General features: G+C 47.4%; 1 protein-coding gene across 5 annotated transcripts; it reads right to left on the bottom strand.

The window, feature by feature from the left end:
• Positions 1-3013: 3013 nt before the first annotated feature.
• On the bottom strand, positions 3014-46927 carry Mvl (solute carrier family member malvolio). 5 transcript variants are annotated; one of them, XM_077699832.1, is made up of 18 exons: positions 46907-46927; positions 19496-19529; positions 19261-19326; positions 18338-18471; positions 16658-16780; positions 16302-16528; positions 15863-16001; positions 14301-14456; positions 13105-13263; positions 11928-11969; positions 11788-11826; positions 11259-11378; positions 9754-9977; positions 9100-9259; positions 7097-7147; positions 6914-6994; positions 4526-4608; positions 3014-3432 (listed from the first exon to the last, which is right to left on the bottom strand). In XM_077699832.1, coding segments are annotated over exons 2-18 (1818 nt in total). In that variant the 5' UTR covers positions 19509-19529; positions 46907-46927; the 3' UTR covers positions 3014-3431. The 5 variants fall into 5 exon arrangements, with proteins under 5 accessions (XP_077555958.1, XP_077555957.1, XP_077555956.1 ...); XM_077699831.1 differs by lacking the exon at positions 46907-46927 and adding an exon at positions 37997-38019; XM_077699830.1 differs by lacking the exon at positions 46907-46927 and adding an exon at positions 24756-24997.
• Positions 46928-61199: the final 14272 nt, after the last annotated feature.

Raw genomic sequence — 61199 nt, 5'->3', positions numbered from 1 at the left:
CACTGACTATAATTCTGTTTTAATGAAACCTTAAAAAAATTAACAAGGCACCCCTATCTGTACTTGAACCACAAGCTGCTGTATTCTGACGTTCAATCTGCTTTATGAGCTTTTCGTTCTATCTGGATGGAACTCAAAGCTTGCTTTTCAATTCCGTCTGGATGGCACTTTAACGCTTGGTATAGTTACGTTTGGCCAGAACGCAAAGTTCTCATTTGGTTCCCATCTGGACGGAAGGTTACCCGCCACATAACGTTCCATCTAGATGGAACTTTACCATTTGTTATTGTTCCATATGGACAGAATTTGACACAGCCTTTATCGAAATCCGTTTTACCGAATATCGTTTCATCGGACACCTACGCCTGTTTTTATTGAAAGCGTGGTTTTGTTGCTTTCATTGTCATTTTCAGTGTTGTATTTTGTTCAACTGGCCGTTACACTAACCTAATCTGCAGATAGTTCCATTATATTATCTCTGCCGTGCATTACATGCAAGAGACGAGTCTTTCCTGCCTTTTCAGTGCTTTCTAGCACCTTCGTTTTATTTTTTTTTATTTTGAGCGTGTTCATTGATGGCTCTCAAGCATGTATGCTCCTATTTTTTGCATTAAAAAATTGCCATTATGTGCACAACTCTAACTCTGTGTGCAATATTCCATAGGTGTGTATCGGTGTATGTAGCTTGGCTGTATACACGCGCACACATATGTATATATAATTACGTGGTGGCAGGACAGAGATGAGGCGAACCATGGTAGATGGGGAGCAATCTATTTACAAGATGTATCTGTATATATATATACTATAAGGCACGCACCAGGAGTCTTGGAGCAGGTCTTTATTGGGCAAGCCTTGTCCTGCCTGACAGGCAGTGAGCCCCAGAGAACAACCAAGATGGGGGACGACGATGATAATCAACTGATGACGATGATGAAGCATGATTGCGCGTGGAAGACCAAGCGTGCGAAGTACGAGTCCAGGGGAGCATACCCTTCTGCTATAGTAGTTGACACGTAGCGTTTGTATACAACCACCGGGGGACTGTTCGGATGCACATTCCTCTGGCGTCATGGCCCTAACCAGCGCTTACAATATATATGTGTACTGTAACAAGCAAGATGAGTTAACATGACAGAACAATAAATAGTGAATGCCGAAGCGCCATCCGCCCAATTGAATATACTCCGAGGATTATCGTGAAGACGACGAAAGACCAAGTCGGACGTTCATGCCGCGAGCTGGTTTGGTCTCGACCCGCTCTCGGCCCTGTGGCCTTACACTTTCGCCTGCCAATTAACCCCCCCCCCGACCAGCTACCGTTGCGACGGCTATTCCCCTTTGCAAAACACACACACACACACACACACACACGCACGCACGCACGCACATATATATATTATATATTGTTTATGTTGTAACTGATATAAAGAGCTAGCTACTCAGTGGTGTTGTTCCCAGCAGCTTTATTGGGCATCCAGTTCTGCAGGACAGGGTGACTCATCTTTTTATCCTTAATCATTGCACCTAACTGTGCTATCCATTGGACTCATTGGTGTTAATTGTGGGATTGATTGATTGATTGTAGGGTTTAACGCGCCGACGCAACGCAGGCGATGAGGCGCGCCGTGGAGGGCTCCGGGTTAATTTTGACCACCTGGGGATCTTTAACGTGCGCCGAAATCTCGTACACACGGGCATTTTTGCTTTTCGCAATTGAAGGATTGTCTCCTTGGGATTCATCAGTATGCCTCTTCCACCAGAGGCTGTTGTTACCCCCTGGGAACACAGCTAAGCGTGCAAGGCTTTGACAACAAGCACTTAATTCTGGGTTATGCACAGTTTTGCAGCAGACAAGAGCGTCACAGCTCACGCTATTCTATACCACGCTACACTTGAGCAAAACTTGCCACACTCGTGTGCTTATTTCACATTCTGAGCAGAAATTATTGGGCAGTGGAAAAGTTGGGCACCACTCTGACTCGGAATGCTGACCTTATTTTAAAGGTACAGGATAGGTCTGCCGCCATCCCCAAAGGATGGGCTGCCGACAGAGCCATTCTGAACCTTAAATCTGTCTCGGACACATCACATAAAGTTCCCGGTTACCCTGCGCTAAAAAAAGTCCACAGGTTCTGAGAGAAAACACTGATATTCCAGATGGAATTAGACCATGGAGCGTTCCAAACTACAAGTGCACTCCGCCAACTTCAGTGGACGTTCAGTGTTTTGTTTTTGCGCACATTATCAACAGAAAGTAGGTAGAACTGCTGTAAAACACGGTCACAGCTGGTTTGTCATGGCTATTAAGCCACTCTTGTAGTGCTGAATCACCCAATTTCATGTAAATTTGCTTAGGTGAAACTCTTCAGAAGTATGGCGCATTTTCATGAAGAAAATAACATTAGTTTTCCATAGCACAACATTTGTCCGCTGTTTCCATTGCTAGTGAATAGTTTTCCCTAAAATACGCTGCTGAAGTATAAACTAATTGGGCCTATGTAGTATACCTATAGTTCTTGATATTTACATATGCCTAACCGACACTCCTCAGTGCCTATTACAGATGCCTATAACCGTGATTTCTCATTCCTGAAGTTCCAGTCTCTTGATGTAACACATCAAGTGCATTTCTTTTCAAGCTGCAAAAAGGATAACTTAGGCATTAACACAGTATTGACAATAGTATATCAGCAAGTTATGCAGCAGCACCTCTTGAAATTATGACTGAAAATAATGAGAGACTACCCCAAGATGTTTAGATGCAAAAAAATTTTTGAAATCATTTGTTGGAACAAAAATACAAAATAAAAAAAGGAATTTTTGTTGAAGCATTAACATTGTATTAACAAGTTATGACGCAGCGCATGGTGAAGTTATGATTGTGAAAATATCTGAAAATGTTCTGGTGTGAGTAATTTCTAAATTCAACTGTCTGAAGAACAATAAAAAATGTGTATATAAAATTTTTTTTTTCTCTTGAAGCTGCATGGAGAAATACACAAAACACAACTTATACAAACGGTCAACTTTGTAAATTTATTTAAAATATTTATATCACAAAAGTCCAGCATTTCAATAAATTGTCTAAATTACTAACAATTGCAATAAGAACTAGAGCCTCGTACAATTCAAGTACGCAACTACGTGCAAAAATGGCACTGCGTTATGTTGCATGAGAATACGTCGACTCATAAAAATACACAGACTCATTTCTTCTCTTGCATCGAGTGTCCCCGGTGTCGGCTTGAAGCATTGCCAAAATATTTGGTAGCACTGATGGCACCATAAGAATTGTGCGACTAAATAAGCTTAGCGACTGACAAAAAAACAATCGAGGTGTAGATATCGCAGCACATGGACAAAACATGCTAAAACTGCCCATTTCAACACCATTCAAGCCTGCTCGAACATTTGGTGGGTGTGGTCACTCTGAAAAGAAGACAAAACCAAACAAAATAATCAAACGAGAGATAAAGTACCAATGAAAATAAACGCATGCAAACAAATTTAGCCGGAAAACACGTTTCCAGGATTCCTACCAAGACGCCAGGTCTGAAGAATGATGATTGACCTTGCATCTCAGAATCCACAAGTTTTTATTATGATGCATGCTTGCTGAATATGTCACTGTTCTTTATGGAAGCCATTAAGGCAGTTCCGAAAGCATGCAGCAAAACTACAGCCATCTTTAACAACTAACTATGAGAATTACAATCACATTACCCCAGCAAAGCACTTATGTTCAGACACTTTGGTTGAACAGTGGTTATGAAAGCAAATGCATGCGACAAAAACAGAACTGGTATCCCCAGATTATGTTACTGTTCTGCATTTAGTTTAGCACGGTTAATTTTTACTGCTTCACATACACGGTACTGAAAAAACTTTGCGTTCTGCAGATGTTAAGCAATAAATTTCACTCTGAGTTTTAGTACATAGCTCTGCTTTGTCCTGAAGTGTCACAGAACAAAAATGTATTGGCATAAGAGCGTGTACGAGTGTCACCACTCAAAATGTGCAATTGATACCAATCAAGTGGCACAAAATAGCACCTTCAATAATAAATGATGCTGATTCAGGTACATGCCCTAATTTAATTACACAGCACTTCAGTTGTCCCGACGAAGGCGTAGTGATTTACATAAAAAAAATAACAAATGTTTCTGCTGCTTATGGCACGCACTGTGTGCGATGCGGCAGATGATTTCGCACACTCTATGACTTAGTGAGTCAAACAGTTCAAAACTAAACCACTCATCTTCTGAAGTGACGAACTCTTCACACAAAATAGTAATAACTGTGAGATATGCATAAAGAAAAAGATTGTGAACACTTTTCTCCGAAAGAAACCAAGCTACAACTATGTTCCTAATGACACGGAGAGCACAACGTAGGACAGCACTGGAACAAACACGGGGTGACGGACACTGCGGTGCAATAAAGAGCACACAAGGACAAGGCGCACAACTCCCACGAGGTAAGGACATACACATGCCAAAAGAGGAAACAGCTCGATACTAACCAGAAGTGGGTACTAACTGGTAAACGATCTCCTGTTGAACAGAGCAGAGAAGACACAGAGGCAACACTATTAGGCCGAGCAGCCGCGTGGGAACGACAAAGCCCCGTCATCCATGCATCACAGGCACGGCACCTACTTGCAACTCCATGCATGCAGAGTTGTTGGAACAAGGGGTGGCTTAGAGTGCTTCCCAGATAAATTGACTTTTCTAATGCCGCCACTCCTCTCCTCTCCCTCCCTCGGTTTTACTCCCCTATCCCTCTTCTTCACTGTTTCTCTCCAAAATAGTTCCCATATTTCCAAGCACACACTTTGGGTTAAAAAAAATAGTCTTGCCAGTTGCTTTGATCGTACTTCCTATTCGCCCTATTATTCTCTTAATGCAGGTGCTTTAAACCACCACAGGATAAGAAACATTCTTCGTTTTGCTAGAGTTTAGGTTTATGGGGTGCCAGCAAGCACTGCTTCTCATTGGTCCTTTGAATGAAATGAGAACCCACCAGTAATAGACTCAAATTTGGATGTCGCATAAGGTAATTTGAATAAACATTCCATGAACAAAATTAGAGTGAAAAAAACAATTAATTAAACAACACGACGAGAAAACGAGAAAATGTTCCTGGCTTCAAAACAAACGACAAGTGGCCATGGGTCACAAAAAGGGTGTGCCGCTGGCAGCAGGCCCGTATATGAATAAAGGGAGCAGAAACACGCAAGAACCTCTGTCACTTGCATAACCTGCGGATGAAGGTGATTGCATCTGTAACCTAAAAATGAAAAGCAGGCCAATGTACAATTTATTCTAATCATCTCTACCACCCTGTTAGAACGATAGATGTTCGCTGAGTGGCTAATTTGTGTGCGGGACTTGCCAAGGTCTTTATTATTCCGAAGGATAATAATCTTTCGAGCTGCAACTGAGATAAGGTACTAGTTTCAAAAGAGCCTTTAAAAATTTCATAAACAAATGCTGGGCAACAAGTTTGGATGAGTGGAACACAACATTCTTGCAATGTCACTTGGTTGTGAAAGCGACAGCCAAGACGCCTCAGCATCTATAATAGCAAGAAGTGAAAACTGAAAGGAATATTGGACATAACCGTTTGCAAATAAAAGCCCGGGTACTGCATCTCAACAAACCAGTTTCATTCATTGTGTTTTAATTCTGGCTTGATTTCTTTAGCATGGTCTAAGTTCACTGCATTCAGAAATGCAAACGGGCAACAAAAGTTCTATCCAGGAATAGCAAAATCACAAGAAGAAGGAATCAAACAAAACGAGCAAACTGCTTACTTCCTTTTCTTTTTTTTTGTGATGCGGCAGTGTCACTGAACACCAGCATGCGATTGATCACATTGATCTGAGAAAATGAGAGCACTTACTGCACTAAGCAACTATTTTAACTTCCCCAGTAGATGGTCATTTGAACATCCTCAATGACCTTATTTGTAATATGTTCTTAAATCAGAAACAAATTTAGCCCCCAGCTAATGAGAATTTGTTACGTGACCTGCACGTGCAGTTTCAACACGACGGTTAATTAACAATTCAACTTTAACTGCACATCTTTTTTCAATCAATTTTTATTCATAGAATCAAGTCCTTCCACACGCTTAGTGAATAAAAAGCTGCCCTTTATTAATATGTCCATTTGTAAAAAGAAACACAGGATCTGGTTCAGCTACTATCTGGAAGAACGTCACCTCCGCAAAAAGGGCATAACGGCAATTGGTCCAGACATCCGTGCTAATAATCATGATGGGAAGCCATTTCATGAGCAACTGCTGCTGTGATAGTTGCTGTACATACAGCTCAGTTACAAAAAAAAAAACTGAAGATGGTGCCCTTGTTTTATGCGAGCATAAATTTCAATGTTCTCTTTTGGCTATATACATTACTCAAACTGGCATAGTTCACAAATTTGAAAGTAAGAATTGTTCTACTATTGTGAAGAAACAAAATTTGTGGCTGATCGCGTTTGTACGAAAGACTATCAGTGCTAATTTTATTTGCTTCCTGTCATTGCAATGATGGCAACTTACTTCAAATTCATTGTGACCGAACCAAAAGACAAGCAATAGGGCGTTGACAGGCGTTAAAGGTGCGCAATTCAGAAAACTGAGTTGGTGACCCAGTGAGAGTGCACATGCCCCGGCATGCATGTGCAAAAAGGTTTGGTGCGGTGCACTGCGCACAATTAGTTCTGAGTGGCCTGCAGCATATTACGCCGAGCATGCCTTGCTTACCACTTACTGCATCCAATGATAGCATGTGGAGGAAAACAAAAACATCAGGCTGCATTTTTTTCTAAAGAGAATTCATTAGGGCTGATCACGTCAAAAAAAAAAAAAAAAAGTAACAACAAAACAGGATGAACAGCTGCTTACCAGGTGATAATGATACGTCTGTTTGAGATGGGCCATTGAAGAGGACGCGGTCATTGCGCTCGCTGAGATGTGGACCGACCAGCTGCAACAATCCAGAAAGGAAGACCATCAGATACACCCAATATGCACATGCCGCGCAATTGTGAGGGGCGGAGGAGAATTGATAGAAAAAGCTTCGACTTACGGGAAGTTGCAGAAGAGACGTCAGGCCAAACACAACCAGCAGGCGGGCCACCTGAAACAAGGCGAGGTACTATTTTGGAAGCCGTCATTTCATTGGCTGATTGTAGGGTTCAACGCGGAGACGCAATGCAGGCGATGAGGCGGGCCGTAGTGGAGGGTTCCGGGTTAATTTTGACCACCTGGGGATCTTTAATACCCCTGTCACACGGCAGATCTAATGACATTTACAGCAAATGTCATTCGCTCTAAATGTCATTAATTCGGCGCTACACGAGAATACCGAATGACATTCAAGGCGAATGACATTTACCGGCTAACTGAGGTCCCGGACCTCAGTTACACCTCAGTTGGCGGCCGAATGAGTAGCCTCGACAGCAGTAGCGCGTCCCTAGACAGAACAATTCAGTAATAAACCAGAGAATATTGTTTCAAAAACTGTCAGTAAACTTATACTTGCTTCTTTGTGTTGATGTTCAAATAAAGAAAGATAAACAAGTACTAACGAAAAAGAAAATCTCGTCCCAGTGCGCGTGCTAGCCGAATCCGGATTTTTTGCAGACTTGTCTCGGCTTGTGATGTCTACTGATGTCACTTAAATCGGTGGTTTTTCTTGTTTTTTATTTTAAAAATAATCCTTTGTTGCGTTTTTTTTTAAATATTACGTGTGAAAACATTCTAGATGCACTTGAAATGTAATTTTTGCGGTTTTGCGAGCTCGCTAATCGTCACCGCTATCACAATCAAATGACATTTGTTTCGCCGTGTAGACCCGCACGGCCGAACCGAATGTCATTAACAGCTAATGTCATTCACTTTGAATGACATTGGATTTGCCGTGTGACAGGGGTATAACATACGCCGAAATCTCGTACACACGGGCGTTGTTGCTTTTCGCCTCCAACAGAAAAGCGGCCGCCGCAGCCGGGAATCACACCCGCGTGCTTGTGCTGAAGCCGTCATTTCAAGGATGGCACTAATCTCAGTGGGCTCCCACTACAATTACAGGATAAAATCCGATTAAACCAAACAAAATTGAAAGAAAAAAAAAAAGTCACGAATAACACTGATTCTGCAGAGCTAATTGCAACTCAAAGCCAACTCATAATATACCGAATTTTGCTCAACACCCACAAAAGCAATTTTATGTTTACAAATCAATGGTTTTCAACAAATAAATTTGCCACTGATAGCTTATTTCTCTAAGGGTGGCGGGCCATGATTTTTAGCAAGTCCCCTTCCTGTGTTCAGGTGGGCTCAATCTAACAGACGGGTGGTTTGTTTGGTTTTGAACTTGGGACACTTCTGTGATTTAATGCAGCTTCTTCACTAGTGAATCTAGTAAGAAAACTTCCAAACATTTGTAAAAGAGTCAGATCGCCTTTGTGAAAGACAAAAAACGAGCCAAAGCACACTGTTGGCAATGCGTCCCATCCCACTTATTTTTTCTCTGTGAAGATTCATCGACCCTTTCTACCGAATAACATGAACCAGCTTGACTGGCATCGTCCCAGATTGATCTTCAAAAACTTTCCCACCCCTTCCCAAGGAAAGTTGAGAAAAGCACGAAAGCTTAAAAGCGTGTCCAAACCTTCACTAAAATTGCGTCCAACTTTTGCTGAAAGTGCGTCTAATCATCATCAAACCTTCAGAAACCCAAATCGCAAATAAAGAATGAACCCATGTGCCCATTTTTCATGCACTAAGTAAACACATTGTACGCTCTAAGCATATACTCGTGCGTGGTTTATGAGATAAAGGTACACTATTGAACCTTTTCTTCATGATCGATGCATGTATTGCCTTATCTAGAACCATTCCTTTTTCGCGATTTTCAAGTAACTGTTTTGACACAATGGTCTATGGGGAAATGCGTTAGTTCTTTGACAGGACTCCACCAGTCCCACTAAGAAAGCTTTCACTTCAATAAGGCTTCCAAGGAGTTGCTTGCTTTGTCAGGCAGGGCCAAAAACTGTGGTGGGCCCACATGGGGCAGTGCACACTCACCAAATAAAGGTTGAAGCCCAAGTAGAGGATTCCAAAGACTGCTATGGACAGGTAGACTGTCCAGTGATCCGGCAGTTTTTCGTGCACAAAGTTGCTCACAAAGTACAGGTTGATGGTGATCACCACCACTGACAACAGGCTCGCTGCCACCTTGGTGAACCTAGAAAAGGACGTGGCTGCTTTTACTCAATGTCAGATCTTTGTCTCGACAGGGAAGCAGTAACCCTCTCGTTACAAGAGAGAGAAGACACGAGGACTGATCTTATTTTCTTTTTGCTGTTTCACTCTCAGAGCCACGTACCAGCTCCTAGTAATATTTACTTCTTTCAGGTGTAGTTAAGTCGGGACTAATATTAAATGAAAGAAATAGACAGTAAAAAGAAAGAAAAAAAGATATACACTGAAAAAAAGCGCCATTTCCCGTCGTTTTCATGTGCTTAACAGTGTTCTATGCCGCTCTATTTTGCTTCAAGCTCTACAGTGACGTAGGCTTTAACATACATTGAAAAAATACCACAAACTTCACCTATTTGATACAGTCGACTGAGAAATGTATTGTACAGATGCTTCAATCACATCGCTTGCATGTAACCCATGCACTGGGCCCCAATAAAGTGCCAGCGCCAGGTTCCCAAATAGAAGTGGCCCCCGTACATTCCGTTCTTGAAGTCGCCCATGACGGCCGCCGAGGTGGTGAAGGTCAGGGTGGGGATGAGGGCAAAGGGCAGCTGCAGGCTCATGAGCGCATTCAGCAGGTCGTTCATGCCCGACAGCTGCTCAATGTTGCCAAAGACGGCACACAGGACGGTGGGCGCGATGGCGATGAGTCGTGTGATGAGCACACGCAACCACCGGCTGATGGGCAGGTTCAGAAAGCCCTGCAGGGTTGCGTCGAGGAAAGAAGAAAGGAAACAAAGCATGCCACACAAATGAGCCAGCATCAAAACTGCGTGCACGCACTGGAATCGACATCTTCGTAGTAAGAAACATGCATTCAACAGATTTTCTATCTCGCTTCGCCTTTTTCGAATTCTATTCCGTGCAACACTCGCTCCTTTAATACGTCCCAATTTTGTTTCTAGCAAGCATGTTGCTTTCCATGCTTGCAGCTTTTGTTCTTCTCCAGTGGCACAACAGAGCAGATACAAAATATACCGCTTCACCTTTCACTTAAAGTTCAGGAGTGGCAGTATTAAACACGTACATCCTACACTCATTAGCCCCAGCATCAGACCATTTGTAAGAAATAGAGGACGGACTAGAGAGGGCTTTTCCTTACAGTACACGCTTTACAGCAGGCTACACTTGAGCCCAACAATTTTGTGACAAGAGCATAGAAAGATGTTAATCAGGAAATGACTACTATACGATATCCATAGCAGTGCCCCAAAAACAGTGGCACACCACTGTTGTAAGCAATTAATACCATAAAACAAACATGCAATGCAATTGCGAGCTTGGGAATTTCCAAGTTAGCAGGTGAGACATTGCTTGGACTGCATTCCGATGTTAATCTTTCTCATAAATATATTGCCTAAATTGCTTTGAAGACTTCTACGAAAAAAGCTTGCACGTATTCTGCGGACAGGCTGACAAGTCTGGCCAAAAGTTTAACTTGCTGTATTCCTCCAGCAACCACACCTAATGCAGCCTGTTGCTACCCGTTTAATCTAAAAAAAAAAAGAAAAAGGTAAAAGTTTTAAACGATCAAGTGGATACAAAAACTAATTTTCAACTGGTGCATTTCTCAATTAGTGGCTAGTTTAACCACTTTGGTATTATCCTTTATCCCCCCCTTGAAGGGAAACATAGCTTGCAGTTACATCAGCATGTCGGTGAACTGTGTGCACAACTAAAGGCTGTGAACTCATCCAATGCTCTCATCTCAAGCAGTGCTGAGAAAATCGAGAGCAGTGCTTTGGAAAGGGTAGTGGTGACGTCATGTGCACGCAATGTGTGTGTGTAGCATAGTATGAGCATGAGTCATTGCAATTCTTTGCAGTTCTTTTTTCCCCAGTAGGGGAAAAGGGACGAAGCAGGACAGAGGACCAGGCAGAGAAGCACACAACACGTGCGCTGCCGTGGGCTTTTCTGCTCCACCCTTAGTGAAAGATACATGCTATCTTCATCACTGCACTGCTGTCAGTCTTCCTGCCCACCTCCATAACAAACTGGCCCGAGTAGGTGCCCGTCATGGTGGAGCTCTGGCCGGCTGCCAGGATGCCCACGGCCCAGACGTAGAGCGGGAACATGCCGAAGGCACAGCCCAAGTAGATTCCCTGCGGCAAGACACAGCAGCACCCGTCTGCAGAGCACGCACATACAGTACGAGCCACCACAAAGGCAGGCTCCAAGAACCAGACTCTTTTCTCATTAACTTTCACAATGAACTCAAATATAGTTTGTCATGCAACAGCATCTGTGCCAGTGGTTGCTTTGTTCCCTCATGATTACCAAATATTTTATGGTGGCTAACATTTAGAGCCAGTAAACCGAGTTTTAGTAGCAAAATTTAGTCCTCACTACTCTCAACTCCATGACCACTAAAAGAGCATAGAACTATCCGGAATTAAACACTTTTCTTGCAGAGAAACATACGCAGCATAAGATTAATAGGTTTCAAACAAGCAAAAGTTAAAAAAAGGGATAAATGGTCTCAAGCACACCAAAGATTCAAGGACAACTCACACCCTTGTATATGTCCACATCCACAGGATCTGTATTGTTCTGGTGGGGTGAAAAGGAAAACACGAAGCCAGTGAGCATGTCAAAAAGAATGAGATGAGGCATAAGGCAAGTCACCAACAAGAATTGTGCCGTGTACTTACTGCAAAGACGTTCGCAAAACTTGTTCCTTGACATTGATCCCTCTGAAACAGTGAAGAAATTTACTCAGTCCATATTCATAAGATTGCCTACAGGAATTCCTGACACTGACATTCAGCACTCGTCAAATCATTGCCCACAATGGCATCTTGACATGTTCAATTTCGCTCACAGACACTGCCAAATGGCTGGTGGTCGTGTTAAATGTTGAAGCCGGTGAGCTTGGGGCATCGCCAGCAACAGAAAATGTACAACCGGTAATAGTTATTTGATTGTGGTAGGTAGTGCCATTCATTCCAACCATACCCCCTCTCCTTCCACCAAGAACTAAAAAATATTTCAGGGGGGGAACTGGGCCTTCCCTGCGCCCAGTGATTGGGACCAAAGCCCTTCCCTAGAAATGCATGCACGTATAAATTAAGAAGTGCCAAAACATTCCCTAAGTTCACTACGACGTCACCACCAATGAGAAAGTTGTGAAACTGAAATTCGTTACACAGCTGTCTTAGTAATAAAATTAATAAAATATTGCCCCGTAATAAAATAAAATGTGGTATACCGTATTTGTACGATTCCAGAGCGCACCTTTTTTTGCGCAAAGGTTGCCTTCAACTTTATGCGCGCATTACACTCGGGCTCAAAACCGAAATAGGCTTTAAAGTGGCCAGCAGCATTGCCATAGACGCGAATCCTCCCAAAATCCAACTCAATCTAATAAAAAAAGAAACGATCCTGTAACAATTTCGGTGCACACATTTCTGAACGGCATACCTTTATCAGCTGTTACACATTTTCTACTACTGCAGTTAGCCCATCACGTGTAGAGTTATGAAGGACAATTTATTTTCGGCTGCCACAGTTGCATGCGTCAAATAAAATATCCTTCTTCCAGATACGTGGTGCCATGTATTTTACATCTGCGCGGTAAAGTCGGCGTCAAAATTATTTTTTTTTCGAATTTTCCTGCGCAAACTTATCCGCACATTACAATCGGTGGCGCGTTAGAATCGTGCAAATACGGTAGTTCAGGATACCCACACTAGGAAACGGGAAATTAGTCGCACAGGAAACTGCAGTCATGGGAACACATACAGACAAACATTTCCCTCAGGCTTGAATCAGTTGATATGCATTTCACGGCACCAAAAAAGAAGGCAGCCCAGCAACAGCAGCACTCACAATGTCCATGTTGGTGCGGCCAAAGAGGCCATGGGCAAAGACGCCCATGACAAAGACGTTGATGATGAACGAGACGAGCAGTGCAATGCAGGCCTCCACAAAGAAGTACTTGTTGGCCTCCCGCACCTGGGTCTTGTCCGCACGGTCCACCGCGCGCGACTGGAGAAACAAAACATGCAACAGCAAATCCATGAGGCTCTGTAAGTGAACATTTAAGCCTCTAATTTGCTCACACACACTTGCGCTGCAAATCCGAAAAGTAATCTTGTCTACTGCTCTCCGACTGCCACAAAAGGAGTGCTCTTGCTGCATAAACCTAGCATTGTGGTACAAAGTGCAGTGTTATACAACCACTACTGGTGAAAAAAGAGATGCATGCTCAGTTTCATTCGAGTGAATATTCAAATCGCTGAACCCACACTGCTTTCCACTGAACAATTTGTGAACCTGTCTTGTGACAAAACATCAGTCCACTGGGGACACGCACCTGAACACACTGGTAGCGCACGTCATTGAAATTTTGTATGCCACATTCTTCTCATTCACCAAATATTACGAACACAGTAATGCTCCACTAAGCAGCACATGCTTGGCAGATACATGCACAAATGTAATAGTGACGACGCTTTCCTTCTTTTTCTGTGCAAATCTGTTTGAAGCCACAACTCTCTGCTGGCTGGAACTGCTAGAGAATGTTTTCTAGTTTTGAATAAGGAGCCAGTACTTCCCTTGTCCAGGACTACAGTAATACTGAAGGGCTAATCATGGCAACAAGCGGCAATCAATGGACAACACGCAAATGTTGGCCACTGCTAACGAATTAACAAGGCCCCAACGTGCTTAACATGCACATACAGCTCCTTTAAATTAAAATTGTTTTTTACGTGCTAAAGCTACATCCAGTTATGAGGTACGCTGTAGCGGAGGGCTACAGATTAATTTAGTACCCCTGGCTTTCTCTAACATTAGCTGAAGTCTCGACACACACGCGTTTTCCATTTTTCCTTGCCACCAGAAAAATGGCTGCCATGGCTGGGATTGATCCCGCATTCTCATGCTCAGCAGCAAAACGCTTTAGCCACTCAGCAGGCACACACAGCTCCAGTGCAACCAATATATCATCATTGCCAAAGAAAATTTAGGCCTCAGTCAACAACTGAAAGGTGGAGATTGCCAGAGGGACAGAGGCGCCGTACCTTGACCAGTGCCGAGTGAAGGTACAAGTTGTGGGGCATGATGACGGCACCCACAATGCCTACAGCCTGCAGCAGTGCCCGGCTGTCGCAGTGCGAGCACCAGGGCACAAACAGGCCTTCCACCACCCTCAGCTGGTCGGGACCCACACGCACATACTGCAACGGGGAGAGAGGAGGGCCAGGCACAACGGTTGCATTCCTGCCACTGGCCAGACACTGTCAGCATCGCTCCCAGACAGTACTGTTGTTTTACTTGGTCTGCAACATCGCCTGGATTGTGTTAAAGGTTTATTTATTTTCTTTTCACACCGATAACAACTACTAGAGCGCCAGACTGCCACACAGCTTCTGAAGTCTTCTAACCAACAAAAAAAATAAAAAGGAGACATGGAACCTCACTCAATACGCACGCTGGAGCCTGCTATCACAGTCCACAAGGTTTTCCTTACAAAGGAAACTTTTTAGACCCAATGAAAATTGAAATAAACGAGAGGCAAAGAGGAGAAAAAAAATATGCACCATTCTTGCTTTGTATCATTCATGAATCAAGTTTTATGTCGTCTAGATATTATACCTACCTATATTTATATCATCCATAAATCAATAACCAACTGAATCAAGTTTTCATTGCCCTATAGTCAGCTCCCAAATTGATCCTACCATAGATCGTGAACAAAGCCATTGAGGGCCTGGATAATATTGTTACATGACGGCAGGATGAAGGCAAACCATGTTTAAGGAAGGTGAGCGATCAGTTTACAATACTGCCACAAGAAGAAGAAGAAGGCAGAAGAGCATGCTGCTGGGGCCTCAACCATTGACGACAAAGACGCTGTGTGCACGCACAGCCTGTACGACCTCTGTGATGGCCGCCATTGCAAATAGCATAAATAAATCACCCATATCTCATGGCTCATGTCCTCTATTCTGCCACCCTGTAAAAATATTTACAAGGTGGTTATGAGGGCGTCCGCGCAGGTTGTGCACCCACACAGAGCTCCTTTGTCATCACAGGCTGGGACCGCAGAGCCATGCTCCACTGCCCTCTTCATTGCTTTCTTGTGATAATATTTAGCGTGGGAGAAAAGGCTATGATAAATGAAACATCGCAAGAGCCAAGTCTCTTTTAATGTGCTTCCCCATCTACCAAGCTATGGACAACAGAAAGCTCCATACTCATGCACTGGCAAGGAGGAAAATGTATGTTTTTTCCAGTTTCTCCCAGTGAACCGGACTCATACCAGGTTTAACACACTTTCTGGCACACAAAGTTGGTGGTACTTACTATTGCGCATGTCAACCTCCTGCAGCAGCTGATACGAATATGGGGTCATGGCAATAAGTCCTAACAGACAACCCCATTACGGTATGTGCAGGTATGTTGTTTTGCAGTCTCACAGCGTATAAAAGAAAAAGCGTCATTAAGTACTCATAACGTAAATGAGTTACAAATCACCAAATATTCATCATGGATGAAGGAAGAACAAGAAAAACAAGAGGGGGGCACAAGTTTCTTAGCCCCTTGTGTCCGTCTCCGCACCAAGCGGTGGGGCCCACTGCACCTCGTATCCGAAGGTGAGCGCCATGACGAGAATGAGAAAGCCGAAGAAGGCCTCGAGCTTCCGCAGGCCATACTTGTCCAGCAGGAGGAAGGTGAAGGTGTCTGCTATCGTGATCAGCACGCCTGCGTACAGGGGCACCCTGCAGGGGAAGGCACGAATAGGTAACCAAGGCTGGCTCAGGGAAACCCGGTAGCCTCGGGGACAGCCGAACATGCCAGCCTCTTGCTGCAGTGCTGGCACCTCAACCCCCACCCCTAAAGGGTCCCAACGAATGAACTCATTCCTCTCAAACGGGGAGAGGTTTACAATATGGAAAGACACAAACCTCAAGTTCAACCTTACTCTGTCTAGGACATGACTCTGCCTCTGTAGTACTGGTTCACTGCTGGCATTATTTTAACCCTCACAAGCAGGAGGGAGGGAGAGAGGGAGCACTTGCCGTCCCCCCGAGAGGAGGAAGATGGCGATGGCGGTGCCGATGACCTCCTGCATGTCGGAGCCCACGACGGCCACCTCGATCATGATCCACAGCAGCAGGCGCGGGAAGCGGGGGTATCCCCGGCGGCACATCTCGGCCAGGTGCAGCCCCGTCACCACGCCCAGCCGCGCGCTCAGCCGCTGCATCATCAGCCCCAGCAGGGTGGCCGACAGCAGCACCCACAGCAGCTGTAACGACACCAGGGCAGAGGGATTCAAGCGCCCACCAACAGTGCCTTCGAAGACAGTGGCAGTAGGAACAACATTGCGTAGGAACAACAGTGCCGAAAGCAACAGTGCTGGGTACACCCCACCCACCTTGTACTCAGCCAAGGCTCCTGCCTGCAGGTCCGACTCAATGTTGCCTGGGTCCAGGTATGCGATGCTCATCAGGAAACCCGGGCCCGTGAAGGCCCACAGCTTGCGGAAGCTGAACGACGTCTGAAAACAACCATGATGCCGTCAGTCATCAAGCGCATCAAATTTGGCGTGTTTTACATGCCAAAGCTACACCTGGACTATAAGGTGTGCTGTAACAGAAAGGTCTGGATTAATTTCGACCAGCCGGGAATCTTTGTGTGTGCCTAAATTTCAACACATGGGCATTTTTGTTTGCCACCTCCATCAGAAATCAGAGTGTACCTCTAGGGACTTCGAATAATCAAGTGGCGGAGAGCAACACTCATTGATGTACTCTAATCCGCGGAGCCTTTCAACCAACAGTTGTCTGCTGACATAGATGCAGCTAGACTTGTCACTGTCCCAAGCAAGCGCTGCTCTTCCAATGCCCCCAGAAAAAACACAAGAGCGCACAAATATGTGTTCTGACAGGCGATGACTCCATTGATACTGATCGCATCTGCCAAGTTCTTTCAGGAATCGTTCAGTCAAACTGTGCCACACAGGACACTCTATATATTTGATAGAATCGGCGAGGGGTGCTTCAGAACCCCTTAAACCAGAAAGCAAAATTACAATGAGCAGGTTGCAAAAAAAGCAGCTCCCTAATGCAAAATTTGTGCGCAGCACGAACTGCAGTCTTCTCGGTCATGGCGCATAGGTGCTGCATCTCAGGAAGTGGTCGCGTGATCAGCAAATGCACAGTGGCGCGCACTACTCTGCAGTTATCACGCGGAACATCGCCGCCGCCGAGCGTGCTGTTGCAAACCGTCTTTGAACCTCCCGCGCAAACTTCAAGTGGTTCGGATGAGCCACGCAATGAGGAGGATGCAAAGCACATCTCCCCCGGATGCCTAACTCATTGTTCAGCACTCACTCCTGGGTGCTGCACGGCGCTGAGGCAACACTCACTCGTGGGTTCTCTCGACGGCGGAGCCTATGTGTCAGTGGTGCGAACTGTGTCTCAGGAAGTGAACGCGTCATCGTCCAGTGCACAACGGCATGCGATGCTATGGCGTCATCTCCCAGTGTGTCGCCACGGCCCAGCATGTCTCACTGCTTCCACGCATCGTCGCTGAGCAGTGCCCTTCCCCTTACACTTTTGCCCGACGGTCCTCCTTTGTTTTCTTTCTGCCTTCAGTGTCTCGCTCGCTCGCTCTGTTATGAGGACATTGACACTGCCAAATCACAGTAGCGGGCGCTAAAGTGCTACATACAAAGTTTTTTCCAAGGTGAATTCAGAAATTGCCTATGTGGACAAAAGACAGCTGGTCCGTGGGCAAAGTCGTTCTCAGCACACTGGGAGACCCTGCCTTTCTACCAACCCACCAGCCATGAAAGCAGTGACGGCAAACAACACACAGCCACACAGTACCCCAGCCACACATAGATGTACAGGCTGCATTAATCCCGTTGAACTCAAGAACGTGTTGCAGGGGTAGCTGGGATTTCCTCCAGACAAATTTAGGGAAAAAAAGTGACACAGACAAGGTGCGAGCAGAGGACAGGCTGTGACCTCAGCTTGGTTTCCCTTTGCTTAGAAGGGCCATGCAAACAAGTGAGAAAACATCAGACTGCCATGCGTTCCAGCCCACCCACCTCTCCTGTATAAGGAACCTCAATCTGCTGCTGGAAGTATGCCTGGTCGGAGGGTTCAAATATTTTCTGCGTTGACGGTGTGGTGCCATTCCCAAGACCTTCAATAGAGTCATACGTCCGTGATGAATTGTCCCCTGTTAAACAAACAAGCAAAAAGAACATAGATCCAGTGGAGGTTGGCTGACACATGGCCAATACACCATCACACATAGTGAAAACAAAATGCAATCTAAAAAGCAAATTTTGAGCTTAAAGTGTAGAAGCGCCACCTAGACTGTGTGCCACATTGAAGGGCCCAGATTCGTAGTATATAGAATGTTTTTTTTTTTCTCTTGCAACAATAAAGTGTTTCTGATCAATCATGATAAACACGCATGAGCCATCATGTACACAGGGGTGTCCCAATTTGGCTCAATGCACATCTCTGTCCTTTATGTCCTTTGTATAAATATTTTGGTGCTTGAAAGGTGTATCATTTAAAAAAGTGAAAGAAAAAAAAAAGCTGATGTAATGCAAGACAAGAACCTGAAAAAATTTGCATTCTTTCTGTCTGTAACACCAGACAAAGCCAAATCATCTGAGCATGTGCTTATGAAGAAGTTGAGCTCCTATGGAAAAGGAACATGGGATAATTCCGCAGACATTAGTATCCACTTAGAACCAACAAGTTCATGTAAAGCTGCTAAACGCCTTGGTCACTATGCCCTCCCCAATTGGCCCATACCACATTAGCTCGATTGGAGTTAGTCATATTGGATGCAAACAAGATACTGTTATTGCTGGTACAATAATTGAGGCTAGTATAATTCAAACAGTTCCTTTTTATATTTAGTAAATCAGTGATCACTGAAATTTCACTGCATTTGTCTTAAGCAGTCCTTATGACGTGCTTTACGAAAGCCCAAAGACAGTGTGCAACACACCATGAGTAATGTGCTGACTTGAGGCCTTCCTCTCGCGTGAGCTCTCCGTTGACTCGTCAAATTTATCTGCAACGTTGACACAGAGAAAAACAAAGCCCGTATGAGACGCCGCATTGCTCCAAGATAGCCATGCGCTTTATCAGCAAGAAAGGTCTGCCTAAGTGTGCTTTAAGACTCCTTATCACCAAAAGACAATGAACAGCCACAAGCAACCCAAGATTCCAAGGGGCATCACCTGGTACGGTCATGTCGGAGCCACGTCTTCAAGCCTGCATGCAAGCACACGGCGAGGAATACAGGCAGCTTTTAGACGTTGTCCCAACATTTCTACATCTGGCATCAAGAGCTTTTTGCACTGTAGACTTAAAAAGCAGCTTCAAGATCATTTTAATGAATTAAAACCCCTTGATTGGAGTGCTTACATTTTGTGTCCTCGACCCATTGATACCCTATAGACAGTAACAATAGAAAGTAACAAGCTTTTATTTCTTTAACCAGCAAACGGATTCTAGAGTCAATTCAGCACCCACCTGATAACGTGTGCCTCTCCACCCAGCACCATCAATGGCATGCACACCAAACCAAGCGGTTGTTTAAGTTGAGTGGCTTCTTGATTTGATTGATTGTGGGGGTTTAATGCGCCAACGCAACACAGGCGATGAGGCGCGTTGTAGTGGAGGGCTCCGGATTAATTTTGACCTCCTGGGGATCTTTAACGTGCGCCGAAATCTCGAACGCACGGGCATTTTTGCTGTTCACCTCCATCAGAAAAGCTGCCGCCGCAGCCGGGAATCGAACCCGCGTCCTCGTGCTCAGCAGCGCAACGCCTTAGCCTCTGAGCCACCGCGGCGGGTTGAGTGGCTTCTTAGCTCGCCTTGTAACTTCCCCTGGCTGTTCTTAATGTTTATATCAATTACGACGTCTAATATGTCAATAAAACCCGAAATTAAGAACAACTTTTAACTTACGAACAAATTAAAAACACAAAAATGACAAAAATTAGGATCAAGATATCAATCAGGAATTGAGGTGTGGATGAGGGTTGTACACAAAAATGATCAGGTAGATGCCAGGGATACTAAAGGCAGAATGACTTTTTGTATCAACCTTGCAAAACACATTCTGCTTTTGTTTAATATGACAAACTGTGCCTTGTTTGTTAAGAAGGAAATGACCAGAGCTGGAATTCGTCCCTCGTTTGCTTTCACTTTTTGCAAGAGGGCACATAACAAAACTTTCAGAGGGACCGCCTACAAATTTGACCAAGCAAGGGCGTTGCTGCCACCTAGGAGAGTATGTAGAAAATGCTCGCATGATTCCCTAGCATGGCAATCAGGTACACAGACAGCCAGACTGGTTGCGCTGCCACCTGCGTCAGCAAATGCCCGTCTTTTGCTGCTGGATGTCATATATATAAATAGGGACAGCATAAATGAACTACAGTTCTCGCTTTTAGCCATATGCATTTTTAAGGCAAAAGCCTCAAGTGCTTCATTCATCGATAAACTGTCGCTGCTGTAGTTTTCCGGTCAAGAAAATGGCTGCTGCTGTGAATAGTAAATAAAAAAATGCGTAATCCGATGCGATCCGAGCCCGGGTTCCTACAGTTCCAGCCTGATGTGCTGCCACTGTGCCCAGGGGTGTAGCCAGGGGGTTGTTTTGGTGTCAGAACACTACCCCGAAATTTTCGGAGTGCTGCACCGCCCACCTGCTGTCCCCTTTGCATTTCAGCCTTTTTTTTTCCTTCCATGTGGTTCGCACTCCACATTGGTATATTAATATGTAAGAACAAAATAGGAAAATTAGGTAATAAAATTAAAACAAAATGACATTTGTGTGCACACTACCTTTCCTTTCCGGTTTCTTTTTTTGCAGAAGGCGTATAACAGCCCCCCGAAAAATATTTCTGGCTGCGTCACTGACTGTGCTGTATCTGCAATGCTATCAGCCACAGAACAAAAGTTGTCGTTGTTCCTTTCATCACGGCACATATTCACGTCGCGGATTTGCCAGGAATTGGGAGCTTTGATGGGCTAATGTGAGCGCTCTACAAAATTAACAAAAATATGACTTGGAAACATAAAAGTCTTAGAATAGTGCACGCCACATGACACCGTAATATGTGACAGCATGTGAGTAGAAGAAAAGAAGCCGGTGGAAATTATTATCACGCCAGAAGACAAAGAAAGAGCCGCGAACACAGCGCAGCAGAAAAGAAGTTGATAGTAAATATTGTTGGGTTTTCGCCTTCAAAGCACGTAAGCAGACTTAAGTGCCCTGAGAAATTTTTTTGCTCTACCAGCACAAAAAGACATTCGACCAAAATCGAAATTGAAACAAAGATCACCACAAATTGTAGTGAAACAACTTTCTTTAATAATGTTTAAGAGCTTAAGTTTTGCCTCTCCTTCAAAATTGTGGGCTCAGCAGAAGTTTCAATGTATTTGCTTATCTTGCATTCACGTGCCTTATTAATGTTTTTTTTTTTGTTATTTTTCAGAAAACACCTAGACAAGCTCCGAAAGAAATGTATGGGGCAGTGAAACTGGTTTTCATGTTTTTAGCATTTTCCTTTTTTCGTTAATCAACAACTGCTGCTGCCATGAGTGGTGCATTTATACTAACAGCACTGCAATCTTGTTTTTACACTTTAGTGTCCCTTTAACAAATATTTCTGACTTATTCTAGAAAGATTCATTGGTTTAATTAAAGCACTGCTTTCGCCGCTTTAGTCTTCCTGAGTGTACGCTAAAAAGGATTATATTCTGTCATACTGATACCATTCTGCATGCCGCGATAAGACATCTGCAGCATTGTTCATGCACAAATGCCCATTCAGCAACATCACCTCGATTTACTGTTGCTGACTTGGGCTGAATGTGCGGCGACTATGAACCCATAGGTACAAAAGAATAAAGGCTAACTGCCAGCGATAAGCAGTTGCGAAGATTCTAGAGTGGGTTGGCCACGAATTAATTAATAGGCAAGAGTACGGACAAATTACCAAAACATTTGCCATAGCAAAGTTTACCCCCCCCCCCCCAAAAAAAAGGTTACGGTGTTACTAGAAGAGTTGAGGTGGAAAGAGTTAAATCGGTGCATGAGTAGGTTTTCTCAGTAAAATAAAAAAAAAAAGGGAAAAAACTTTTTAACATTTTGTACAGAAAATGCTACTGTAAAATCACAATCTCTGATTTTTCATTCATCAAAAATCCAGGCGTTCAAAGGAATAAAAATGGCAAAATCCATGGACTTTGACTTCCTATTCCTAACCCGTCACAACCCAAGAACCCCTGCAATGCAATACTGTAACAAGACCACCAAGAATGTCAAACAGTAAACTAGCCTGCCTGCACCTCAAGAAATCGAATGCGCACAAGATGCTCTTGAAAGAACTACTTGTACATGAGGTAGCGCATGAATTCATAAGGCATTAACTCATCGGAGAGAACACGGCACATGCGATGACGCACAAGCCACAGCTTTGCTTCAGGCTTTCATGAAATTTGGAAGGCGAATCAAGCCCCTTGGTTAGTAGCATAAAATTCCCTCCATACGTAAACCAACAACTTTTTATTTGTGTGAGTGTTTCATGAAACTTAAGAAGGATAAAATGTCAGAATGCCTGACGCAGCTTTAAAAAGCTTCAAATGCCAGCTGGCTCGGCCGAAGCAAAATGTCACGTTACTTCTTGCAGGGGTGCGCATTAAAAATGAGCTCATACAAAGAGAGAACAGGACAATACAACCCTCTGCTCTTCTATCTGCATTGCCTAATATGCACCGCTGCAGTACAAGCAGACATCAACCAGGCCAATGTGCCTTCCTGTTAAAGCCCTGTATGAGAATTATCATATTGCTTTCAGGTATAATTGCTTACAGGTAACAAAAACCATGGAGTACAAAAACTTCTGCACTGCTAGTACGAATTTATGAAACTAACCAATTTAACATGTGGTGCAAGTGGTGATAGGCACGCACAACACGTACCTTTATACTAAATAAAGGGTAAACTGGCATGCACTATTTTTCTCTTTTCTTCTTAATTTTTTGCACTGAAGATGTGCCAATGATGTCTTAAGGATTGATGCAAGCTTACCAACTGTTTTGCAGCCTGGTAATACCAAATATGAAGAATTATTTCGCGAATCGAGCTTACAGCAGGCTACATTTTGCAAACAAACACACAGGCATATGCCCCTGAGCAATCATCCAACGAGCACACTGGGCCGGTGAGTTTAGCACTTCATTTCAATTTGGCACGTCCACACTGAGACATTGCTGTCAAGCCTCAGGTCGTCTTCTTTGACGGGTTCCGCTTCCCAGAGTGACGCTAGATTAATTCAGTGTCTGCCAGATTACAATGAAAGTCTATCTCCATTCTCTGCCCTTTTTATATAGCGCTCATACAATGCTGCTCTGATAAAAGCTCACTCCTTGGAAATATTACATGAATTTCCACAGGGCACAAAAGCCACAGGGCACTATACCACTGCTTTTTTTTTCTTTTTGTGCGCATTTTTGTAAATAGTGATTTTAGACAAAATTTGAATTTAGAAGAACAGCTCCTGAATGCACAACTAGAAAAACGTACGTGACAGAGAAATACTATTACTGAACAAAGACGGAGAGCAAGAGCTAGGCTAACACTCCGGAAAGGGCTTTACCACGTGTGACTTAACAATTTACGGTAGCAGTAAATACTCGTTCCAGCTGGATACAAGTTGTAAAACTGCGTTTCAGTTTAATAGTGAGGTAATTGCCCACGTGACAGGTGCTAAATCTGCGAGCGACTTCGTTTTTTTTTTCTTTTTACTCGTCATAATAATTAAAGGACCAACTAACGAATATTTTTCGTCACTCGCGAAAGGCTGACATGATCAACGTTTCTAGAGACCTAGGAGCACTGGGCACGATTGCATTGACAAAAAGAATTCGAAGCGACTCGCATCGATCTTCATTAGGCGTTTGTGCACATGCATGCATGTCTAGAGAAGTATCAATTCATTGTTACTTATTCCTAGCGTTTACCAAGAAACAATACGTCTCCTCGATTTGTCATTTGGACTATTACCAGGAACTGATTCACAGCTTCTCGATTTTCTTTTGTGTGTTCAGAGAATCAACTGCGACACTGTCTGCGAAGAACTAATCCGCACAGATGCGCTATTTATAACACGCACCGCCTACATCCGCGTCGTGCTGTCGTGCACTTGCACCATTACGGATGCAAGACGTACGAGAGAGAGGGAGTCAATGCCAAGTTGATGACCATGAGCTTTCCAAGAATAAATTTAGGCGCCAAAACGCGTTAATTATTGCACGCTTAAGTTCCGATTGTGCTCTGATCAAACAGATTATCTTCAGTTTCACCGGATATGTGTGACTCGCTCGTCCGAGGTGCCGAGCTAAGCAACATCAAAGAAAACGCGCGTTGACGTGTGAGTAAGCGCAGCGCTCGCTCACAGCGAGCACAATGAGCGGCAGTTGACTTACCTGACAAGCTCGTCGCACATACGATGCCAACGTCACGACCCTTCGCAACAAACACTAACCAAAACAGGGTGGCATCTTAGTCTACCGGAGGTAGCGGAACAGCGAAAGGAGAAAAACCATGGAACAGGGAGGCAATACATGCAGCCAACGCACACGACGGCGCAGCTCTAAGCGAAACCAACGAAACCGTGAAAATAACGACCGGCTGCCGCATCTATCGCGGCCGTAATCACAGAACAAGAAGAATCCAACAGGAGTCGGTGCAATCACCACTCTGTGGCGCTAGCAGCGCTAGCGCATTTCCGCAGTAGGCCACGCGGTGGCAGCAGCAGCGGCAACGGACGTTGCAAAATCACAAAGAAAAAGGCTAGTGGAGGCGGGAATTTCCCGCCTGCTTGCACGGCAGTCGTGGAAACTAACCTAGAACTATCCGTACACATAAATAGAAAAAAAAAATAACGTAGCAATCTCCTTGTTTATGTGAAAACGGCGAGGAAGAGGTACATGTAGCAGCGTAATTCCTAGTTACGCTCCTTTTTTATAGCATTTTAAGCTTTGATTAGTGACAAAATTGGTAAGCCCACAAAACATCCCGGATATTTTTTTCACTTCAAAACGAGAGCAGTTAAGAAACAGCAGTTTCCCCGAAAGTTTCTTTTGTAGAACAGGTTCAAATGATCGTCAGGTCGATTGTCTCACTCAAACATATGCGCTCTCACTAGCCAGCCCCTTTCCGTCATAGGTGCGCGATCGCCATTGTTTCAAGCATTTAGTTTCCAGCGTCCCCCTTCGGCTTAGAAAACCTTTGCGAAAACCTAGTCTTATCTAGGGCTCGATGATTTATAGCTGAGACCAGCATACCACCTGGGACCAGTTACATTTTCTGTAGGGTTTCGTCATCACTACTATGTTTTACGTCAAATTAATAATAATAATAATAATAGTAACTTTATTTGCAAAGTCAGTGTGCCCACCCAGTGGCGTGCACGGCTAGGCAGAAAGGTAGAGACCCTTACGCAGGTGCGCCTGCTAGCCCGCCACTGAGTGGCGGGCTACAGTAGTCATAAGCACTGCCGCAGATTACCTTTTCCTGAGTTTCGCCGTGACTACAGTCGATACTGCTGACCAATTGGGCATCAGCCAACCAGCTTTGAGGGTTTCGGTGTCGCTGATCGATGACCCGCATGGATTGGTCAAAGAGCAATTCACGTTAAAATTTGGTCTATAATTAGCCTTTGAATGATATTAGACAGTTGCGCAAAACTTCGGCTGTCTTATGCAAGTAATGGAGGCAAAAAAGTCAGCGAGGTGTACAATCCTTCTTTTTAAAAATATTGTCAAACTACTGTTGAGTAATATATACGGGAATAATTAGCCGCAATGCCGTTTCGCTGTGGGTTCAACATTTGCATAGCTTTACGTCTGAAAGTTCTCTCCTGGAGCACTGATAAAGGTGAAAAACGTTTACTTGATCCGAAAAAAGAAAAAAAAATTGGCTGCTGTTAAGCTCAGCTGATCCTGTATATGCTTAGCGTGGTAAAGTCTTGGTTTCACTTGGCGAATTTTTTTTTATTTATCTGTAATTATTATACTATGCGTCCAAAGCCTGCCTTTCACTACGGTTGTGACCACGCTTCCGGCGTTTTCCGAGGCGAACAGCTTGCTCTTTTTGAGTCTCCAACGCTAGTTTCGCGCGCTTAGCATTCTGGACCCTCTCCAGTTAAGCCCATATCCGAGGGGAGGTCAGAAACCGCTTCCCGGCGACGGCTCAAAGCCTCCGGCTTCCACGCAACGCTCAGAGGAGAGAAGACGGCCCCGTCTCGCTCTCATTCATGGCCAAGCTCGCCTGCACGCGGCGAGTCACGTGGCCAGGCATCGAGTCAGCTGCAGAGAGCGCATGCGCCAAGCCGGCAGCCAACGTTACTCACGCCACGAGCTGAGACGGAATTCTCAGTTTTGTCCACTCCATATCTGTTTCGTAGTGTCCACGCTGAAAGCAGATCATCGGATGTGACGCAGTGTACAAGCAAGGCGGTATCATTTGTCAGGTCTTGCAAGCATAGAGTTGCATAGCCTTGCGAGCATACTACCTTGCACGTGCAATTACGTCATGACTGAGACGGAAGCAGAAGGGGAATGGACAAAGAAGGGGAAAGTAGAGGGGGGTGGGGGAGAGGTGCTGGAGGCATTCTCCCTGGACGGCGCCATTTCCCTTCATAAAGCAATTTGGCGTTGCTTTAATGATCTGCAAATTGCTTGTATTGGTGGTGAGATGTTTGAGTGGCGCCTCCTGGATCTGACGGCGGCTTACGGGGACTCGCGGCGCTGTCTTCTGCTACGCTTGTGAGGGGCAACAGAGCCTGGGCTAGAAATCGGCCGCTTTGATGCTTTAGTGCATTAAAAAAGCGCATTTCCAGTAATCAAGTTATTTTTCCAGCTTCTGACACCTCTGAATAATTTCAAGCTGTATCCCGCACAAGTTTGCAACACACGAGGAGAGAGAGAACTTTCTTCAGAGTATCGATCAGATGATCGTGTGTAACTCGTCCGTCCTAGAGGTTCAGTGCTCAGAGCTTCTCGATAAGTAGCAAAATGGGTAGGCTTCCCCAACGTATTTTTGAGATGCTCTTATGAAAATTCAACAGACTAATGCTACGCACCAAGCAGCGGGCGCGCATCGCACAGTGGGAAATAAAACGGCCGTCTTCTATTTCTTTGTTGTTGCTGGCTTGCATACGATGAATGCTTATTCTGTGCCTAAAGCATTAATTTTTCTGCACCGTCTCAAACGTTTTATTAGGTAGTTTGGGGCGTTTGGGAGGCTCACAACGTTCGTGTGGATATATTTTGTTCAGGCTGTAAGGCATTCAGTGTCTTCTTCACAAATTGGCTTTCGTTATGGCTGCGTGCACGAAGGTGCATATCCGGAGCGTGCGTTGTTTATTCACATGCAAATGCAATGAAAAGATTTCTGCTACGCCACTACGATACGGCGCAGAAAACGTTGTCCAGAGTACTCGAAGGCGGCTTTTGTGCCCCAAAGCGACCACGGGCGGCGCTTGCGCTCACCGCCAATGGGTTAAACAATCTGACAAATTCATCCCCCTTCTCCTCCTCTACGACTCTTCCCTCCTCTGTTACCTGTTAATAAAAAAAAACGTTACCTGTTAATAACTAGTTCGCTTCTTCCCTGTTGATTCGATGCCGTTGGCCGGTGCTGAAATGAACTGGCTAAATACGCCGTCACGCCATTGCAGTCGCCTACTGTCAACAGCGCACTTTTTTTTGTTTAGCGAATTAATCAAGTCTGTCTGAAGCTTAAGGTCACTTTCGCCAGTTCGGGCACTCATTGTGTCGACGACGTAGTTGTTACATCTGCCACAAACCCGGAAGACCATGCGTTCACGGCCAGCCATCAAGGCCTTCCAAAAACTTCGCAGCTATTTGCAATTTCTTAGAACGAAGCCACAATATTGAGGAAAAGCTGCAGTCATTCCGTTGCCACGAACACACTGCGAAGGTCCAAATTATGGTGGGAGCAACCACGCCGTTTTACGCGAGCAACGCCGATGACGCGATACTTCAGAAAGTGTCCCATTAAGCGCTTCTCGCACCTGGTTCGAGAACAATGAAAGGTTCCCAGGAAACGCGGACCGACTTCGAGACAACGCGTACAAAGATCAGGCGAATCAAGCGCCATGATCATAATTAATCAAGATTAAGCGCCATAACCATGCATGTCCTATACTCTTCAAAATTAAAATTAAAGCGATGAAGGCACTTTTCCGGCCCGCTGATCCCACGGCACGCCCAAAAATTTGTTTTTTTTTAACCTTATAGATCGCCAGGTTAAGAAACCTCACTGGATGCGTCTGTAGTTCCCGGTGCTCTTGCTAAAAAGTGCCACTGCATTTCGCTAATTATCAGCAGAGCCACTGAAGGGCCTTGACACCAGTGACTAAATGACCAATGTGTAACGTTGTTCCGAGGCGCCCATTGTTGGCCAGAAAAAGGCGTGGAGAACAAGACACGATCTACGAAGCTGAATACAAACCCGAGGTAATCAGTACGGGTGTGCGAATATTCAAAAATTTCGAACATTGATTGATTGTAGGGTTTAACGCGCCGACGAAACGCAGGCGATGAGACGCGCCGTAGTGGAGGGCTCCGGATTAATTTTGACCACCTGTGGATCTTTAACGTGCGCCAAAATCTCGTACACAACGGCGTTTTTGCTTTTCGCCTCCATCAGAAAAGTGGCTGCCGCGGCCAGGAATCGAACCAGCAACCTCGTGCTCAGCAGCATAACGCCTTAGCCACAGAGCCACCGCGGCGGGTAAATTTCGAATATTACTTGAATATTAAATATTATATATTCGTATTCGCTTCGAAAACCATGTATTCGACAATCTTCGAATATTCGAACGGGTTCGAATAATCGGGTATTATCGAATATTTGGGTTGATTAGTTAAAGGGGGGACGCGTCTTTCAACTTCGGAAAAAGGGCCACAACATAGTTTTTTTGAAAGCCACATATTCGGCTTCTGTGTTTTCTATCCTGTGCAGTTGCAAATTTTTTCCGCCGAAAACCGTCGCAAAGTGGCGCAATGTCAGCGCGAATGGGCTAAAAAATGGCACTTTTCGGAGCATGTATCTCCGCAACGGTGCCACCGAGCGCGGCCATTTTGGTACCATTGGATCGGCCGAGCGATCCTCTTTCCGGTCCTTACGGTCTTTTTATCTTCGTTCATTCACAAACGCACGAATGGGAGAAAAATAAAGGCGCAAAAACGAAGTGAGATACAGATGCTGAAGCGCGGTTGGCCTTTCTTTCGGCGCGCGTTGAAACGTCCCTCCTGATTGGGCGTCGCTACGGCATTTCAAGATGGCGACCACCGGAACTGCGTAATGCGCGTTTTTGAGTTCATTTGCACCGCTTCGGTCGGCGAAGTTTCTGTTCAAATATTTTATCTGCTGTGGTATTCAACAAAGACATCATCGCGATGGGAATGCCTGAGATCACAAGCCATACTAGGGGAAGTTGCGTGGCTCGAAAGGCTGATCGGCCACCGAACGCTTTTCGTGGTGCGAAAACCGGGTCCGCAAACTGGGCTGTGTACTCTGTACAGAAAAGCCGAAGTTGATGTTTTATGGAAAGAAAAAGTCTGCAAAAGGCACTCCAATTTCAAAGCCAGGCATTCCAGAAGCTCCGTGTTAAAAAAAAAGACCCGAAAGTCTACAACCCTGGCGACTTTTGATGAATGCAATCTATTTTTCAACTTCGGAATCTGTTTTCTCATAATAGTTTCTTTTGCCAACTACGTCTCTTGTTGTAGGGATTTCTTCATGACATGTAGCTGTATTTTTTATTCCGTTTTTTTGCGTTACATTCCTTGATGAACAGTTCAAGTTGTGACACTCTTGGTTTTTCAGGTTTACTTTTTGTGATTTTTTTATTCAAATGGTCATTCATTGTCTATATGCCTGTTGTATATTCACTTCTAAAAAAACTTACATTAAAAAATTGTGTTCTAATAAAAAATCTAAGACTGTCACGACCTCGTCCATGCATTTAGAATGCAAAGTACTTTGAACAATTTTTCTATATTTCATAGGCCGCTCAAGCTCGGTACAATGTGGACAGAAAGAAAATTTTATAAATAAAAAGTTTTCAAAATATTGCTTTGAAATTTTTATGGTGCTATCACAAAAGCATTTCCAGTAGTTGTGCTAGTTTTCATCAAAATTCACAAATAAATTAAAAGGTTGATTTCAAAAGCCACATCCTCCCTCAATTATTCGATATTCGAAGCCAGATATTCGTATTCGATTCGTAGTCGAAAAAAATGATATTCGCACACCCCTAGTAATCAGTTAATTTGTTTTTGAAACAAGCTGTATAAGCAGGTCTACGAAGAAGCAGAATAATCAGAAAGCCGATCGTTCATGTTTACTCGAGGCGGCAGCTTCTCCGGATTGCTCTTCCAAATAGGTGACACTGTCGCTTTCATTTCGGCATATTTCATAGCAGCACAGTAATGGTTGGTGCCTGACACAGTACAAGGACACGTTTGAAACCTGCCTTTCTAGTGACGTTTTGCACTCGCGCATAATCCACATTTTCCTCTGTCTGAACGCAGGGCAGAAGCGAATCTTGAAAGCTTAGCGCCTTTTTGAAATTGTACCAGGAGCTTGAAACTTTTACTACCGACAAATGCATATCTCTGGCACTCTGTCAATAATTGAGAGCTTCTCCGGGTCTGCAGAACTTATCTTTCTCTAGCGCAATGTTGATTGAGGCTGCCGGTCAGAGTAGTCTGGTGTTTCCGGGCTCTCTGTATTCCTTCTGTGATTTCGCATTCGTGCGATTCATTCAGTGGTCGTATGCTGGCTTCATTTGGCGAGGAAATTCAATTATACGGGTGCTCATGAGTTGTCCACATTCACTCATACCGAGCGCGGCATTTACCGAACACAGTGCCCGTGTACCGAATTATTTACGCAATCTTCCTCGTCCGAGCACGGGTCAAACATTAGACACTATATCTCTTGTCCAATTTATTCAACAGGAGTCCTAGACAAGCGCTGGGGCTAATGGCTACGCTAGCAAAGCATAGTGACACGCGTCAGAAACGTGGCCAAATAATTGATGTAGTTGTCGCTATGTGTCACAATTCAGTGACTCCATAGTTGTCCCAATGGCTGTAGTGCTCAAGTTGGCCCCTACAAGTGCTACGTTTGTGCCTACCCTGGGGAGCCTACATATGGCGCGTTGCATAAGGGGGCCCCAGCATACTCTCCAAAGGGTTAGAGTAAAATGAGGCGACGAAACAGACATAAAAAGAAAAGCATGTCGGAAGCAGACTCGGTTGGTGCGCTGATGAGACTTCCTACATTTATTTAAGTCGCGTAGGCCCGGCCAGACTGAGCGGCCGCCTAGCTGCTGACTCGACGTTCCATCTGTGTCGCGTGGAACTGCTCACGGGCCAGTACCAAGACCGCTGATGATGATCGTGGTGATGATGGGGACGATGGCGATGGAATCGCTACAGGGCTGCCCTCCTAGCGCGTAGCGCGTTAAGATGAAAAATTGATCACATGGGTTGCGCGGAACAAAAAATTCCCCGCATTTCCCCGAAGGGAAGAATGTGAAAGTGCGAATGCACGAGTTGAATTTGCGCGGTTCGGTAATGTTCGCGAAAGAGAGATCACACACACACACACAACTACAAAGAAAGAAAGATGCATTTATTCACAGACACCTATTTGTGTTGTCGTTGTACTTGATTGCTAGAGCGGATCTCAGCTTTGAAATTTCGTGTCAGTACTCCTTTAAGCAGGTGCATTAGCCCTTCTCACGCCCGATTCTTGGCCAATCCCCCACGTGGGTATGTGCCATGTCAGCGGCCAGGCAGCGCGCGCCCATCTCCCCCCGTTTCCAAGGAAGACGAGGAGATTCCTGGCCAATCCCCCACGTGGGTATGTGCCATGTCAGCGGCCAGGCAGCGCGCGCCCATCTCCCCCCGTTGCCAAGGAAGACGAGGAGATTCCTGGCCAATCCCCCACGTGGGTATGTGCCATGTCAGCGGCCAGGCGGCGCGCGCCCATCTCCACGTGCGCGGACATCGCCGGTGGACGCAGGTTCAGGGTCGCTAAGAAGTGCATCGCACTTAAAATGCTGTACAGGGAATTCGCGAGCTGTGTCCGGATTCAAGACATGACATTAAGCAGTCCTGTTCAGTTCCGTGAGAGCGTCAGGTGAATAGGTAAACCTCCGGTGGCCTTGGCTGGGAATGCAGCATGGGACAAGTCGCGGTGGCACGTGACTGCGTTGGGTCGCAGGTAAGACCAAGGAAAGTTGGTTGCTTGGCCGTGCAAATAGGGCATTGCACTAGGTCAAGCGTATCAGCTTGTCCATGCTGCAGAAGTTGTGGCAGCGTAGAGATCGAGCACGCATATGTCGGCTGTGGGACTGCGATTGCGGCTCCGTTCGATAGCGCAGTTGGTGAGCCTGACGGTTAATTGGAGGAAACCGGAATGCAAGTCGGGCGTTTGCGCTGAGCGTAATGGCGAGGCCGGCGCTTATGAACGGGCGCTGGACGTCGTTGAAGTGCTGACGAGGCAAGACGCCTGGTCGAGAAGGGCAATTGTGGTGTCGCTTACGAAGTCGCCTCCGACATCGACGCCGGAAAGCAAGGATGTCTGTCAAATGCATGCCCGAGTCCTCGAAAATGACATCTTGAGCATCTGGGTTCAAATACTGAGACAGCTCGACTAGGAAACGACCAGTACTTGCGTCATGCCCTATTGCCGTCGATTCAGCCGCGACTGCCGTGTCCACGATGCATTCGGGTGGGATGAGGACTGGTGTGGACGCTGGGACTTCAGAGGTGCCGATGACGTCGCCCTTGATGTGAGCGTCAGGACATAACCTCCTTTATGGTCAGGACAACAGCAACTGGCACGTTTTGGCGTCAGTACCGTGCCAAAGCCGGGATATTACAGCAGCGTATAGGTGATAAAACAGAGGCAGTGTCTTGCCCAGCAGGTGCCCCTTGTGGTGGAGAACCAACTTTTGTGATTGATGGTGCTCTGGCTGCTTCTGTCTCGATGCCGCTCGAGGTCATGGTGTTGTGAACTCCCAGCTCGAGGAGCTTGTCCGTGCTGGTGTGCGTGTATAGCCCGAGTGCCGCCTTATACGCCTTGCGGATGATGGCGTCGAGCTTTTTGCGCTCCGCCGCCTTCCAGTAGTCGAAAGCCGCTACATAGGCTACGTGACTGACTGCGAATGACTGGACGAGCCGGAGAAGACTTACTTCCTTCATCCCCGCATGCCTGGTGGACACTCTCCGGATGACGGCACAGCTAACGAGACTAAGGCAAGCGAGAGCGGGACGCGCGATCCTACAGCGGCTCGGGCACCAGGGACAAGGAACGCAGGACAGCGCGGAGTGAGCCTCGCTCCCGCGGGACCTGCTCCGCAACCTCCACGTGCCACCCATCCCCCGGCACATGCATCGTGAGCACAATCAGGAACGACGGCTCGCCAGAGCCAAGGCACTCACGGCGACACACGCCATGGACACCGGAGCATACTACGTGGACGTAGCCAAGTACCCGGACCGGCCCAACACGTACGCCGCGGCGGTAGTAGCAGCCACCACCGGGGCGCTGTACACGGCCGGCAGCGTCAGGGCCAAGAGCACGGACCAGGCCGAAGAGATGGCGATCGCATCAGCCCTTGCGAACCCAGAGTGCACCACAGTCATCAGTGACGCTAGACAGGCGATCTCGCACTACGCTACGAATAGTGTCTCCCTCAGTGTTGTGAGGGTGTGCGGGGCCCTACTCCCCAGACGATCAGCGGTGACTATTAAGTGGTTCCCGGCGCACGCCGGCCCGTTGAGCACGGGCGAGAACCGCAACGAGGAGGCGGAGCGGGCGGCGCGCGCGTTCACCAGCCGCGGCGCGAGCCCGAGCCCCCAACTTGCGGCGGAGGAAGACGACGAGGTGGCGCCACTCACCACCTACAAGGACACCCCGGTGTGGTACCGGACTAACCGCCGGACGCTACCCCCACCCCACCCTAAGCTGACGCGACGCGAAGCAGTGGTGTTTAGGCAGCTGCAAACACTTGCGCTGATGACTCCAGTAATAGCTAAACACATATGCCCGGAGGTGTACCCCAGTGATGTGTGTGTGATGTGCAAGAAGGACAGGGCCACGGCGGCCCACATCCTTTGGGACTGCAGAAGACACCCGAGCGAGGCCAGTGCAGCAGAGACGTTCCCGCCGTACCTTGTCAGTGCGGCGGCGTGCAAAGACTACGTGATACAACACATGGCCGTCCAGCAAGTGTCGGACGCCCTCGAGCTTCAACGCCCGAAAGTGTCACCCCCACCCGGGGGTAGGCATGAGTAGGTGACGGAAGCCGAGTGGCCGGCTGACACGACGTGAGGCCGCGTCGCGTTTGCAGGACAAATAAAGATGTTTTCTCTCTCTCTCTCTCGAGGTCATGGTGCCCGTGAAGGCCAGCGAACGTGCCGCTGGAGGTGAAACCCCGTTTGAGTCTACACCGGCTGTGGATGACGGTTGTGTGGGCGACTGAGGCGGGAGGTCGCCGCCACGGTAGTGGGTGGCTCACCGGTGCCTGCGCGTAGGGTGATAGCAGCGGGCGAGGCGGGCGGCGGGCGGCGGACGCCCGTGATGTCGTTGGCCGCCGCCAGTCCTCTCGTGTAAGATGCGGCTGCCGTGCTGGAAATGGAGAGCAGGGTGTCGGCGTTGGTGAGAGAGGACGTCGCCGTGCTGGGTGGCATGGAGGGTACCGTGTGTGGCGGCGTAGCGTGTGCAAGCCGTGCGGGTACCTCGTGTGCTGCCGGCTGCGGCGGGTCGTCTCGATAGCCATAGTGCTCGAGCACGGCAGCCCGAAGGTCGGCTGTACGTCTTGTTGTAGGTGTGGGTGCCGCGCTGGAGTTGGAGTATAGAGGGGCGACACTAGTGGCAGGGGACGAGGGCCATGGCGCTGAGGGTACAGTGGGCGGCTGTGAAGCGTGCGCGGAGCGTGCGTGTACTTCTCCTAATGCAGGCCGAAACAGGTCGTCCGTGAGGCCGTAGTGCGCGAGCACGGCAGCGCGGTGGTCGTCGTAGGGGGTGGCGCTGGGCGGTGGTAGGGCGAGGACACAGCGGAGGTCCAGCGGAAGCGTCTCCCAGAGGATGGAGTGCTTCAGGGGATGGAGGCTGTATGCTCACGTGTTTGAGCCAGAGGGTAGCCTCAAACTTGAAGAACCATCCTCTGAGGTTCCGTGGCTCGAACGCTGGTATCGGCGGGTCCCCCCACATCGCCATGTCGGTGTGCCGCTGACCGGGTGACAGGCGCGGAAAGTCCGGGTCACCACTTGTAGGAAGCAGACTGGGTTGGTGCGCTGATAAGACTTCCTACATTTATTTAGGTCGCGTAGGCTCGGCCAGAACGAGCGGCCGCCCAGCTGCTGACTCGACGTTCCATCTGTGTCGCGTGGAACTGCTCACGCGCCAGTACCAGGACCGCTGGTGATGATCGTGGTGATGATGGGGACGATGGCGATGGAGTCGCTACAAGCACAGCACCCACCGCAGGCTAACAATATACCGTATTTACTCGATTCTAAGCACCCCCATTTTTATACGATCGGTATAGGGGTGCTTAAATTTGAAAAATATAAGATGACTCCTCCACACACACAAGCACACATACACATACACCCCCACACACGCACATTTCCCGGCGGTATATAGACGAGAAAGGCGCAAGGAATGTTCTATACAAGCACACATTAAAAAAGGCATGGAGAGTGAACCCTGTGCTTACGTCTGATACTCAGGGCCGTATTCCGGGTCCCTCCTCCACTCCATTTGCTCCCTCCACTCGGCCGAGGGGAGGATTTCGCAATGCTTATGCATGGAGAAATCGCCTTCAAGGATCTCCTCCACTGAAGGCTCGAGTGGAGGAAGGAATCAGAATACCGGGGTCAGTCACTCACTACCCCTCGAGAGAGTTACAAGGGTTGTGCTACTGCTCTCAGTATCCCACAGCAGGTCGTCTTCTGCTTTGTCGAAGTGGTGTGTAAGCTAGCATTTCTTAGAGCTAGGCCACAACGTCAGTTTGTACCCGCTTCCACGCGTCTGAAATCCACCTGGAGGGTTCACGGGGCGCTTGCTGCAGCTTTGTCGTCGTGTTGTGTTTTCTGTTGTGTCGTGCTGGAACGCAGCAACACGAGACGCAACCGGCCAAAATCAGCGGGCGAGAGCGCACGCATCCACTCAAGCCTGACCGCGAACGGAAAGCCGGAGAATGCGCCAATCTAGCAGCTCCGGCCAATGGAAACAAGGAGCAAGAGCAGCGGCCAAGGCAACGCGCCCTTTCTCGCAAGAAAGGGGGTGCTTAGATTCGCATGCACACTTTTTTTAGAAAATATTTTCTGAAAGTAGAGGAGGGTGCTAGAGAATAGGGGGGCGCTAAGAATCGCGAAAGAAAAGACGGTAGTTATTTCCCACGCGCATACAAACTATCACATAGCCAGGTTCTATATATACTGTATACTATGTGTCATTCGTCCCTCCCCTGCCTAATTTCGGCATAACCGACCCACTCACCCCCAAGAAAAACCTCAGATATGCCAAAGTAATGTATGCGCGTAGGAGTTAAACCCAGCTTGTTGGCCTGCGTTATGAGGCGTGTCTTTTAACACGAAAGTGTTTTGTTCCCGGATACACAAAGATTTCACTAACGTCATATCCGTCACGGAAATGAGGCCAGTGCAACGGAGCAAGTGGCCTGTAAAGGGTGCACCCCTGCACGCAGGGTCTTCTTGCAGGAAAGCAACCTTTAGTACATGAAAGTACGGTATACTTCGGGTTGTTCGTTTGCGGGTTTTATATTTTAACACGAAAGTGTTTTATGCCGGTATACACCAATATTTCCCTGACGTTATATCCGTCACGGAAATGACGCCAGTACACCTTTGCCGAAGCGACCCGCCGCTAGCAGGACGTCGCTCGCCAAGCACACCCACAATACAGCCGCCGACCCGCAAATCATGCTCAGCTGCAGATTTCGCTGCACGTTTACGCTTTCGTGCTTTACCGATTTTTGTGACAGAGAAATCAATCACAGTTTTCCTCCTTTTTTGTTTGACCAGTCGTTAGCGCAATTCCTTCTAAGTATCAGCACCAAGTAGCTGCTCAAATCGCTTTGGTGTGCCCAAAAGGGTCTAAGGAGATTTGGGAAGGGTGTGCACACCTGAGACCTCCGACTTGAAAGAGCTACATAGTCCTCTTCCGCAGCTTACAATGAAAATTAATGAGGTAAAAAAAATTCCGTGCCAATTCACTCTGCGGATCTGGATTGCCGGAGGAGCTGCTTGGCCACAAACCCCCGTTCAAACCGCGCCGTCGCGCCGGGGAAGCGTTCAGTGGCATTTTTCAGCCACGTTTAGCCACGGCGTTTAGCCAGGCTTAAAAAAAGGATCTTGCGTTTTCTGCCTCGGGGTATGCGGGGTCCCGCCGGGCATCACGCTTGCATGCCACGCCGAGCGTCGTCGGTGGTCTCCTTCAGCTACGTTCGTTATTTTTTTCTATGTGAGCAGGCTTACCAAGGCCAGCTTACAAAGACCAAGATTACACCGATCCGTCGGCTTCCCTTCTAAGCACACATGACTTGCTGGGAAGACTTCTGTTTTCTCAGGGGGAAAAGTACGCTTACATCAAAATATGAGTCTCCGGTGGGAAAGTGGTCAGCCAGGGCAAGCGCACAGAACACCGGTCCCGGAGCCGAGAGATCGAGCGGCTTTCCTCGCGCCCTACCAGCCGGGAAAAAAACAACAACAACAACAAAAAAAAAACACGGGGGAGTTTTTATAACAGCTCCGCTGTAAAGAAAGAAAGCCCTAGAATGTGACGTCGGGAATCTTTCTGGGGTTCACTCATGATTGTATGTGCTTCGCATCGCATATAAGATCATGCGAGAGCCCACGCTTATACACGAACGTTACTCGTCTCCGCACTTACCTTTCTTCCGCCAACGACGGCTGGAAATGAGCGCTTCCGACGCGTTTCGTGCACTCAAACACGCTGAGGCAATCATTCCACAGCAAACCACATTTGGCGCGCATACGCACGCCATGCGAATCTACCGAGCAAACTTGTTGCGCGCGTACCTGCCGCTTCCGCAACTGCACAGGAGGGCAGGTAAAGCTGTTTGGCTCCGCGCCAAGGATAAACTTGGCGTGTGCGTCGCGACTGCGCCATTTCGTTTTTTAAAGTTTGTCTAAATAACGAAAACCCGAGGGTCTCCTGCTAATTCATCATACCTCATTTAGTTATAGCAAGAAACCATAGGTTTGAGGGGGTTACTGATATGGTTAGGCTATAGCAGGGAGAAAATAATGAGTTGGGGTATAAAAGGCCGGCGCGTCCCAGATTGCTTTTAATAATTCGTGTGGGTGAGGGGAAGAAGAAGATCGTATGAAGAATTTAGTTGTTATAAGTTAAAAGTCTTACATATATATATATATATACGGAGCAGCTAGACAACCTTACGTCAGAACAAGGACATATAATTCTCCCTATAATTGTCCGTATAAAGGAACATATATATTGTCCCTAATATGTTGTCCCTATATATACTGTCCCTATAAACATACATATATTGTCCCTATACAGGGACATATAATTGCTCTGTTCAAGACGCATTATTTAACGAACAATAATATTGACGTAGTTGTCAGCAAATATAATATTAATACTCGTTCACAATGCTGCTACGGTTCCCCATAGTAACAACAGCAGTGTGCGCACAAAGCCTTGGCGCTTGCCTCTTTCCACATTCTAGCCTTGGCACGAGCAACGGGCTGAAACTCCGCGCTTCCTCTGTGTAGTGTACACACACCGCCTCCACTTGCGCTTGTATATTAATTGCGTAAGTATGACGGGGAATTTTTCCACTGCTCCGTTAAAAAACACGCACATTCTCTTTTAAGCCCAAATGCTTTCACCACACTCAGATTTTTTCTGGCACTGAGCTCTATTTTCAGGACACTTAGAACCGATTTTGTAAAGGCGGTATCCTATATTCAGCCAGTTAGCGGCAGAACCTCTTCGGTTTTGTACGGAATGAGCCGTCAAAAGTTGCTACTGATGGATTCTGCTTCCAACGTCGTGGAACCTTGTAATCATGGAGCCTTTAAATGTGATGTTGAATGCGAAGCAAATCTTTACGTTCAGTCCTAACTGTGTGAGGGAACTTTGCCCAACAATCAGGAAGTCTCAAACTATCGGCCGTGCACACGGTCTCATTACAAACCGAGAACCCGAAGATTCCGACCTCGAGGAACCCACACCAGTCCCCACGGAATACTCGGCCACACTGGCATATTGCCGTGGTATAAGAAAAGGATACCCTCCGCCACACGAATCCTTGACACGGGCGGAAGCCACCGAATGGAGACAGCTACAGACTGGCACGTTCCCAAACTTAAACATACTGAGCAATCCAAAAGCCACCCTCTACCACACCACATAGGAATGTAGAAACACAGCGGCTGTCCCAAAAATAAAAAAATTCCCCGCATTTCCCCGAGGGGAAGAATGTGAAAGTGCGAATGCACGAGTTGAATTTGCGCGGTTCGGTAATGTTCGCGAAAGAGAGATCACACACACACACAACTACAAAGAAAGAAAGATGCATTTATTCACAGACACCTATTTGTGTTGTCGTTGTACTTGATTGCTAGAGCGGATCTCAGCTTTGAAATTTCGTGTCAGTACTCCTTTAAGCAGGTGCATTAGCCCTTCTCACGCCCGATTCTTGGCCAATCCCCCACGTGGGTATGTGCCATGTCAGCGGCCAGGCAGCGCGCGCCCATCTCCCCCCGTTGTCAAGAAAGACGAGGAGATTCCTGGCCAATCCCCCACGTGGGTATGTGCCATGTCAGCGGCCAGGCTGCGCGCGCCCATCTCCACGTGCGCGGACATCGCCGGTGGACGCAGGTTCAGGGTCGCTTAAGAAGTGCATTGCACTTAAAACTTGTAATGAGGAGCAATCGGATAGTACTGCTGGCCGGTGACCGCTGTGAAGACCACATCGGTTATGTTCAGCAGGCGCGCAAGGCAGCACAGGCCGTTAGAGCCCTGGACCAAGGGTACCACCGCTGCTGAAACCCGTCGGCACACGACACAAGACCCCTGTAGAGTGCCGCTCAGCCATGCAAAAAAGAGCTATAAATAAACGTTTTCAGTCTTTAGACCCACGGCTTTGCCTTCTGATTGTAGCTCTTCAAGCATTTTTTCAGGTGTTCCGCCGACTCACCTAACAACATGTCGTCCGCAAATCTCAAATGGCTCAAGTATTCTCAGTTTATCCGCAATCTTATGTTTTCCCAGTCAAGCTTTCTGAATACCCCCTCCAGACATGCTGTGAATAGTTTTGGAGAGATGGTACGCCCTTTCGGACCGGGAATTTATCGTTTTGCTCATGGAGGGCGCCCTTACATCCTTGATATATGCCGTCTAGAATTCTTATGTATACGTCTTTTCTATTCTCTGGTCTTTAGTGTTTTCAGCACTGCTGTGGTGTGTACTGAATCAATTTATTCAGTACACACCGCGTATGACAAAGCGTTTCAACGCTTTTTTATAGACTATAAATGCATGCAAAGGGGTTTGGTGTGTTCGGCGGATTTTTCTATTACTTGATTGACGACATGAATGTGATCTATGGTTAGGTATCCTTTTTTAAACCCATCCTGCTCTTTGAGTTGTCGGGAATCTAGGCTGTCGCTTATGCGATTAACTATATATGCTTTGGGAAAGCTTGTATAGCCGGTATTCATTGAAAAGTTTAGCTGTCAATTTCTTCATTTGGCAACCTTGAAATGGCCACGGACATGGCCGAAGCGCCACAAACATGGCGCGGCTTATGCCACTGTGGCCGCACGCCGAAGAACAAAAATAACACCGGCGTGCGTCGTCTATTCTGTTTAAACCCGATTCTAAACGGTGGTGCCAAGAGAGTTGTTATTTATCGCACTCACATTTGAGTAGAGGCATTAATTTGCGTTCGGCGGGCTAGAGCTTGTAATGTACAACGCATATATATCATGCGCTTAGCACGGACACGGACAAGTACCGCCATCTCGCGGAGCCCGACGTAACCAGTGACGGCGCATTCACATGGTTGCCTGCATGCGCGCCTCGCTATTGAATACAGGCCATACAACTGAGAGCTTGTTGCGGGACTCCAACTGAGGGCTGTTTTGGGACGTTCGTCGGGTCTCAGTCAGGCTGCACGTGCAATCAAAGCTCTCTTGGGATTTATTCGGAGCACAGAACTGGACCGAGTTTTGTGATAGAAAATTTTGGGCGCATCAAATGACATCTTCTCGTTTTTATAGTTTTTTATTTTGTTTGCTTTCTTTCTTTTGTTTTTTGCTTCCTTTCTCTTTTTCTTGTATCATCTAGCGTAGTAATTCAGCGCAACGGCTCGGCTAACCTAGCTGGTCTTCGTTAAAGTTTCTCTCTCTCTCTCTCTCTGAGAGTTTAGGCTGATATGGGCCTGTAATTCTTAAGGTATATTTGTTATCTCCCTTTTTGTGAATCAGAATCATGTTGGCGTTCTTCCAGGTATTTTTGAAGTGCTTAAGCATTCCGAGGATAGTGCAGCAAGCTTTTCTAGTACAATATCTCCTCCCTCCTTTAGGAGATCTCCGGTTATGACGTCGTCACCTGCAGCTTTTCCTCTTTTCATGGCCTTGAGATCCTTTTCAACTTCGTCGTTGGTTATTAGTGTGACTTCGCGAGCCAAAATTGTATACTCATTAGTTGCCCCTGGCCTAGCTTGAATAAATCTAGATGAATAAATCTAAAGTGATGATGAATAAACATGCCGAAAGCGCCCTCTTCAGCCTGTGTGACGAAACTCTCGAACAAGTAAAACCGTATATCTACCTCGGACAGGTTATCAGAGCTGACTCCAATCACGAAAGAGAAATCCGGCGCAGAATAGGTGTGGGCTGGAGCGCTTTCGTCAAGCACTCCCAAATAAAGTAGGGTATGCAACCGATAAATCCTGCCAGTGACGACATTGGAGCGGAAACTTGGCGCCTTACTAAACAACTAGAAAGCAAATTTAGGTCGGCTAGCTCAGCGGGCCATGGAACGAATAATGATCGGAGTGAGACTTAGGGGCAGGAAACGAGTTTCCTAGGCTGGATCAGGGAGAAAACCCGAGTAGACGATATCATAGGTCAAATAAAGAAAAAGGAATGGATTTGGGCGGGCCATGCAGTGAGACGAAATGACAACGGGTGGACCGCCAGGGCAACAGAGTAGATACCGAGACGGATATAGAAGAAGGGGAAGGCCAATAACTCTATGGAGGGACGAAATAAGAAAATTTGGGGGCAATGAAAGCACTCGGGCAGCGCAGGACAGAAATGGTTGAAGGCTCATGGGAGCGGCCTTCGTCCCGCAGTGGACCTAAGTAGGCTGATAATGATGATTTTGTTGTTGTTGTAGATTATGATGATGGCGACGACGACAACATCCCATTCCAGTCACCCCCCCCCCCCCAAAAAAAAAAAAAATACGGGACATGACAAATCATTAATCCTGGAAACAATACTTTTGTAAACGATAGCGGCTCCACAGACAGGCCACTACAAAACACAAATCAACGACAAACCACCTCTGTTTATAGTGGGTTTGAAGGCGGTTTTCTTGCTAGGGGGTGTCCAACTAGAGTCTACGGGCGGTCAGCTTTGAGGCGAAACTTTTTGTTGCGCCTTCAGAATCGACGAGGTGTCAGAAATGTGCCGGGTGGCCGAAAGATGTTGCAGTGACATTACAATGAGGGAGGCAATTCATACATTCTCGGATAAAACCAGCGCGAATTCAGACGATGGCGAAGGAAGTAACCACAAGGACTGCCGCTGGTCTACCAACTACATTTTTCTGAAATTCACCCTTTCTGGTATTAAAAATTTAGTTGTTAGACCAGCGGCTGTCCTTGTGGTTACTTCCTTCGCCATCGTCTGAATTCGCGCTGGTTTTATTCAAGAATGTCTAAATTCCAACTGGCCCAGCTTGTAACCCTCCTGCAATTCATACATGCCTGCCCTCGCCTCGTTACCGCGTGAACGTTCTCCGTATCATATATAAAACGCCCATGGACACACGCATCGTATCACTGGGATTCCCGGATGACGCCGCCGCCGCCGCCGCCGCATTCCGCACCTTATCAGAAGCTGAGTGCACTGATAGGAAGGACACCGTCTGGAGATTGCTTCTTTTGTGTGCGCGTTCATGACACTCAGTTTGGCTCTTGAAGACTATCTCCGCAATCACGTATGCAGATGTTTTTTTCCGCTTTCGGCAGTGGGAGGTGTCAGCGACCCTCGTGCACTGCAAAATTCCTCGGCTCAACGTAATGTTCAGGTCCTGCTTTGCGACCTCTGTGGATGATGTGGCATCCCATAAACACATTTTTTTTTTGCAATTGCCTCCGGTTTGTGTCGCAACAAAGGCTTCATTTATACGTTCCCATTTACTCTAACTCGGTCGCCATTCTTTCCCTGTTTTTGGGGCCGTTTCCTCCGCCGTGCGTAACGGCGCCTGCCCAAATATATATTCGCGAGTTTATTTCCGCTGCTGGCTTTCTCCTCAAGTCGTTTCTTGAAATCATTTTCACCTGCCGCGGTGGCTCAGTGGCTAAGGCGCTGCGCTGCTGAGCACGAGGACGCGGGTTCGATTCCCGGCCGCGGCGGGGCCGCTTTTCTGATGGAGGCGAAAAGCAAAAACACCCGTGTGTACGAGATTTCGGCGCACGTTAAAAATCTCCAATGGGTCAAAATTAATCCGGAGCCCTCCACTACGGCGCGCCTCATCGCGTGAGTAGCGTCGGCGCGCTAAACTCGTCAATCAATCAATCAATCAATCAATCAATCAATCAATCAATCAATCAATCAATCAATCAATCAATCAATCAATCAATCAATCAATCAATCAATCAATCAATCAATCAATCAATCAATCAATCAATCAATCCTGAAATCATTTTCGTGGGTTTATTCATTAATGAACCGGGAGGGATCTAAATAAAATAGATCCGACACTCCTTCGGAGAAAGCGCCTTCATAAGGAAAAAAATATGAAACAAAGTAGTGCTCCGGCTTTGTCCATCCCTTCATGGAAATATGTGCCATCGCTACTATATGGTTATATGGTCGCAATTCTTAGCGCTCATTCCAGTCCAACAGTTGTTTTGCATTAGAACTTCCTCGTCTTGCAGGGGGCAGGCAATACTGCCTCTTCTTTCTTGTATGTCCTTCACCCGCGGATGCGAACTTGCCTTTGACTCGAGTTAGCCGAGATTTCGACGACATTTCTTTTGATGGCAAAGTCGCCGCATGACTAGATGTGAAAAAAAGAAAGTAATTTATTAATGAAATAAATCGCGCTACTGAGTGCTTCGCACTGGTTTGCTGTTCGAGCGTCAAAGCATACCGACGCCGCGTCAGCACAGAAGCGTTTGTGGCGCGCAGCATAAATTACACGCGGAAACACGTGGCATTAGGTTTTCCCCTCGCGCTCGTAAAAGCCGTGGACAAAGAAGAGCGCATGTGGACTGGCCGGTAATAAAGGTTAACGGGTGCGTGCGTGCCGGATCAGACAGCATGCAGACGAGAACGCGCCGCAAAGCAACGCCGACTCCGCAATGGCTTCTTGAGCACGTGGTGCGAAGAGCCTACCAGTCATTCGTTCAATCATTGCTAAAAAAAAAAAAAAAGGATCGCAACAAACAAGGGCCACTTTCCTCTTGCGGGAGGGAGGAGGAGGCAAACTTTTTTTTATTAAAGTGAAATGAAGAAATATGAAGGACGTCCTCATGTCAAGGCGCTGCGACCTTCCACAGCCCGGTTGACCAGGCACCGCGCTGGTCCTCTGGGTGAAGGCTGCATGGCCAGTGCGCATTTTGATTGATTGTATACGGTTTAACGCGCCGACGCGACGCAGGCGATGAAGCGCGCCGTAGTGGAGGGCTCCGGATTAATTTTGACCACCTGGGGATCTTTAACGTACGTCGAAATCTCGTACACCAGGGCGTTTTTGCTTTTCGGCTCCATCAGCAAAGCGGCCGCCGCGGCCCCTTTCTTATTGTTAGGAGGAGGGGGAATAAGGAGACATCGAAAAAGAATTGAAAGATCTAGAATTGGGCAGAACTATACGAGACGGGCTTGGGTAGAGGAAAATGCATGTGCAAGCGCGAAAGACGTAGGAGAAGGCGGCGGGGGAGAGGAAATTATTATACAGCCGGAAGAAAAAGAGGTGCGCAGGTGAAGAGCCATTGTCGATGTCGAGAAAAGTTCGTCTCTTCCGACATTTCTGTTTTTGTTGTAATATGTATTTATTAATTCTAATTACACTCCGTGCCTTGACCTTTGTCATCGCCGGAGGGGGAGATGGGGGACGGGAGTTGGAGGATGGGCGGGGGGGGGGGGGGGAGCAGTGAGTACCCGGCTAAATGTGGTCCTGTATGGCGGCTTCTCGAGCAAAGTAATGAGTAATGTAATTTAGTTACTTTTTAGAAGTAATTTTGCCATCTGTGGTCCTGGAGCCTCCATTACTTCGCTTTATGCCCGACATTTTTGCTCGCGGCATAAAGCGAAGGAATGGAGACTCCAGGACCACAGATGGCAAAATTACTTCTAAAAAGTAACTAAACTACATTACTCATTACTTTGCGAAAATTTTCTAAGATGTAATTGAATTACATTAAAAATTACAGGTTTATGAAAGTAATGACATTACATTACTATTGCTTTCAGAAGTAATGGAATTACTTTGAAATTACTTTAACAAATATTCATCACTCTACACTACCACCTCATATACACTTTATTTACACTCGTATGCAAATACACTGCAATCTCAAAAATATTTGTTTTTACAGCAACTCATGTACAGTTTATTTACATCGCGATATATTGATATGTTAGATATCTTTATTACATCTCACAAGGAGCTGCGATTCAAAGTGGGCATTGGAAGGGTGTCCCCGTTTTAAGACAGTGTATTTTGCCATGCTAAAAATACGCTCAGCTGGCGCGGATGAGGGCAGGGTTGTGTTGAAAAGAACTTTTTCATTTTCGGGTACAAGGAAACATTGAAGCGCTGTTTCCTTTGCGTAAAGTTCGAATGCCCAGAGACTCTCTGGGCATTGGAACTCTACTTGGTCAACTTTTCTCGGTCAACTTTTTATGCCGTAAGAGAAGCGGACAGGCTATATCGTAGTCAAAATTAATTGGGAAATTAATAAGTAATTTCTATGAAATTAGTGGCCTGAAGTAATTTATTACATTACTAAATTACCAACACACAAAAGTAATTCATTACATTACTCATTACAGCAAAATAATTTAATTACTGTAATTTCATTACTGCCAAGTCTGACCAGGACTAAACATCATCGAAAAGTGTCGAAATAATGCTTCTTCGAAAGAAGCTCGACCAAGCAAGGGAGAAACGACATCTGTACGCAAATTCTGACGCGACACAAATGCGTTTCATGCACACATGCATGTCACCGAATCAGCGTTACGATAAGCCAATTACTCACCCTGATTCCGGCAGGCAAGCGCAGGCAAACATATCGGGTATCCGATGGCACCGCGAGGACAATCGATCGTGAGGGGCGTTGCATGTGTCCGGCCACGGAAATGTGAATCAGAAGGGCATTTCGTGGAAACAATAGCAAACGTAGAAAAAAATGGAGAAGGAAGTCGAGTTTATACCTGGACGTAATCGTATCCTCTGCATACGCATCGAATGACAGGAAATTATGAAAGAGCACGCTTTGCCTTGCTGTCTAGCATTATCAGTTTCATGAAAACAGTCAGCGCGGCACGAGACGCGCAGTCGAGACGAGTGAGTTTGCGTCGTTTATTTTGTACACTGCTGAAAGTATCCAGTCACTTCGAGTTACGTTTTGTGCACATGGCAGGGTTAGGTTCTCTTGTGTCGACTGACACGCAAAAACAATGATGACTCATTTGTGTATGCGTCAGACTAAGTATATGATGGAGCAAACGGCGTCATTTCAACAGCGTAGTTGTTTATGCATGCAGTGCGACAGTGTAATGTATCGCAAGAATGTGAATGTGAAACAAAAAGGATGGAAGCAGTAGTAGAATGAGTTTTATTGAAACAATTGGGGCCCATCTTATAGGACAAAGAACGCCAAGACGGAAAATGATGAACGAAAAAAAAAAAAAAATGGCCGCGTATCTGCTCCTTTCGTTGCAAATGTCGTCAAAAGACGATAACCTTTATCGACTTTTGCCAAGTAAACGCCTCCCTTCGCTTTCTCACTCACCTCCCATGTTGTTCCTCTTGCGTCGCGCTCCTCCCAAGGTAAAGACGTCAAAGGTTTGCTTAAATCATTTTAAATTTCCCGCGTTCCACTGCTCCAGACCGGGTGTCTCGATGCCAACGCTGCCGTATGGCGAAGACGCGTGTGAATCGAGGCGCCCTACTTCAACGTTTATAGAACCGCGTTTCCCTAGTCCACGTGCGTTCCAAGCAGAACGTGAAAGCTATCTAGTGGAACCTTTCGTAACTCTTGCCACTTGATTTCTTCAAATGCCGCCAGAAGCTATATGGCGCGGGCGACAGCAGGCGACGGCGGAGTGATATTTTTTTCTTCAGTTGATTATGTATTTAATCTCGCCAAAAGCAAACATGTACGATTTTTTTAAAGGAACGCTGCAAATATCACTTCTGTATTAATTTGTTGTCTTATATATGCGTAATGTCTTGCTGTTCTTCAACAATATTGACAAGTATGAACATTACACCGGACTTAGACGGGCACATTTAGCAGCGCCTATATAAGACTATTGCGCAGACATTGTTCTACTTTGGCCTGATGGCTGAATCGAGTCACAGACAAACAGACGGACAGATAAACAGACAGACATACAGACAGACCAAAATTTCTGGGTTTAAGTAGCCCAAGAAAGACTATCGTCTTTAAAATGGCAACGGATAAAATAAAATCATGCACCCATCCGCGCGTCGAACGATGGCCGCGAAGCTTTCTCGTGACGTATTCTTTGGTTGTCGTCTTAAGTTTTCCAAACCGCTTCGACCATGCCGAAATGGAGCGGTCGGACCATGACGCGACCGACCCAGATTCCATTCCGGCCACCGGAAGCGTTTTTTTTTTTATTAAAGCAAAGCTTTTTACCTCTACCCCCCAAGGGTTCTTTCGCGACCGTTGGTGTCACCAGAAAACTCCAGCGAACAAATAAAAGAATTTACCGGCACCGGCGGGAATCGAACCTGGAACTAATAGACTAACAAAGCGGGAGCCCGTTGTCTTACCGATTTAGCTACGAGCACACGTGAAGACGGGAAAGACAGGGGGTGTACTCACCAAGCACATCTACGGGTTTACCCCTTGCGTTCTCGCTGATTGCCACGTGAAAGCGTCACGCGACCACTCACGCCCGTCTAGCGGCCCTGTGCGCACCTTGCTCATGTGCTAAGAGTAACAAAAATTAAAGAAAGCTCACACCTCACTGGCATGGCATCTCAGTTTTAGTACGCCAATGTGATAAAGCCTGTGGCCTCGAGTGTTCACGTAAAAAATCCCAGCTCCTTGTCGTCCGCCCTCACGCCAAACCAAGGAATACAATCAAATACTCCTTGATGGCCAGACCATCACTCCAAGCCCCAGCATTAAGATCCTGGGCCTACATCTCGAGGCTAACACCAAGAGTGACGTCTCCTTGCAGAGCCCCAAAAACAGCATTAATCAAATCATATACATGATCAGGCGAGTTGCCACGAAGAAGCGAGGCCTAAAGGAATCCGGTGCCTTTCGATTAATTGAAGCTTTTGTCCTCTCGAGAGTCACTTACGTCAACCCGCTGTCTTCTTCTCGACAAGGAAGACATAGAGATGCTTTATATAATATTTAGAAATGCGGTCGAGCAGGCCATTGGTCTTCTCATGAGTGCGTCCACACAGAGGCTGCTTAGCACGGGGCTCCACAACACGGTGGAAGAGCTGATAGAAGGCCATCTTTCTAAGCAGAAGGTCCGGCTCAGAACTGCGGTGGCTAAAAACATGCTTCAACAGATTGGCTGGGCAGCCCAGAATATCACTCCGCTTGACGTACTCCCAGACTCTTGGCGACTAAAACTAGAGATGCTCCGTTTGCTTAGAAATATGAACCCCTCACATGACGAGGGTCACCAAAAAGCACGGGCTCAAGCGCTAAACACCATCCTCGGTGGAGATGATGCAGTTATCTACACAGACGCCTCGAAACATCGAGGGCAGCAATACGCCATCATCATGGCTACCTCCAGAACCAACCTCCTTGCGTGTACCTCGCTTAGGACCAAATGAATGACGGCAGCAGAAGAGGCAGCCATCACCTTGGTTCTCACGCAACCAGGGGTTCGGAGGGTAGTCACCGACTCCCAGCAAGCCTACCGGAATTACCAGTCGGGTTGGAGGTCCTGACCTGCACTGCGTGTGCTAAAAAACCACTCCCCAAACGGTTCCATTCGGCTCATCTGGACACACCCTCACGCTTCAATGGAGGGCAACAAATACGCCCACACAACAAGCCTGCGCTTTTACCTCCCGTGCTATGGAGCTGCACGAGGACAGTCACCCACTTCTCACGTTCAGAGAGATAACCCAGAATTATCGCCTTTTGAGACAGACCGTACCTTCGCCTTACCCTGACCTTTCCAGAGAACAACAAACTACCCTACGGCTCATACAGTCCGGGCTCCTTCCCACAGCCTACGCGTCTTCACTTAATGTATCCAAATCGCTACGACGCTGAATGTAAATTTTGCTCAGAAATAGGAACACTCCGCCCCGTAATCGGGGTGTGCGAGTTTAGGCCTGAGCACCCTCCTCTCTTTCCGTCTACTACCCAACAAGAGCAATGGGAGGTGCTGCTGTCCATGCCCTCTCTACCTACCCAGCTTCAGCGGGTGGACAGAACACAGGCCGCGCAGACTGCATTTGGGCCCCGCAGAAGAAGGAATCGCTCCCCAGGGCTGCACTCTGGGCCGTTCAGAAATCTGAACAGAAGTATTTCTTCCTCCTCCTGCTCCTTCTCTGCCGCAAATCTCGTCGCCTCCATCCGCGGCGCAGAGACGGAGAAGTCAGATCGTCTAACAGCGGGTTGGAGCTTACATTAATTTTATAAAAAAAAAAGTTTTCACTTTTGTGCTACACCAATACAACTCAACCAAATACCGTTCATGCATCATGCATTGATTTAACCTTACCAAGAGTATCTCTTTGAAGTAATAAATGGTGTGGTTAAGTGCATTTCACTTCTCTCTGGTTTTACTATTTGTAGAGCGATGTGAGTAAATTTGAGTGACGTCGCATGGGTAATCGTTATGGGTGCCGTTTACAGCTTTGCTTTCCAACCACATTCACGGGGTGGATTGGCGCGATTTTTTTCACTTCGGCGCTTTCGCGTTACTGACACCATCAGTGAGAACACTAAAGTTTCGCTTTAATAAAGCAATGGTGATCGGAGGACCGACCTAAATAGTCCAGTTACTGCATGATCTCCAGTAGCTGCTCATTTATTTATTTTTTTATTTCGCCAGACAACCGACAGACGTCGATACACATACGTGGCTGGTTGCAATGTTTGATTGCCGCGCCAGGTTGCCACTCGCACGCCTGCTTTCCCTTCATTATGATAATGACACAGTAATAAAATGTACGTGGGTAAATGAATCTTTTGCAATGAGCGTTCATCAGACTTACGGCGACAGCCGCGAACACAAGGGGATATTATTGGCCCGCGCGAAAGAACAAGAACGTTTCTACGAGCTAGATGCTGAACAAAAGTTTCGGCTCATCTCCTCGACTCCGCAGATGCCAAGTGTTACGATTCTGCGCGCCGCTACCATGTTCGCGCATCCTGCAAGTTGCAAAGCTGCCTAGGACAAGTCGCAACGTGCCTGCGAACGGCCGGTGCACGGGCGCCTCGATTAAAACTTCGGCGGCTGCAAACGCTTCGTGCGGCTACATGTTCAGTCACGGCCGGACTCACTCTTTTTCCGCGCTCCCCTGGTTCAGTGGAGGCGGACGCCGCAGCGAGACCTCCTATCCCCCCTCTCAGACTCAACGAGCGCCGCTACTGCCGGCCCCTCACGAACTCGGGAAAGAGTGTTGTGTGTGTCTATACTATTTGCGTGCCGTGTGCACAAAAAGCACTGGAACAGGCGCGCAGCCGTTATGGCCATTGTGTACAAAACCGTCCCCTCGGCGGATAGTTCCCATTCGTTTTGGAGCAGCGAATCAATGCTGTCACTTTGCTCGAGTCCTGTACTGTAACCTCGCCCGGAAGGGTGTTGTTCCTGTATTTCTTCGGTTCATGTCTCGCCAGGCAGCGAGCTTCTTGTCGTCGTCACCAAGGCAGCAACTTTAGCTGGCCGCTCTTCACCACGCTACCACGCATGACGGAGGCGGCGAGCCCGGTTCGGAGACACCTTTCCAAATGCAACACAAGGAACATAGGTGTGGCATGTACACGGGTCAACACTGCATGCGAGGAAAGCCCTCGCTGAAGTTCCGCGTCACTGTCCAGAGACGATACTCAGTGGTTGCCCAAGGTATAATAATTTGGGGAAGAATTGCTGCGCTATACTCTGTCAGAACACGATTATTAGGCTTGTGGGTTGACGCCGGGCAACGTAATTCTGCTGTAAAAGCACTTTTCGCGTACCTGAAACTTCTCTGAGATAACAGGCTCTATCTACTAGACCTATATATACTGTGGAATTTTTTATTGTCACTTTATTTTTTTATTATGGGCCTCGCTCAGCTGCCGTGGGTACAATTCCGGCAAGTACGTTGTTCTTGCGCCCGTTAGTTCGTGAAGCGTGCCTCGTGCTTATACAGCTCATCGGCCGCTTCCATTGTCACCCCTCAAGCGGTCTATCTGGTTCCCCCTTTCTCTCTTCATATACCGTACTTTCTTCCAGCGGGAATTCTCACGCTAAGGATATGTATCTTGGGTCAACATCTCCTTTTAAAGGAGCCATGAAGACAAAATACAAGTTGGGCTTATTAGAAAGACTGCTTAGTCCCGATAACAATGATACAAATATCATCGCAATCTTCGAACAAATAACGGAGATATTAAAGAAAACGTGTGAAGCAGTCGCGACCCCCTAGCCAATTTCCCGCAACTTTTCTATGACGTCACGGAACCTTGTTTGCGCGATTGGCGGCCGCCTAAGTGACCTATCGCGATGACACATGACTCGACGTCTGTAATGGGGCCTCTAGTTTCATTCGACCGCATCACTTGAATGCTAACGTGCAGTTAACGCACTGAAAATTATGTTTTATTGTTGGCCCGTATGACGTCATGCTTGCTCATAACACGTCACCGTGGCGCAAAATTTGAAAGTTTTTAAATACTTCTTGCTTTTTTTTTCGTTAAAAAACATCTTTTGGGGCTGTAATGGAGCTGAGTAAGATACTGAATCCTAGTTCTTTCAATTAAACGAAGTTGTATTTTCTCTTCATGGCTCCTTTAATAACCCTCCTCTATCACTCCCTCTCTCCGCTAGCCAGTGTGCCGGTGTGCCAGAACGTTCTCTATATAGCATTAAGCAGCCGTCGAGACAGGCTCTAAAGAATTACCGATGGAACGCCGTAACGAAGCGTAACGGTAAGTTAACGCGACGGGCCACGCTATAGACTGACCGCGCAATGGGCCACAATGCGCAATGGACAACACAATGGACAACGCCATGTGCACTGGTCTGCCCAAAGCATCGAAAAGGTTCAAATATGTCGCCAGGGTGGAAAAGAAGTTTCCGTCGCCACTTTAATCGCCGCAGTAGACTGCTGTGATGTGTACCTTTATATGGCGATAGCAGCAAGCACCAGGAGGTATGGCTTTCACCAGCGTGGCTGCTTTTCCGAGTGCCATACAGCGCGAGCGTGCGTGAGCGCGCCCGCAACAGACCGTGCGACTAACAAACAGCGATGCCGCTCGCATGAACACTGTATCGTTCCCTTCTCATCACATGCTACCCTTCTCGTTTCCTTTTGAACCAATTAACAACAAACAACAACACCTTCTTGCAGTCGTTTTGTGACGGTTGGTTCGCAACACGTCCTCCAACGACTGACAAGGTCCGCAGCGCTATAGCCGCAGCCATTATATAGAATTACCGCAACTCGACGGGGAGCAAGTGGACTGGTTGGCGCATTACTAGAACGTGCAAACGCAGCACCATAGAAACAGGGAGGAGCTCTATTGTATCTGTAGAAGGGCGACGCACGGGTAAGCAAACAACCACCAGCCCCACGGAATGAAGAGGAGATTGTATATCTCTTGAGCTAGTATAAGAGGGGTAAAGCAGATGAAAAAAAAAATGACGCCTACAGTGACAAAGTTTTTTATATCTTGTGCATTTATGAGTTGTCGTTCCTTTCCATTGCCCAGCAGATATATGTGTAAGGCGCCTTCAAACAATAAATTTTATGGCGTTTGTGTCACGTCAGTCTACGTCCTGTCTTGAGCAATATTTCCTCAAGCAACTCGATGCTGTATTTTGCTATCTTTTCTGCGTTTTGAGCCAAGGAAGCCGTTTTCATTTTGCTTTTTGACGCCTTCGTGCCCATCTCAGCGACAGTTTCCGATTGCCAAGAACGCTGCAATCGAGCTTTTCTTTCCTCCAAGGCTGCAATCCGTGCTGTCAGGGCTTTCCCGCTAGCAGATAGACAAGCAAAGGTATTGCTGCTGCGCAGGAAAGACCATAAGGCGGCTTTCGCAGCGTGAAGCATGCTGTGGGAAACTCCATGAGGCAAAGGGGCGTAAGATAGGAACAATACAGAAGTGAGCTCGAAGAAGGGTATCCGGCTTACAAGGCTGCGATCCGTTACGCCGCGTTCGTCAGTAAATAGAAACAGGGAGCCGGATATAGCCTTGTTATTCGTCACAGCAGAACACCCTAAAGTTCACGCGACACCCATCTCTGAAGGTCTGAGTTCCTATCCGGATGTGTTACGAAAACTGTGCCCGCGTAAGGTTTTAAAATACCCCTCTTTCCTTTTATTACTTGATTTGGAGTGCAGTTGGGGCTACGACTTGACCAACATTGCCATGTGCATTCTTCTCCGTGCAATCTAAATTTTGTTATCAACCAGGCACTCGCATTATCATCGGGTGTGCTCACAGCCCAGACTTACCTCTTATTTACCCGAGCTGTGGGTGAACGTGATGACCAGTGTTGACCTGGACGGACGCCCAGAATCTACTGGTCTCAAGTGCAGAGATCGCTAATCAGCACCTAGTCTCCAGCACTATAAGGAACCATGCGCGCCCTTTTCTCTGCGAGATTAAGTCCTCTACCACTACTGCGTCTCCGTAGTTGTTTTTATTTTACCACACAAATGTTGTAATGCGCAACCTGTAATACCGGTGTGCTTTGACTGTCCGAATCCTTATTAAAAAGGGTACCTTTTAGGAAATTTGTTGAGGAAAAGGTATCACGGGTGAGTGCAATATTACGCTTTTCTTTTTTTGCGACTGTACGTTCGAGCGCACGAAGCGTGTCGTTGCGCAAGCCGTCCTCCACGTTAGAGGCAACGCAGGTGGAAAACGGCTCCCCACATATGGCGTGACGTGAAACCAAGTGCGGTTTCACTGGCCAGATGTCAGTAGTAAAATTGCGCCTTCACGATTGCATCTGTTCTTTCTTCTACACCAAAAGTAGCAGGGCTGCGCAAGTGAAACACGGATCATGGGGCAAAAAAAAATTAGGAGCCATTTCACGTTGTGGTGGATGATGACCAGCGAACCTGCATAAAATACACATCACACACGTGGTTATAGAATATACGCGTGCTAACTTTTCTCATCATTTGGTAATGGCAGTGACCGTGGCGTTGTGATTATATGAACTTCGAATGACTCTAGTGTCGGCCATCAAGCCACGACGCTGCATGCCGTCCCTAGCGAAACTTTCCCGTTAGGTACCGCCACATGGGAGAAGGTGCAGAAAAGAGACGCGCAATTCTGGCCGTTAATAAAGTTCACAGCCGTCGCGAGGCGACAGCGTAGCCGATTGCGCAAATAATTTGTATTTTGCCTCTGGCTGCAGTCTATACATGCGCGCTAGCGGTAATTAGGTTCGGTAGGCCCTCTCCTGCATCCGTATGACGCAGCTTGTACCGCGAAGGGAAACATTTCCACGAAACTAAAATTGAAAAAAAGAGTACGGCCTGTTGCGAGGCATTCTAATTTATAATCTTACCTATCGGTTTGCGTCCATTAAAAAGCCCGTGCACAGCAAAAGTTCCCGCATACATTTGTTATTTTACAGTTAGATGTCCTTGCCTAGTGTTCCTTGCCTAGACGACAACCCATTACTTGTCGCCACCGAAAAGCAGGGAAATAGTTTCGCACTTTAGCGAACGAGAAAAAAAAATAATTAAATCCAGTTCCACGTCTGTGAAACCGGTGAAACAGGGGAGCTGAGTTCGGCACGCTGGCGGTCACCTCCCACAAGGGCGCGGATCGCTCGCAATGCCACTCGCCGTGGTACAGTCACGATAAATTTGAAGGTGAGGACTGGAGCATCGAATGACGGGCCTTAGAAGCTGCATAGCAGCCGGTTTCAGAACTTCATAGATAAAGATAGCGCTGCCTTCTTCCCCTCCCAGTCGCTTGCATGATACAATCATGATACAACCCGTAACACGGGGCTGCTGCTTGTTTATCCGCCACTCGAGCGACCACCTGCAAATTGATTGCGACTGTACTCGAAGCTCACCCACGGAGGTCTGGTAGATTATCGGTGCATATACAGGGTGCCCCAGAGTGCGAGCCGACAAGGCGCACTGGACGCCTGCAATCACCAAGATCAACGGGACCTGGTGACCTTCATCCGAAGTGCTACCAGCAGCTGCCTGGACGGAGGCGGCTGACGGATGCCACCCCAACCACTGCGATAATAGACAAAAATAAAGTTTTCTCTCTCTCTCTCTCTCTCTCTCTCTCTCTCTCTGGACAGCCGTCGAGGCGGTGGCGCCATCTGTCGGCCCAGTAGGGTATCTTCGCCTGGCGTGACAGCCAACAACGAACATTGCGGGCCCCTAAACAGCTCCACCGTTAAAACAAAAAAGGGCTCGTCCTCAAGAGCTCGTCGTAGGCATCTCGGCGAATGATGTTGGACGTGATTACTTTACGGTCTCGCAGAAAATGTCTGATCTCGACGCTCAAAGACGCGTACAGGCAGCGTTCTCCGTGGAACGGGTTAACCACGCAGCGAGCTCCCGTGTACTGGCGGGGAAGCAGAAATAAACTGGTCGGTCTACACGGTGTATGTATCCGAACAGAACATAATACGCCTCAACCAAGCTTTCATCACCTCCAAGGTAGTATACGCAACACCCTTCCTACAGCTTAGCAAACTTGAAAATACAAACGAAACGCCCTCATCAGGAGGGTTTACAAGCAAGCACTAGGGATACCAAACTCCGCCGTGCACGCACCGCTTCATGGAAATGGGAGTACACAACACGGTAGACGAACTCATAGAAGCCCACAGGATGTCACAGCTCTGCAGACGCTCCGAGATCAACATGGGCAGACGCCTATACTCGGGCGGATGGGCATGATGGGCCTCGGACGGCCAGACGAGATGGCCCTGCCCCCTGGCATCCAGAATGCCCTGCGCATTCAACCCTTACCGAAGGGCATGCGCGTTTTAAAGGACACGGACAGAAGGAAAGCGAGAACGAAACACCTCACAAAACAGCTGAAAAACAACCCGCTCGTAAGGTACACAGATCCGTCTCCGTATAAACTACGACGAGCGCACTGCACCGCGGCAATCAACTCCCCGGGGGACTCCCAAGTTTCCTGCACCGTACGAACCGACTCCGTAGTAGCGGCAGAAGTAACAGCCATCGCCCTGGCCATGTCCGCCTCACCAACAGCGGAACAAACGGCATAATCGTGTCCGACTGACAAGCGGCCATCAGGAACTACGCAATAGACAGAATACGACCCGAAACGCACGGTACTCTCGAAAAGGCGATCACAAGAAACGACAGCGGCGCCATCAAACTCAGCTGGACGCCTGCACACTCTGAACTTGAAGGAAACGAGTTCGCCCATGAGACGGTCTGCGAACTGACGCACCAGAACTGCACCCCCGGGCGAATCATGGTTATCCGAACCAATACACGAATACAGGGGGACAGTGGAACACTACAGAAACAACAGACGCGCCCTTCCTCACCCGACACCAAGGAACTGCCCTTAGAGCAGCACCCTACCTAACCCAGTACTCTAAGTAAGATACAACCGGACGTATGCAGCCCCTTGTGCCAGGCCTGCGGAGGCTGGGCCACGATCAAGCACCTTATGTAGGAGTGTCCTCAGACACATCCCGGCGACTTTATTGAAGACTCACAACAGTGGGAGACTGAAGTCGTCAGTCACAGCTTAACAACTCAACTAGCTCTGGTGCCGCTCGCCGCCAAGACAGGAAAGACGAAAGAATGGGTCCAGCCAATGACGCAACAACCCCTGAAGTAGCAGCCCTCAAGCCGGCACGAAAGGAGAAGCCGCCATCGGCGAACCCGATTAGCTGATCACCGACGCTTAAAATTTTCGGGCAAAGTAAAGTATTCTCTCTCTCTCTCTCGCATGCACATTGCGACATTTTGTAAAGGCTAAGCGGCAACCTTCGAAAACTTGAAGCCTACGTGGACTTTGAAGAACTGTGCAGTGGTTTGTTTTATTTGACGAGCTCTTTAACAAGTTGTCTTGGGTTTGTTTCGGTTTTTGCAAAGAGGGGATTATACAATAGGAAAGGATGCAGCCTACGTGAGTGACGGGAAATTCTCATTCTGAAACGTTGTTCCCTAATTAAAGCAAAGCTTTCTATGCCTCTCTGGTGGCCACGTTTCCGCAAAACGCACTGCAGGAAAGTCAATTCTTTCTCTGACGCTGATAATGGCGGGTGAAGTAAAAGATGGTTCAAACGTGAAGCTTTCTTTGGTCGAAAGCCAATGTCTCCAAAGCCCAAAGTCAAAGTCCGAAATCCAAATCGTTACGTTTAAAACCCGCTGCAGAAAAGCCAACTTACACAATGGGCTTCCACATAGGCACATCAAGCGCCCCCAGAAAAAAAAAAATTATACCCATCTCCCCGAAGGGAACCATGAGCAGGATGCGGAGCATCATGGGGGTTCCGTTTGCGTTTCCGTTATGTTTGTTAGCCAAATTTGGTGGAAATGTAGTGAACCCCGTAATGCTCATATATCCTACTCATGGTTCCCTTCGGGGAGATGTGTGTAATTTTCCTTATTGTATGCGTATATACGCGAGTGAGACGAGATTGAAGTGGTATCTAAAGGTCTTTAGGTTTGCACGTCTTCTTACTTTGAGTATGACGGCGTTATGGTCGCTGAAGTGCACAGTCAGTGGACCTCGTAGCAGCGGTTGCAGTTGGTAAAGACGAGATCGATACACGTTCCGTCGATTGTAGTTGGGTGTAATTGCTGTTAGTGTTTGCGCTGATGTCCTCACTTAATTGCGTCAGCACACTCACTGACGAGGCTGTTGCTTCCATCCTACTTCATCTGAAGAATCACGGAGTTAAGCGCAAGCACAACTGGAGTTGCGGTTATTCCTCTTCTATGGCACGTGCCCACGTGGGGGATTGGCCAAGAAACGGTGGTGTGCGGACGCCGGACCACCGCCGACGCCGCGGGAGATACCCCCGAGAATAAGACGCTCCGCATCTAAAAAACGCTTCCCGTGGTCGGAATCGAATCGGGGTCCATCGCGTTACGAAGCCGGCGTCCATTCCGACGTATCGGCCATGGTGGTCTCCATATCTCCCGAGGTCTCCATGTCGCCTCAACCGTCGCCCATAGCGCTACCCGTGCTGCCCCCGATCCACCATCACTGCCTCCGATTGGCTCCAGTGCCGCCGCTTCACCTCATCCCTTTGGTCTGGCCCGCATCGCCGCATGCAAATTTTGTCGCGCCGCCAGTGATCCAGAGGAGAAATTCCAGTTTGTCGGATCCCAGCAGGTTCAGCCGCTCCGTCCAGATCGAGTGTCCAGCCCACTTCAAGGCTTCCGTGGAGACCGAGACGATCGAGTCGTCGGATAACATCACCGGGATCCCGTTCGCTCCAGTATTCCTCCCGCGGTCGATGCAGCGGCAATAGTTCCAGGTCCAGGCACCTCCGAAACCGCCCACCGTCACTAATGCGTCGACGGTGGTCCCGTTGCAGAACTTCCGGGTCCAGTCGCCGCCGCCCGTCATCGAGTTACCGCAAGGCGCCGACGCCCAGCGCGCCGTAGTCACGCTCGAGAACGAGTACGACATCCGATTCCCGGCGCCTCCGCGAAGGGAGCTCTCGGTGAGGGCCATCGGCTGCGGCTCGATGGAGGACGACTTCGCCGGCGACGCGCAGATGGTGGCGCAGACCACCGTCATCCTCAACGCGGGGACCGGCGGCGCGCACGGGAACATTGCCGTCAGGCGCGGAAGCAGCGCCTCCAACCTGGCCACACTGACCTTGCCGCCGACGGGCCAGCGGATGATGACGCAGCACATCAACCTACCGGCAGTGGGTCCCGCCCTAGTGTCTCCCCCCAGGTGACCATCGTGGCGCAGCCGCAGACCATCTCGCACGTGCAGCAGACGTCACCTCAGGCGGACTTGCTCTCGGACCCCTCCCCCGCTCACACGGAGGATGCGACTGTCGGACGGATATCACTGTTTGCAGTCGCCAAGCTCTACCGAAGAGCAGAGCTGCCGCAGCACTGTCGATTCAGCGTCGCCGGCTGCAAAAGACAAGCAATTCTCTGACACATTGATTGCTTGAAGAAACACTACCACGTGCTTAAAGGGGCCCTGAAAGGCGTTTTGAGCACACTAAATGAACTAGCGCAATCGTTAGATTGGGTCGTCAACGTCATCTGTGCCAAGTATTACTCTTTTACGCGCAGCGGAAAGCTCACACTTTTGTTGCAAAGTTTGTCGCTTTTTTCTCACCCTTCCCTTCGTGTTTTTGGACGCCGCCATCTTCACATGTCTACATCATCGATTCCCTGATGTTCGTCATGAGCTAGACATCCTGCTATTGGGCGGCTTTTTCCCGCACTTCCGGCAAAGAGATGAGTCGTCTGCTCAGCGCCGGCTCGGCGGCTGATCTGCCAGGCGGAGTGCCGGAGTGCTTGAACATTTTACGACAAACGAAACAAGTGTAAACAAACGCTTAACCGTTTGTATTGAATGCAACACGGCCATAACACGACATGGATATTCTCTTACCTGAATACGTCCCATAAAGAAAGCGTTGAAGCCCCGTGGCACTTCTTTCGTGCAATCGCAGAAAACGCCCTGAGCCGAATGCTCGGGTTTGACGCATACATTTTATTCAACTTCAAAACAATCCAGAGATGCGTTTCGAACGAACAAAACGCCACAACATGCGTTGCAAGTCTGAACCACGATTGACAGACGATGGGTTGCCTCCTCCTGCCCGTCGTAAATTCGGCACTCACCTCGCACGCGGTTTGCGGGGACGAACAGCAAGTCACTTAACTCTGGCGCATAAGAGCCGAGATGGCTTTTAGCCACGCACACTGCACATACCCCATGCGAGGTTGAGTCGTACGTCGCTGGAGAAAGATAATCCAGACCATGAGAAGCACTATCCACCCGCAGAAGCACAACGTCGCATTTCATCGCGAAACAAAGGTGTCCACAACACACACACCATCGCCTCCTGTAATGCCAAACACATCTCACACTTCCCAATGGGAGTGAGTGGTACGTCTGCAGTGCCCACATGTCGCGAGGTGGG

Source organism: Haemaphysalis longicornis, unplaced genomic scaffold (genome assembly GCF_048455015.1).
Source record: "Haemaphysalis longicornis isolate Haplotype H1 unplaced genomic scaffold, Haemaphysalis longicornis Haplotype H1 scaffold_2, whole genome shotgun sequence".
In the NCBI taxonomy this organism is placed as follows: Eukaryota; Metazoa; Arthropoda; class Arachnida; order Ixodida; family Ixodidae; genus Haemaphysalis; species Haemaphysalis longicornis.
This window is presented reverse-complemented; position numbering and strand designations above follow the sequence as displayed.

Coding starts and splice junctions, on each gene's coding strand:
- Mvl (XM_077699832.1), bottom strand. Junction 11,379..11,787: donor ATGTGGACATATACAAGGGT/GTGAGTTGTCCT, acceptor GTCTTGCCGCAG/GGAATCTACTTGGGCTGTGC. Junction 6,995..7,096: donor CGTCTCTTCTGCAACTTCCC/GTAAGTCGAAGC, acceptor GGATTGTTGCAG/CTGGTCGGTCCACATCTCAG.